This window comes from Aythya fuligula, chromosome 7 (assembly GCF_009819795.1).
Source record: "Aythya fuligula isolate bAytFul2 chromosome 7, bAytFul2.pri, whole genome shotgun sequence".
Lineage (NCBI taxonomy): Eukaryota > Metazoa > Chordata > Aves > Anseriformes > Anatidae > Aythya > Aythya fuligula.
The window spans coordinates 8279654-8339138 of record NC_045565.1 but is presented as its reverse complement, the minus strand read 5'-3'; the positions used below and the strand labels follow the sequence as shown (position 1 = coordinate 8339138).

General features: G+C 43.8%; 2 protein-coding genes across 4 annotated transcripts; one reads left to right on the top strand and one right to left on the bottom strand.

Annotated features, from left to right (window-relative positions):
* The first annotated feature begins 1610 nt into the window (after positions 1 to 1610).
* ATAD1 (ATPase family AAA domain containing 1) lies at positions 1611 to 19221 on the top strand. Of its 2 annotated transcripts, none has more exons than XM_032190982.1 (10): positions 1611 to 1675; positions 3588 to 3763; positions 5424 to 5522; positions 5759 to 5879; positions 7535 to 7735; positions 8841 to 8947; positions 11577 to 11666; positions 14291 to 14341; positions 17060 to 17196; positions 17742 to 19221. In XM_032190982.1, the coding sequence occupies exons 2-10, from the start codon at positions 3602 to 3604 to the stop codon at positions 17860 to 17862; spliced, it is 1089 nt and encodes a 362-aa protein (XP_032046873.1). In that variant the 5' UTR covers positions 1611 to 1675; positions 3588 to 3601; the 3' UTR covers positions 17863 to 19221. The 2 variants fall into 2 exon arrangements, with proteins under 2 accessions (XP_032046873.1, XP_032046872.1); XM_032190981.1 differs by lacking the exon at positions 1611 to 1675 and adding an exon at positions 1929 to 2051.
* Positions 19222 to 21378: 2157 nt separating this feature from the next.
* On the bottom strand, positions 21379 to 55300 carry PAPSS2 (3'-phosphoadenosine 5'-phosphosulfate synthase 2). Of its 2 annotated transcripts, none has more exons than XM_032190980.1 (12): positions 55264 to 55300; positions 38011 to 38116; positions 33471 to 33706; positions 32667 to 32805; positions 32273 to 32391; positions 32041 to 32154; positions 31026 to 31137; positions 27936 to 28141; positions 26495 to 26630; positions 24612 to 24880; positions 23428 to 23657; positions 21379 to 23157 (listed from the first exon to the last, which is right to left on the bottom strand). In XM_032190980.1, the coding sequence occupies exons 1-12, from the start codon at positions 55273 to 55275 to the stop codon at positions 23016 to 23018; spliced, it is 1821 nt and encodes a 606-aa protein (XP_032046871.1). In that variant the 5' UTR covers positions 55276 to 55300; the 3' UTR covers positions 21379 to 23015. The 2 variants fall into 2 exon arrangements, with proteins under 2 accessions (XP_032046871.1, XP_032046870.1); XM_032190979.1 differs by lacking the exon at positions 55264 to 55300 and adding an exon at positions 51763 to 51803.
* Between the last annotated feature and the right edge of the window lie 4185 nt (positions 55301 to 59485).

Below are 59485 nucleotides of genomic sequence, written 5' to 3'. Positions count from 1 at the left end.
ATTTTCCTGATACATTGTTTGAAGTTACTATTTTAATTTGCAATGCAAATTGGAATTTTTTGAAAGTCTTTTACCTCAGTACTTCTAAATAAACTGCTCATTAATTATTAAATGTAGATGATCTTAATTCTGATGTATCCCAGTAGCATCTGAAATCAGCCAACTGATGTTAACTTGCAAGCTTTGGGTTGTTCTGTTTGCATACACCTTCTAAGTGAAAGTATAGATATGGTTGAATTATACATTCCCTAATTTTACCCTGGACAAGGGACCTCCTGAGGTCCAATCCAAACAACATTTCTTCAAGACAAAGACACATCTTTGCTATGAAAGTTTTACAAGTTCAGTGATAAATAAATGGCTTCCTTTTAAAAACAGATGCTGCTCCGAGGGCTTGGGGTTATTCTGCTATTATGGGAGGAGCTTAAACTGATCCTTCAGAAAGCAAACCTGAAAGCAGCAGGAAGAAAAAGCAAGTACTGGAAAAAAACCTTAGGTTATAAACCAGGAAAAGTGAGAATAGCCAAATGCAACAGGATGTAGAATAACGTTTAAAGAAAAGTTAGAACAAAAAAACAGGCCACGTAATGGGAAAACAACAAAAAAGGATGTATAAAGTAATTAACATGGAATCGACATGAAAGACATCACTGGGAATATAAAGGAAGAATTACCACCATAGCTTCTTAATGGATGGAGGACATTTCAACCTCTGGAAGTACTGGGTTCCTCTGCAGGCACTTGGCTGGACTCCCATCCTGATGCAGGTTTTCTTGCATATCCGTCCCAGCTTGATTCCAGCTCCCTCAATTGGCTCAATCCTGCAGGAAAACACTGCCCTGGTGCTGGGAAGCTGCAGCACATACCTACTATTTAACCGACCAATCAATAGCTCTTCCTAATCAGTTTTATTTTAGGTAGATATTTTGTACTTCCTGGTTAGGCTGCTTATTTACTTCTTTACCGGTCAGTTCAGAACTGAGATAGTGTGGAATTTTTTATTTCTTGAATGATACCAAGATTACTATTTCGTACACATTTTTAAGATTTATTTTTTTTCTGTAAACGTGTGTATCTTGAAATTCAGGTGGCCCATCTACACTGATAGCTCTAGGAGTGAGGAGAGTTCAGAAACTGATCCATTTGTTAAACATACATTTTTTTTTTTGTCATTCTATATGTTTTTATATATCCGTATCTGTATATACTGGACAATTGTGCCATTTTATCATTGCACGATGGCCATGACCTCCTGTGCCGCACTGCCTTGGTTACTGGCCACCTGTGTTGTTCTGTGGCGTGGGACGTTGAATTGCGGCAAAAACTCGAAATGTGAGAGGACAGGGGCCTGGAAGGCGCGTGAAGAAAGCTGAATTTTCATGAACTGTCCACGTTCAGCACGACCATGCGGTACCCAAGCGAGGAGCCGAGGGCCGCTCCCAGCCGGGGCCGCCGGCCGTTAGCGGCGCTGCCCGGCGGGCGGAACCTTTGTGCGGGGCGGCGGCAGCCGGCCGGAGCGGGGAACCTCGGGGCCGCGCCGCCACCTCCCCCTCCTCCTCCCCCCTCCCCCCTCCCCCCTCCCCCCTCCCCCCTCCTCCTCCTCCGCCTCCGCCTGGACGGCCGCCGCCGCGCTGGGAGCCGCGCGTCGCAGACATCGGCCCGGAGGGGCGGGCAGGTGGGTGAGCGAGCGGGTCCGCGGCCGCCTCGGCGACACCCGCCCGGCGGCGGCAAGGTCGCGGCAGCCGGCCCGGCACGGCCCTCCCGCTGCCCTCGGCGCGTCCTCGGCGGGCCCGGGCCCGGGCCCGGTGCCGCGTTCCGGCCGAGAAGCTTCTCGGTGCGAGCACGGGGGGCGCGGGGGAGGAAGGAGGCGTTGTCCCCCGCTGAGGGTGGGGATGTGCCGGTAGCCGTGCGGGGCTGCAGAGAGCTGCCCGACCGCTGCCCTCGCCTTCCCCGTGCCGCAGCCGCCGCTGAGGAGAGGACACGCCGGGAAAGTTGAGGCGAGGGTTTTGAGCGTACCCTTTCCCTTAAAATGGCTGTTCGGCAAGGTTTGGGTGAGAGACGTGGTGTTGGTTGGGCTGTTTGCTGGCCTTATTGGTTGTTTTGGATGTTTTTAGGGGTGTTGGGGCCCAGTTTTCTTGTTCAGTGAATATATAGCCTTTTTGTTTTAATAAATCAAGCTTAATAGAATGTGTTGAATCTACTGGCTTCCATGACTTGCTTAGATGCTAAACAGGCGAATTTTATTTGATTTCCAAGTAGATACGTGCAGAAACGATCTTAATTTTTTTAATTCCTAGAATTTAGGGGGTGAAGGGTGTTAAAAAAAAAACAAAACAACAAAAAAACAACAAAAAAACCCAACTGAATTGTTTTGGTGGTCGCCGCTGGAATATAGCAGTGAGCTTTTGACTGACTTGGGTGAATGTGTCAGGATGCTTCTACTGATTCCAGCATTGGAATTTGTATTTGCAATTTTTTGCAAAGAAAGTCCATGGTATGGCACTGTTGTTGCCATTATTTTAATACAGGGTCAACATAATGTGACTACTAGCCAAGAGCAGGGGAATTCAAGGATATTTGGGTAGTCCAGCTTTCCCCTGGCTGACAGCTCTGTTTGGAGGTTAGCCAAGGAATGGATAAAGCTGCCAAAAGGAATTGCCCTTGCAGCAGGAAAATCAGGCAGTGAATGAGTAGGACTATAGGCATTCTTGTATGGAAACCCACAAATTCAGTGGAAAGTAGATTAAGGGAAGAGGACCCCAATTTTTAAGGCGTTTTTGTATGGTTTAGGAAGAATTTTCCTCTCTGCAGCACACTACTGTAATGTGAAGGTGTTATACTTTCTGGATGGTGCAGCAGCCAGCCTTGTCCCTTGATAACTCTGTGCCACATCCAGCTTTTTCAGTTTTCCAGGGTTATTATTAACACAGAATAATACATTCTGCTAGGTGCAGGCTCCAGCTCTTAACCTCATTATATCTGAATAGAAATTGTCAATCTTCATTGAATGTGACAATTCAGTGCCTTTCCTTAAAGCTTCCTCTTAGGGAAAAAAATAAAACACAACAGTTAGTTTAAGTAATGTATTTATCTTTGTCTCCATGACAAAGGAGGCCAATTTTCTTAGGCCAATATTCTTAGGCCAATAACAGTCAGATAACTTCAGTTTTAATGGGAATGCAAGCTTGACGCTGAAATAAAGTGATCTTTCTTAGCAAAGTATTATGGAGCTGAAAGGAATGCTGATTTCTTAACGGAAGACTGAGATGGAGACCATTTTGTATGTAATCAGTCAAGAAATTAGGCCTCAGATTGCTGTTGTCCTTTGCCCTCTGCTTCCTGGAAGTGGAAGTGAAACCATGTCATCGTTATACTTAGCGCTTCATGTTTTAACCTTACCCAGTTTTATGTATTGGCACTGTGCTGTTGTTCAGGTACTTCATGATAACTACGTGGTAAACTTCATGCTCTCTGTCTGCCTGGAAATATATTTAAACACCATTTTATGAAAACTAAGGTAGACATCTTCTCAGTTTTACTTTTTTTTTTTTTTCTTTCTCTCTCTCCATTGCTTTTTTTTCATTTAGTGTTAAAAGGCAAAATGGTACATGCTGAAACCTTCTCACGCCCCCTGAGCCGGAATGAAGTGGTCGGATTAATTTTTCGTTTAACGATATTTGGTGCTGTAACGTACTTTACCATTAAATGGATGGTTGATGCCATTGATCCAACCAGAAAGCAAAAAGTAGAAGCTCAGAAACAGGTAGGATTTTATTCGTAAGTACTTTTGTGAAATACTGTTTCATTTATTACTGCTCAGACAGAGAAATCTGCTAACTGTAAACTGGACTGGGAATAACCACTGAAGTAATCAACAAAACCAGATGTGTATTTTATTTTAGTAAATCTCAGGATCCAAGCTATTAGTGTTTTCAGTATTTACATTTTACAACAAGTTTAAGGGTTTAGCTTTTAGTTTTAGAAAAACTGCTGAACTGCAGTTTGATGTTGCCTCTCTAATTATGTGCAAGTGTGTGGTCTCAATACCTCTTCTGCTTCTGACAGCTTTGCTAAGCAGCAGTTGCATTAAATAATGCTCTCAGTTGCTTTTTAAAACCTTGACCAGAAATAACTTAATTACTCGTGACAATGAGGGACACTGCTGTACAAATGCCTTTTTAGGAATGGTTTGCACCTTTTCTCTCCACCCAGCAGCAGTCAAAATGCCTTGCAAATGGGAGAAGAAAAGTGACAAGCCTCATTCCTTATGCTGTACTTGAATGAGATGCTCATGGGAGTTAATGCTCTCAGAGAAGATTTAGGTGCATTTCTGAACCAAACGCCGAAGGTTTCCTTTGGAAAGTATTGAAGCAAATGTCGCTTCAACTTTTTTTGCTTCTGTCTGACACAAATTTCAAAAATCCAAACTGCAGTTTTGAGCAACTTAAGTGTTGTGTTTTTTTTTGTTTGTTTGTTTTTTTAATGAAGTCTTCAGTAAAAAAAAAAAAGAAAAAGCCTCATTTTAAAAATCAGCTTTCACAATCTGTGCTACTGCCAGCTATTATATAAGGCTGCAATATCCCAAAATCATGTCAGACCTAACCACAAGTTTGAGTGTAAAGAGAAACTGAATTGCGAAAGTGTGTTGACACAATAAATGACTTTTCCTTTTAAATTGGGGAAAAAAAAAAAAAAAACAACATTGAATACATAGAAAGAATGACTGGCCTCTGTACAGTATCTTTTTTTGTTTCCTTGAAAATACATCATTCTCTGTCAATGATACAGTGGTGTTGGGGACAGAAGGTTGGGTGTTTGCTTTTTACAATGACACAAATGATATTTTCCATTAAAGTGTATGTGTGTTATTTGTAGGGATATGAAGATAATATAAGCATGTGAAGGAACTATAGAGTTCTCTTTAATAACAAGTTTCAGGCAGTTTGTCTGAATCCTATACAAAGTTTCTAAAGAATTAAGGACTCCTTGGCTTTTTTTTTTTTTTTTTTTAAGTGTAACATGTCTCTATCAGCTTTGGAAACTCACATATTATGGAAGTGTACTGAGGTTACCTGTGTGCTAGCCCTGTTCTGATCAGCAAAGTCAGTGTGTTAATGTTTGTTTTGGTAGCTTTTCAGGTTATAATAAATGACTTGTAGGTCTGGGGCAGTGGGAGGGTTGGTGTGACACTTACCTGATGGGAACTGAGACGTGATTTAGTTTTGCTCAGGTGACAGCAAGACATTTGGAAATAGCAGAGCTTTCCTCTTCACAAAGATCTAGTTTCTTGTCAAATGTGACTTACTGAGAAGCTTATAGTTCTTATTTCTAACCTTCAGACTCCAAGTAGCAGTTCTTTAAAAATATTTTTGAATTGTTATGTATTTGTTCCTCTGATTTTCTTGGTGTTTTATTTCCCTTAGGCTGAAAAGCTAATGAAGCAAATCGGAGTGAAAAATGTCAAGCTTACTGAATATGAAATGAGTATCGCTGCACATCTTGTAGACCCACTAAGCATGCACGTAAGAAATTGTTTTCCATTTTATTCCTATAAAAGCACTTTGGACATGGAAGATACTATTTTGTTGTTGTTGTTATTTGGATGATATTTGGCATATATACGTATCCATAAAAATACACAGAAAATATTTCTGTAGTTTGAAACTAAGGTAGCATCATGAAGAATAAAGCTTTCTTTCAACTTTCTTTTAATTTCTTATCCCCCTCAATAATTTCTAATACTGTGTTTCCATATCAGGTAACCTGGAATGATATAGCAGGCCTAGATGATGTTATTACAGATTTGAAAGACACTGTCATCTTGCCCATCAAGAAGAAATACTTGTTTGAGAATTCCAGGCTCTTACAGCCACCAAAAGGTAGGAAGGAAATGTTATGAATTCATATGCTGGTATTTAAAAAATAATAATAATAAAAAGAGAAAGGTTAGAATTACCTAGAAAAGAAAGAGGAAGTGGGTTGACAGTTATCCAAATTGTAACAATTAGGTCTGAACCTAAGGGTTTTTCCTCTTCTACTGCCATGAATTCAAATTTTAGTGAATGTTTTATCTTAACTACGAAGTGATAATTGATTTTAGTTGCATTTTGATGAATTAATCTATGTAATCTGCATTTTTAATTGCCTAAATTGGGGATTATTTTTATACCTCATTTTGCCTTTTGACCAAGGTGAGCTATAACTCTACTGTACAACTTTGTACACTTATTAATATTTTTATGGTATCATGGAAATGTAAGTTATAAACACGAAAACTTGTTTTAAGCTAATGTTTTACAAAGCTCTCTAGTCTTTAAAATGTTGGTCTTTGTTCTAGTTATGGAAATTCCAGTCATTCAGAGACAGACATACCATTTTCGTTTTGGAGATCCATTGATTTTTTTTTTTTTGTTGGAGTTGAATTGGACAGTATTGAGGCAGTAAGGAAACTGTTGGGTGACAAATTAAATTTCCAACAGTAAAACGGAAATTGGACCATCTGCACTAGAAAGCTTCTGGCCATATTTGTTGCATGTTACAGAAAACAAAGAATTTAAATCTAAAATGTTGCACACAATAAGAAAGTTTATTTTTAACGTTCTGATCCCTGGAATTTTCTGAAAACAATTAATTACTGTCTGTATTAATTGCATATCTGTAACCGTCTCTTCCTTGTTTTGTGAACAAAAAGATGAAAAACGAAACAGTTCTATAACTAGTTTAGCTTTTTCCAGGCTCCTATCTGTTTAAGTCACAAACTGAAACTGTTTGGAAAATTATTTTAGTGTCATGATCTAATAAGTGAAAGGGAAATTTATTTTGTATTTATTTATATTTTAAAGCATACTTTCCATATAGGACAAGCTCTCCTGTTTTCATAGTCACTTGCATCATATGTTAATAGGAAATCATTTTTTCAGATTAGTTATTCTTGTGGTCATCAATTGCATAAGCAGAAAAAAAAGGTAATTTTTTTTTTTCAGAATTGACCTTTTTTTTTTTTACATTGTTTTCTTTACAACTATGTTAGAAAAATATTACTGTGAATTCTTTCAATATGACAAGTTTCTTTCAATATGAAAAGTTTTAAAAATAACATGAGATGTCATGCTTTTATTGTGTGTGATTTGTTTAAAATGTTTGTGGGCTCTATTTTTGTTTAACCCCTTTGTGCTAAACTTTCTCAGCAAAATTGAAATGAACTGTAAATAAGGCTTATCAAATGCTTATAAAAAATGTTTTTAATATTACATTACATTTACAGTCCCTGTAATAAAACAGTCATCTCTCAGACAAGTTTCCTCTAAATTTCACCATATTCATCCACTTTTGGACAGTCTTAGCTTTAATCTTAAAATAAGGCTCTCTGAAATAACTAAAATGTCTGTGTTTGATTTGATGGAGCACTGTATAACTTGATGTCTTGTCTTTTAAAACTTGGACAAAATACAAGCCTGGACCCTCTCATGTCTGTTGTGCCAAAACATGTTTTCTGTACTGCAACCAGAGAACATTAACACTGTGACTTTTTCAGGAGTACTTCTCTATGGCCCTCCTGGTTGTGGCAAAACATTGATCGCCAAGGCTACAGCAAAGGAAGCAGGCTGTCGATTTATTAATCTCCAGCCTTCAACGCTGACTGACAAATGGTATGGAGAGTCTCAAAAACTGGCTGCTGCTGTCTTCTCCCTTGCTATAAAGCTCCAACCATCCATCATTTTTATTGATGAAATAGGTAAAAATCTGTGTTTTTTAAGTAACTGTAGCAGAGTGGCATTAGGCTGTAGGTTTGAGTTGATGGTTATATTGAGCCGTTGTCACCTGTTTCTTAAAAGACTGATAATGGAACAAAGTTTAGTAATAAAAGTAGTATTGAAAAGTAATGGTGACATAGTAGGAAAAACAATGTACTTCGTTTATTTCTCTTTTTTTTTTTATTTGCTAGTGGAGGAAATTACAAGTAGAACAAGTTGCTGCTTATTTTTGGTTAGGCTAAGATTCGTGTGGAAAGCCTTTCTTTATAAAGGGAAAGCTATCACCAGATACATTTCAACACTGAATAACTTTTTTCCATGAGGGCACATAATGGGAAATAAAATATGGGATTAGAAGAGCTCAGGAATAATAATCTAATTAGACAGGCTACGGAAGTAGGAGGGGAACTTCGGCTAGGAAGGCAGCGAAGTTGCCAGTTGTTCAGTGCATTAGAGCTTGTCACATTAGTATTTAAGTTGCTGTAAGCAGTCTAGTTAAAATTGTTCATTTATTCATATCATTGGCATTTAACAGTGTGTTTTGCAGTTTGCGGAAAGGGAGCATCAAAGAGGCTACTTTCATAGGATGCTTTTTTTCCTTCCTATAGGTATGAAAAATGTGCTTTTCCATAGCTGCTGGAAATTCTTAAGGCAACCTGTAGCAAAGCTAGAGCTCTGCATAGCGAAGTATATAGCCTACTTCATATCAGTCCTGCAATTTGCTGTTCTTGTGTGCTTTGGTGATTTCTAACTTGCCAGACTCTGAATGCGTCCATCTCTGCATAAGAAATTGAGGTGAAAGTTAAGTTTCCATTCAGGAAAATGAAAATTTGGATCACAAGATTTGGGACAGTCCCATGTGATAGTTACATACGTATGTGATATAACTTAAAAGATGTGCTTAAAAATGTGGTAAAATTCCACTATCCTATTCGTTGTAATAAATACTTTCCCTTTCTTGACAGCATTCATTTTAAAAGTACTTGTAAGACAGAGAGTAGAATCAGTCTGCACATAAGAAACCAAACAGCATAGTTTCAGTGGCAGGATTGAAAGTCAGCTGTTTCACTGATTCCTTTAATACAGATTCCTTCTTACGAAGTCGTTCGAGTTCTGACCATGAAGCTACAGCTATGATGAAAGCTCAGTTCATGAGTCTGTGGGATGGACTGGACACTGATTATAACTGCCAGGTAAGTGAAGAGGATGGCAAGAAAAGCAGTGTGATTCTGTTATCTCATCTTTTGTGCGTTGAATCATTTGGGAAGAGTAGCAGATCATGTGTAGTAATTGCTGAAAGAGTTTCTTTACCTATTAGTGATTACCCATGAATTATGGGGATGAGATGGATTAATAGATTGTGTTTCTTCTTGAGAAGACTGTTTCTGTAAGTGTTTTGTTTTAAATTAAGAGCTGTTATTTTCTGAAGTGTCTTAAGTCTCAAAAATATAGCTGTAAAGTTTGAGCTGCCAAAATTGGGAATTTTAAACTGCTTTGAAAAACACCTTGTGAACAATAAAAGACAAAAAAAGAAAAAAAAAAAAAAAAACTCCCACCCAGGAAACATGACTTGCATGCTGCATAGAAGAGAGCCTGCTCCATGTTTTTGAAGTGTTACCTGGAGCAATCTTTTTCAGGCCTTTAAAAAGGATGGTTATTCTCCAAATACTTAATTTTCAAGTTTTTAAATCTGTTCTGAGTTTTTAATCTGTGAATGAGTTCTGATCCTCTGAACCCCATCATTTTTTTCTTTATAAAAATTATTCTTCTTGCTCTCTCAAGCATATAGTAAAGACTGTTTTTCAGGGGATTTTTCTTTAAATGGTTAGAAGACACTGAATAGATGTGCATAGAAGCTTTAAAGCAGAGTGTTTGCTTACTGCTAGTGGGAGGCTAGTGGTATGAATATTTTAGTGGAAGCTAAGATGATCTTGCAAGCATACATTCCTTCCAATGTTTGAATGTCTCTTGAAATACCTCTTTTCCAATAAGTGACCACTTGGGTTCAGCATGCTGAGCTTGAACAAGTTATTGCTGTCCCTTACATGTATGCCTCTGCATGGTAGGAAGTTGCTGCAGTAAAATGCCGTGCAACAATTGAGTGAAGATGCTGTGGCTGACTGAGGTTTCTGGGGAGTTTTTCAGTGGGAGTGTTTTGTTTCAATACCATGTTTCAGGCTCCTCCCTTGGATGTCATTGCTATTCAGGAAGTGTTCTTTCAGCAGTGGTTTTGACATTTGTGCTGTCTGATTTCTGACAGCCAGCTCACTGGACTCTCGTGTTCATTACAAATGTTTACTTGGGAGATTTGGGTTGCCTGTCTGATTCTCACCAAACAGATTTCCTTTGAATAAGGATTAGATTTGGCTTTTGTTACTGTAACAAAAATTCCAACTGTTATGAGAAAATTGTAAAGTGCTATAATTAGCGTTACTTGTTCCTGTGTTGATTGCACCTGAAGAGTGTGTTAAGCTATGATGGGCTCAACCTGCTGAGGAAGTAGTCTTGAGTCCATATGGAACTTCAGGCACAGTGCCTGGAAAACAGGGTTGCACTGCTCGAGGCTGCACGCAGGGGAGCTCCGTACAGCTGTGTTCACACCTGGGGGAGCTCATGTTTGCAGACCCTGCAGGCACAGACCGTTCTGGGAAGGCTCCTCAGCTCTGTATGAGGGAAAAACACTTAAGGTGCAATACTGGGCACTAGCACAGGCCCTTGGGAAGCACAGCATGGGTACAGCAGTGCCTCTTTGCAAGAGACAGCTTGGGCTCAGGAAGTGCTCAACGTGCGTACATGACCACAGAACTTGCATGCATTACCCTTACTAGACAGCTGTGATTAAGACCGCTGGAGCCCCACCTAAAAATGAGCCTTTTGGCTTTTTCAGTGTAGCGATTTGCCACCGTATAAATAAGCCTCTAGGTGGCAGGGTGACTCTGATGCAGAAAACACAAGCTGGTCTGGCCAGGAGCTGTTGGCTGCGGAAGAGTGACCCCAGACAAAGGAGCAGAAGGGTGTCAGGAAGCTGTTTTGATAAGAGATTTATTTCCCTGGCATTTTTCACTTTTGTGACTGAGTATTTACAGTGTACATAACTTAAAATAACAAATGAGAAAACAAGGTTGATGTGAATGGGAAGTAAATTTGTACTTAAACTAACAACTGGAATCCACTCAAATGAGGTAAATAACTCTCCTTGTATTGAACTTGGCTTATACAGGTCTAGTGTACTGCTCTTTCAGTATACCAGTGCATGTAGGTTCTTCTTGATTTCTAATGTTTTTTTTTTTGTTTGTTTGTTTGTTTGTTTTTAAATGTAAAAACAAACGAAACAAAACAAAAACAACAACAACAATATTTTAGTGCTTGCAAAAGTTGCCAGCTTGGTCATTCTGGAGAACTGATTGCCCTTCTTTTTTTCAACATAACACAAGAATTAAACATTTTCTCATATCTTACCAAAATGTCTCTTTTCAAGTTCCTTCCAGACCACGAGGAACTAAATAAACATCCCCAGCAGCTGTAAGCAAAAGCTCTGGGTTACTGCTTAGTGTTTGAACTTCTAGATTGAGATCAGAAGGCTTCAGACTCATGTAAAAATGTCCTCTGAGATGGTACTGTGTGGTACCAATGCTTTCTTGAGCTGCATGTTTAAATCCAGTTACTGAAATCAGTACCAAGAAGCCTTATGTAACTTCTTTAAATGCTGATGTTCTTGATAAAGTGTGGAAGAGTCACATGTTTGATTTTGAAACTGTAACATGGTGATGTTTTTAAAATCAGGCTTCAGGCTAACTAGTCATCTTCTGTTGATGTATGCAGGTAATAGTGATGGGAGCTACCAACCGTCCTCAGGATCTTGACTCTGCTATCATGAGAAGAATGCCAACCCGGTTTCACATCAACCAACCTGTAAGTCATGTTATCTTTGCTTAAGCAGTGGGTCTGGTATCAGAGCAACAGGCAGGTATTTTATCAGCCACAAAATGGCTTTATCAGCACAAAATTCCATCTGGGATTTTTTTTTTTTCCCAGAGAAATAAAGATGGGGTATTATGTTGATCAGTTTTTAGTCTCATGGAAGTACACAGAACTTTGCTTTTCGAGGTGGGGTTTCCCATAGAAACTTGATTCCTTGATTCTTTTATCTGAAATAACTTTAAGTGTCCTGAGCACTTCCAACCCATTTTTCTGTCTACAAAAGTCAAGCGGCTTAGATGCCGCACTCTGAAACAGACATCAGTCCATCTTCCCTTGCTGAGAGATAAATAAGTATGAAATAAACTATTCTTGTAAGTTTTTGTGTAGCTAAAGGAAGTCCTTGGCATAGGACTAGGGTGTGTCCTTTGTCAGCACACAGCAGTTAGTACTCAATACTCTCTCTGGGTGCTAGCAGTACTATGTAGTTTTCCAGTGCAGCTTTGCTATTGAAGTTTTGTCTTTCAGAATGCACCAGATGTCTCCATTAGCTGTCTTCTTTGTAGTGCAAGGAAACCCAGGTAGCTGAATTCCATGAGGGAGTATTGGGCAGATACAGGAAGGGTACAAACCAAAAGGTGCATTGTCTGCTTAAGGAGCAATTCTGGAGAAGCATCTTAGAAAATAGCATATTAAACAGAGAACTTTAACATTTGTGGCACTGAGATGAAGGGCAGCTCACTTCATGGGCTGCGTGGCTATTTTAGTGCTTTGCAGTTCCCCTTCCCCACCAGTACAAGCTACTTGCCTCCAAGGTAGAGTGACAGCCAGGTCGGAGGGCGCCAAGAAACAGGTACATTTTGACTACTGTTTATAATTTCTGCGTATGAGATGCTTAGTTTTCAAGAAGAAGAGAAGCAAGCAGGAAATCTGCATACCAAAAGCTCCATTCTGCTTAAGCCTTTCCACAGCTGGATATAGCAAGCAATCTGGAAAACTCTTTTTATTCCCCTTACAATTTATGACAAATGGGCAGTAAGGCAGGCCTGTATCACTTATGCCAGCTGTCACAATCTTACCCTTACTATTTTTTGCTATTGCCATCATTTTCAAGGTATTGGAGTAGCCTTTGAACACGTAATGATACCACAAGACATTTTTGTATCAATACTGGAAAAAGATGGATTGTGGTTGTCAGTATACCCTTCTGGCTACAGAAATACCCTTAATTATTATTTTTTTGCAGAAACCTAGAGACTGTACTGAAGGATTTAAACTCTTATTGATTGTGCAAGAGAGTAGTCATGTTCCCAGACCTGTCTTGTTTGCACAGGCTTTCACTCCTTGTGGGTGGATACTTCTTGAAACAAAGCATTTGTAGCACACTAACTACCTTTATTGTGATGTCTGTTCATAGGGTTTCAGACACCTTACTCATCTTCAGCTTTTCCTTGAATTAGTAAGAGGCATGGATGTGCATTTTAGTATTTTGCCACATCTTTTTATCAAGAATCATTAGAAGGATGAATTTTCTGCAGGTAACTGTGCCTCAGAATATTACCTTGGAGGCCGGTTTCCTCTCCGAGGTCTAGAATTAAAGTCGGAAGCGTCGTTTAGGGCACAGGTATGGAACTTTCCTTACCCTGCTACAACCAGCTCATGCACTTACTGCTCACCTCTTGTTCTTGTCTGTGGTACTTTGTGATATGGCCAAGATTGGTTACAACTCTTTTATCAAGGACCAAGATAATTTATGTGCTGTGGATTGACAGTGTGCACAGGTAGTATTATTATGGAGTACCTAACACCTTATAGATAATATGTTGCAGTTTAACCAGGTTTGGGATGAAAATGCCCCAAATTGCCCATAAAGAATTATCTGCAAGGCAGAGGGAAATAGAAGAAATATTTTTGAGATGGAATGTCATCTGGTCAGATGCAGACTGTCTATGGAATTAGTTTATTGATTTTGTTTGGTTGGTTTTGTTTGTGTTTTAACAATGAAAGTGAATTTTGGACAAGTTTGTTTTTAGGAGATGCAAGAAAGTTTATTCGCTGCCTTTTGTTTTTGCTTGTTAGTAAGGCTATGCTTAGCCATTTCTTTCAAGATCATTATGGTATGTGATTTATATTGCTTAAACTTCCCAAGCATGATCTGTAGAATTAAATTTATTATTGTGTTTTTGCTTTTTTAAGTATAGGAGTTTATCCTCTTGATCTGATTTAGCAAAGTATGTATTGAAAGCATCCTCTAGATCTAGAGAGTCTGCCCTTTGTTAAAGATTATGGGAAATCCTCAGAGACAGATGCTTTTATTTAAGGCAAAATCAGACTAAATATATCACTGCGTTTTCTCTTTCCCTATAGTTACTGTAAATGTATATGCTCAAATGTTTAATTGTATGTGCTCCCAGAGTGAGAGTACCCTAGATCTGTTTTTGCCTCGTGGTGTGCCTAATTACTGTCACGTAGGTTTACTTAGTTGTATCGTGTCTCCCATTTGAAGGAATGGTTTTTGTCACGGAAATTTAACTGAAAGCACACTCGGAACAAATTTGGTATTGATCCTACTTATGTTTATTTTTGTTCTCTGGTAAGTTTTGTCTCTTTTGTTTAAGGCTCTGAAACAACGAGAAGCAATCTTGAAGCTAATTTTGAAAAATGAAAATGTAAGTAGACTTCTTTTAATGGTTAATTTGCTGAATTACTGTTCTCGTGAGTGCAGGCTCTGGAGTTGTTTTATAATTGGCTGTTCTGTAGTAAGGTATAGATGACCTACCAGAGTATTTCTGATTATAACTTAAGAATCTTCTGTGGTTTAGGCGTGGTGTAAGATTAAAGCAATAGAGTTGTCTACTGGTTTAAGTATGAGCTTCATTCAGAGCAGTAGTCTCGGATTTCTTGGTGAATCACCATCTCTGAGGAAAATTATGTAATTTCTCTGTCTCCATTTTCTTGTCATATAACAAGATAATATATTCATCTCCCTGAAGGTGAATCATGTTCGAAAATTGCTTCGATCAATAAAAGGAATATCATGAAGTATTCACCCAGGAAGATACTGAATTTCTTGAGCTGTAGTCTGTTTGCTCTAATTAAGAAAGGAGGAGTTACTTTTTTTTTTTTTTTTTGAAGTGCTGCTTTTTCCACTTTGAGCCATGGCTCATACTTTCTTTAGAGGAAAACTACTATGGATGTTTTAACAAATAATATATGGTGTTCATATCACCATGTGGGTTACAAAATGAGGAGAACAGTAGCTGTGAGTGCATCGGAAGTGTCTGCTGGCAGGATACAGGACCTGTACTATCAGAGGTTCCTGCCACTGAAGTCTTACAGAATGTAGTCTGCAGCACTAATTCTCATTAGGTTAATTTTGAAAGGTGTCTGTTGATTGAGGTCTATCCTAATAGATACCATTCATTAGTAAATACCATTCATTAGTAAAAACAAGTGGTTGTTTTTTTTTGTTTTTTTCAGAGGTTTAAAAATCATACCTCATCATTGTGAATGGCAGATACTGAGGATTTTTTTTTTTTTTTCAAGTGGTCATTTTGGATTGTTTATATAGCATTGGAATATTTGCTTCTTGCAAAATACTATACACATATGAAAACAGAACACATGCTGAATGCCAAAGAAGTTGTGGAGGAAAAGATGACCTATTTGCAGAAAGCTTCAAACAAATTAAAACTGCTATTGGAAATTGTGGTTCCAAATCGTTACTTGTTTTCAAGAGTTGTTAGGAAAGGTGTGCGAAATAACAGACCTTTATGTGGGTTCCTGAAATAACTGCAGCCAGCCATTGCATGTGAGTAAAGTGTGTTGTTCCGTTGCTTTGTCAATGAAACACCTTGGCCTTATGGCCATGAAGAGAAACCTAAATCATCTTCTGAACATGGGCTTGAAATAATGTAAAGTGTACCAGTCATCTGGCAGTGAATCACAGCTACACAAGTAACAGTTGCTGGGGCTGCATGGAATCAGACTTCAGTGGTTATCCCATAGGAAGGGGAATTAGGTCTCTCAAGCCCAGTTTATTTCCAGCCAGGGTAGCAAACTTCCTGGAAGCCCTTGAAAAAAGGGCTTGAAAAAAAACAGTGGGCATGGTGGGTGTAGTCATGCCCACTGTTTTTTCTGCCTGTCTTGAAGTCTTGTTTCTTCTCCATGAGTTGAAGGGAAATCCTTGTTAATGCCTGCCACACAATGTGCAGGTTTTCTGGTTGTTCTTAACCAGGTACACTGCTGCATCCCTTTCTTGATGGCTGTCAGCCCCAGGCTGGGCAGCTCTGTAGCTGACCATTGATGGCTTCTCAGTGTTTGTGTGCAGGATGATGCTTTAGAGCAAAGCACTGAGACAGCCAAGCTGTAGTGATTGTAGGAGGCACCTTGGTGTAAACCAGCTGCTGCTTCTGCCTTCATTTCCACATTTGGGGAGGCAGATGGCTGGCTCCAGACACAAACCTGAGTTGTAAGTCAGGGAGCAGGGACTTCAGTATGAGCTCGGGGTTGAGCAAGTAGGACAGAATCACTGTGATCTTTGTCCTTCAAGAAAAGCGGGAGGGATGGTGGGGTTTGGAAGAGCGCTTAGTGGGTGTCAGCACATTCTTGCATTATCCCGCAGAGCCCACAGGTTGGACTGGTAACGGGAAAATAACAATAGTTATGCCTGGGGCTTTGCCTTTATCACCAGTTAGCCAATTGCATGGAAGAGTTTCCCTCTTAGAAGTTGCGCCTTAATTTCAGCCTTTTGGTTAGACTGTGTTGGCTTTAACTTCTTGAAAAGGAAATGTGGGGCACTGAAAAATATGCTGGAAGGAGCTTGTGTAAACTGGATAAATAAGTAAAAGGTCCTGACTGTAACAAGTTCAGTCCAATGCAGTGCATGGAATTAGATGTGTTATTTTGCCTCAAGGTTCCATATTTCATGGTTGTATAAAACAGGAGCAGTTGTTCAGTAACACACACAGACACACACACAAAAAAAAAAAGCAGAGCTGTTGTAGGAAACTTGTGTGAGCATTTGGGAAACTGGGTCATTATCCCTGTCATCCTGTTTTGTCATCTAACAGGCTTCCAAAGCTGCGCGGGAACTTCATCAGTAATAGAATATACCAATGTGATGGTTTGCTTTCAATTACCTGTTCACTTTTATACGTTAGGGTTTTATTAGATGAAACATTAGTTTCATTTAATGATATGAACTACTTGGAGGATTCAAGGCATAACTTAATCAAATAAATTTCTTTTTAGTTCCCAAAAAGCAAGATTGGGGAAGAAAACCCTTAGGACAAGTAAAAATACTTAGAGGTGATTATATCTTGTGCTTGTAGAACGAAGTATATGACTTTGGAGTTTTCAAGCTGTTACCTTTTGATTTTGGACAGGTGGACAGGCATGTAGATCTCCTGGAAGTTGCTAAAGAGACTGATGGCTTCTCAGGAAGTGATCTGAAAGAAATGTGCCGGGATGCAGCACTCCTCTGTGTCAGGGAATACGTTAATTCTGCATGTGAAGAAGACAAGTATGTGCCTTTCTTCTCTAATACAATAGCTGAATAGCAATTGTGAAGACTTCTAGTGCTACACGCTGTTCAAATATTAGAATTTGTTTCCTAATTTGAATTGCAAATTTAGAGGGTTTTTTTAAACCTTGCAATGATTCACAGAAAGCACGAGGTACTCTCTTGACAAACTGCCACTGTACAACAGAAAGATCAACAAATAAGTTACCTTTATTCGCTTTGACTATGAAAATAAGACTATTTGTTCCAAGGGGTTAAGCTTGAGGTTGCATGAACCAACAAGAATTAATATCATTGCATTATATTACCAGCCTTAAATGATGATAACACTCTTGCATGCATGTTAACTTTACTTGCTGTGATCTTTCTTTGATTATCTCCCATACTTGCAGGTAGACTATATGCACAGATAGAAGCATGTTTCCAGTGTCATGTTGGATCTGTGTCAAATTACTATTTTCAAGAACTAAAGTTGTCATTGTAGGAATAGGTGTCACACATCACCTAAACCGTTGTTTTGCTTTTTTTCTTTCATTCTTCTGAAGCCATGATGAAGACGAAATCCGGCCTGTGCAGCAGCAGGATCTCCATAGAGCGATAGAGAAGATGAGAAAATCAAAGGATGCCACACTTCAGAATGTTTTCATGCATGTTAGTTTAGATTAAGACTAAAGAGTGCGTTTGCAGTTTCTGATGTGATTTAGTTTATATTCTGTAATCAACAAAAAACAATGTAAGGGGGTGGGAGTGGGGTTGTTCCCTGAAAAAGGGAGTTCTCTTTCTGGAATTGTTTTTATACAACAAATTCTAAGTTATTGCAATGTTGTCATGCACAACTGAAAACGTAATAATAGATCATGAAGTGGAACAATTATAGCTCAGACCAAGAGCAGCTGCCTGTGTCTTGTCCCATAATCGATACACTGTGTAGCCTTAAAGCAGGTTCTGATATGGTGCATGGGTTCACTGGGTTACCTGTGTGGAGGGAAGATGATTTGTTACCAGTAGGTGTATATACGTATGAGTGTGTGTGTATGTATTAAATGTATATATCCACACATTTTTTTATATGTAGACATAACCTGTAGATAACGAGTATGGAAAATCTTTTCTACTTCCTGAGTCGAACCAAATCAGAAGATGTATAGATTAAAAATTCATCGATGCTCAATTCACATTTACTTCTTCCTTGTAGCAGCAAATAATGAAGGTAGAAATTTTGCTTCTAGGCAAAATTTGAAATGTTACTATTTTTTTCTCACGTTACCACTTGAAATCTGGTGCCATTTACTAAAGATGGTAAACTACTGTACAGATAGATGTTTGAATACTTGTAATTTGGTATGATCCTGCTTTTTGAGGCATTTTAATGCTCTTTTTATTTTTTTGTTTTTCCCTCTGATGTGAGTAGAGTAGAATCTTCTTAACTGGTCTCTCATTAAGTCCCACATATTATAAACTTTATGAAATTGTGCTTTTTGGTTTGTTATTCATTGTAATGAGGGTTTGCTGCTATTTAATTTTCTCTGGAAGACCCACTGCTGCACGGTGGCATTGTACCATGAAGATTTGTACACATACTTTGACTAGGGAGAGGGGAGATGTTTTCTGATGTTTTGCTCTGTCAACGTATGTGCTCTGATGTGCAAAACTGAAGGCAATGAAGAATGGATTTCAGGTTTATAAATGTGATTTAGAAATGTTCTGCTGTACTTGCTGGTAACAGTTTAGTAAATTCATATAACATTATGTAGTGATAAAGGCAAAGCGTTAAAAAAGAAGTGGCAAAGTGTTTTGGTAAAGTTATTGTCAGTAGGTTTTAAATAATTTAATTTTCTCCTTATAATGTTGTGCTCAAATTTAATGCAAATATGTAATCATGATTGTTCAACCCAAGGGGAAGGTACACTGTGTCACAGCTCTGCTAGCTACAGAGGAAAGGTAAGCCCTGAAAGCAAGATAGTGATGTAAAATGAAACAATCTGCAAAGTAAAATAAAGACTTGGAGCCAGCTGGCATACGGTATCAGGTGCTGATGGCAGTTTCCATTAAGCTTAAAGCTGCAGCAGCCCTACCCAACTGAGTGCCTTTGCTTAACGTACTGGTTGTGTAATGCTCCAGATGCAGTAGGTTTCGTTTGACCTGATTTAATCTCCTTGTCTTTTTTTTTTTTTTTTTAATGATTTACTTTGTTTTTTGATGTGGCAGGGGAAATACGGGAAATGCATAGTGGTGTAAAACAAGACATAGGAAATTAGGCACAGCAGAACATAGTGGAATATGGATATCAAAAAGTGGGGTATGGAATGCTGATCCCCCAAGTTGTTCTGGTTTCAGGGGTTCTGGTTTCAGGGCTGGAATGAGTGCTGTAAGCACCACGGCAGGTGCTAACCTGCACTTCTTCACCAGGGAAGGGGGGAGGTGGTTTATTCTGCAGGGAAACTGCTTTAAAAGTAGCAAGAACATGGAAGCTCCAAGAGGCCAAGAGCCACAATCAGCAAAGGCCACTTGCAGTGGGGAAGGGTGAAGGTGCAGCAGTACTTGTAGTCAGCTCCTTCCAGGACACATTTCCCCATTGCACTGGCTGTGAATGAGAGGAAATTGCTGCTGCTGCTCCTCTTGCCTCTGTATTAAATGATGCGCCTTAAGGCTACCTCTTCAGTGCTAGCTGGGGAACACTGAGTTCAAGGACTAGCTTTAAGCCAAACACCCAAGTAGTGCAGCTTAATGGAATTTCCTTTCTCAGCAGGTTTAAATTAGGCACTCACCAGATGTGGTGCTCTGCCTATAGTGCAGTTCAGCAGTGGCTGTTTTTCCTGTGCCCATTGTGACTTGCAGGTTGTTGCAGGCAGATGAGATAATGCAGCTCCTAAGCTGCCTCTCTGTCCTTTTTCAGGGTGATTGCTGCTTGGTACAGTACATCCTAGTATTTTTTAGATTAGTTGTAAAATGCAAGGTTAAATGTCAATTTAGTTTGCATGGGAAGAAGAAGAAAAGCATGTCTGCAGGTGGCAAGGGCATCTGGTACCCAGCTCAGCTCTGCTTTCCTTCTGTGTTTCTACAAGAATCTGCTTGTTTGCATGCCAGCTGCGGCTTGCTTTTACCTCCTGCCTATAATTGCTGCCTGCTTATGAGGCAGGGTGCAAGAGACACACAGGGCAATTTGCAGTGGGCCCTGAGGACAGCTGCAGCTGGAGTGTAGTTTTTTCACTTTTTGAAGGACTTCCATCCTTGCAACAGCCTTGTCAAACCAAGACCTTCCCAGCAGCTTGCTGGAAGAGTCTGAGGAAGCTGCAAGAGCTTAGCCACCACCTCCTTCAGCTTTGCATCTCCAACTGCCTCTGGTGCACCCAAACCCTGCACTTTGCAGCACAGGCTGGGGGGGACTGAACCAGCACCACACTCTGAGTTGGAACAGTTTGGTGTTCTTGCAGCTTCCTCAACACCAAACTGTTGGAACAGTTTGGTGTGAAGGGGGCCCTTCCTGGGGAGCAGCGGCTGGATCCTGTGGCTGGAAGCGGCACAGCCATTCCCAGCAGGCAAATCATTTATTTAGACCTGCTCAGTCACTGGTAGACAGGAAGTGCAGCACAGACAGTGTCCTCTGCCTGTAAAGAGGCTGATCTTGACAGTCCGACACTACTTAGAGAGTAAAGAGAAACCTTTGGAGCAGTCTTAAATATTTGGTAAATAAATGCACTCTTTGCACTTGGGTTTTGTTGCTCTGGTTCTGTAACCTTTGCGTGTACGTCTACATTTCAAGGCTGTAAATACAGCCTTTTTTTTTTTTTTTTTAAAAAAAAAAAAAAAGTACCTGGTTTGGACATGGGAAACCTCTGGAAGCTGCTGTGGGGCTGCAGTACAGTGCTGCTCCAGCATGGCTCCAGGTGTGGGTGTAGCAGCAGATAGTGCATGCCTTATGTGTGTTAAATTTGCCTTGTTTGACACACTAAGCCAGACAGGAATAAAAAAATAAAAAAGATAAGGCTTATGAAAGAAAATAAGCTATGTGGTCAGCCTTGTGGCTGCTGGTGATGGTTCAGTGAGGCGCTGACTATGCAAAGGTGGTGTGTATGGTGCCCCCACACTGCTACGGACCTGTAACCAGCCATGGGTGAACCACGTGGTTGTGGTTTCCCCTCCCCCCTCAAAAAATAATTACAAGGCAAGCATTACTTACATGTATAAATATTTATTTGTACTAAAAGTGAGTGTTTCCTAGTAGAGTATGAAGTTCAGAATATATTAAATCATAAGATGCATCAGTTGAGGTACAAATTCCAGTCTCATGTCTTTAATAAATACACTATAAAAAAACTAGTCTGCATACTCTATTTTAATCAGAGGTAATCAGTATACTAAGCTATTTTAAAAGAATAATACAGCATTTGTGTTTTGCTATAACCATTTGGATTTACTGCATTTTTTTTTGGAACTGATTATTTTAGAATGTTTTAGAAGGAGGCAACAGCACTATTTCACTACTTAAAAAATGGCAAATATTGCAATTATAAATTGGAGTATTGCTTTTGTCTTCCAGGTCCCTGCCAGAGGGCCTGAGTAGAAAAGGCACTGGTGCTAGCATGCTGAAAGGCTACTAACATGGTTGGTGCAGCATTTTTCTGAGGTATAATATGGCTTTGTGTTCTTCCCTTTGAATACTTAAAAAAAAAAAAAAAAATCCTCTTACAAAAACATTCCCAATTGCATATGTAGTCTTAGACACTGCATCATGGCCACAGCAAAACACGTTTGAGCTGGAGGTGCCACTTGCTATACTAAGTTACAAGCAGAAGCAGGATTGTTTTTACTGAGCATAGATACATTTGTAATTAAAACAAGCACAAGGAGAGGAGAACATTATTTCCATTTCATTTGAAACACACGCTGACTGGTGCTGGGACATCTACTGAAAAGTACAAAAGTCATGAAATCTGGTGGCTGTGATAACTAACAAGTGCAGTGGCCCCTGACTTGCACCTCCACACCATTCCCCTGTGTTCCAGAGCTTTCTCAAAGATCTCTTGCGCTCCACAACATCCCCCTAGGATAGCTTCCCCTGGCTGCCAGCCCACCAGACCCTGAGCCCAGGCAGCACCCTCTGCAGCCACGCTGGGGCTGGGCATGCTGCAGACTCATGGGACAGTGAGCTCAGAGCAGCAACAAAGACCAGTCCAGGTTTATTTGTTTTTTTCTGACTGAATGGGTCAAGCAGGAGGAAGAAAGGAAGAACAGCAAGCAAGTGACTTGTCTAGGCTATTTAAAAAGATCCAGTTAAAAAAGGCATTAAAAAAGTCCTTCTCTTAGCAAAAATTGTCTAAGGCTCAATCTGGATCCAAGCAACTGGATCCAAGCACCAAGTGCCAGCAGCAACCACTTCTCGCCCCAGCAGCTGCTCCTGCACTGGGCGAGGGGTAAAGGAAAAACACTTCATCATTCCTACTTCATCATTCCTGCTTCATGCAGGAGCACATTTTTATCCTGGTGCCAAGGTCCTGGCTCTGCAGCAGGGACCAGAGTGCAGTGCCAGCAGCACCGAGAGACCCAGCTGGTGTCGCACTGGGCTTCCCAGAGCTGCACTGTGCTGGGAGCAAAGGGCTGGCTGCCCGCTCCTTCCAGCTCCATCATCAGGGTGCTCCTGGCAGCTTCAAGGGGAGAAGGCCCCAACTCAAACTATTTCCGATTAGTAAAAAAACTGTCTGACCCAGGCAGGAAAGTCCTATGAATCAGAATATTGAAAATATCAAGTAGCTGATCGGTATCATAGGGAATCAATCAATCATTGCTCACTCTTAATACAAGTATTTTTAGAAGTAGTGTTAATTCTTTTTTTCTAGTGACCGGTAGTACTCGGTTAGGACTTTCCAAGCTTTGGGGGCCATGAAGCCATCTGGTGGGTTTTCACCTTCACGAGCAAGCTTTCTCATGCGTGTTCCTGAGATGAAGTCAAAATCGTCGTGCCTACAGCAAAACAGAGACAGAGGTGAGATCAGCACAACAGCTGAGTTGTCCCAGCGTTAATCTTCTGCTATGCCAAAGGCACAGTCAGAAAGTTCCCGGCACCATTTCCTCACCAACTGCAGGCACCAGCAACTTCCCACATGGAGTTTATGATTGGCAGCAATGGTGTTCTCTAAGGGAGCTCTTCCTAGAGGAGCTAGAGTCATAGGTAAAATGCTTCCCTAGCAGCTGTGTAGGCTAAAAAAAAAGAGACACTGGTGCCTGCATTACCTTTTGGGGTCATAGAAATCCATAGCCCTCTTCACTTTGTTGTAAGCAGCCACTCGGAAGGGGATGATTTCTACTGAGGTCAGGCCTGGTGCCATGCTGAGGACCTTCCCTCCTTGTGTAGGTTCGTAGAGGTCCTTCTTGGTCTCAGGGTGAGGCATGCCTGCAGGATCACGCCCTACAATGTAGAAGTTGGCCCCAGCAATCATGCGAGCCCGGCAGTGCCACTGTACCTGTGAAGGAGAGACATGAGGAGCTCTGAGCACTGAGCAGCAATTGCCCTGAACTGCGGAAAAGATCCTGGTGAGCTGGATCCCATACGTGGCAGAGAAGGAAGGATGGACACGTATCAGTAGCCTCTCTGCAGTTAATCACTGGCCATCAGGCTCATCTTCCCCTGCTTGGACCTGGTATATCACAGCTCTTCTAAGGAGAGGTGTTTCACAAGAAAAAAAAACAGGGATGACAACTGATCTTGTTCCAGTGAATGAAGGAGGTGCTTTGCTGTTTGAATGTGCAAAACCCTTGAGTCAGCCCTTGAGCCCCACGTGGGCAGAGGCTGTCCATATATCCCACTGGTTCCACGAAAAGGCCTGCCTACAAGGTTTCTGCTTGCACCACTGCCTCTGCTCAGCTCGACTCCCCGCGTTTCTTTCCTGCTTGCTTTGTGGTGGGACAAAAGCAATGCTAGACTCTCCAAGGCACCGAACGCACAGCTACCTGCAACACCCACAGAGCCACTGCTGAAGTGTTCTGGCTGCACCTTGGCCCAGGAGCAGCTGATGCTGAATGGAGGCAATGCTTTGGTTCAGGTTTTGGTTGTTGGTGAAACCAATAGGTAACGGGTGTTTGGGCTGTTTGCAGGGTGGTTTGGTGTCTACTGCTTTCCTTCCACAGATTTAGGGACAGAAGAGAAACAACTGGGAAAAAACAAATGAGCACTGCTGCCCAGCACAGCTCAGCTCCGAGCTCTCAGCACAACTCGCAGAAGCGCAGCAGCCTGCACAGCCAAACACTGCTGCGAGGTGGCAGCTGCAGCAAGCAGAGAGTGAAGCAGGGAGGGAACTGACAGCAAAGCAACTGTGACTGACCTTTGCCCTGCGGCTTTCTGGATCTGCACTAGGAAGTCAGCAGCAAGTTTGCCCGCAGGCTAAACTTATACCATGGTTAGCGTGCAGCAACTATACCTCTGTGGGGCCAGCGTAGAGCATGGGAGAGGGGAAGATGGCAACGATGGTTGATTTTGGGTCTAGAACATGCTCCTCGAGCACTGCTGCATGCTGCTTCATTCGCCATTCCAGTGGGACATCGTCGTCTTTGGTCCATCCACCCAGGGGGTGCAGGAGAAGCACAGGGTTTTTGTAGCCCCTCTGCAAGAGCTGGCTCCGCGTATCCTGCATGAGCAGGGCATGCCCATTGTGTACGGGGTTGCGCAGCTGAAACGCAAAGACAGCATCTGAAATGGAAAGATTCAGAGCGTCACAGGCCTGCACTGAGCTTCAGACTCTGCACTGCTTCATTTATCCACTCTGTACATTTTGACACAGCCATAAGATATGCAAGGGTCTGCTGTCCTATCTTCACGTCAAAGAGACCTTAAATACCTTAGATGAGTATTTAACACAGGTACAGTGACCCTGCCAAGTTTATTTTCATTGCACATCCTTCCTTTGGGACCAATTTCAGTTTGATCAGCTCTCCTGTCATGTTTTGAGATGCCTCTGGGGAAAAATGTAAACCTCTGCTGAGTTCCCTGGCTTTGAAAGCTATTTGTCACCTCCCCAACCTCTATGGCACCTTCATGAAGGCCAGCACTATCTCCCTCTTTAAACACCAAAAGGAAATAAGTGTGCAAGGACTGGCATCTCCACTGCTGATGGTCACTGCTGCTGATGGTCCCCTCTGCTGCTGGGATGCTGTAGCACTGCACAGCATGGCAGGTGAGGGTTGGAAGGGTTACTTCACACTTACTGTGCAAAACTTAATTAGTCCTAATGTTTTGATCTTGCAGGAACACTACAAAGGCCTTGTCTCTGGTGGCAGAGGTGAGAAGTGAGCCAGGCAGAGATGCCAGGTGTAACAGGAGATTTATGGGGTCAAATTACATAGACTGACTTACAGACTGAGCTCTTCAGATTGGGCTGCTCCCTTTGAAACCTTGTTTTGCAGAAGTGCCCCTTAGCCCATACTAGGGCTGCTTCCACAGACACCTCTGGTGCACAGAAACAGGAGTTCATGAGAACACAATTGACTGATGGGTGTAAACTACTTATGGGTATAAACAACCTCTCATTCTGCTCCCTAAGGACTTGCCAAACAGACTGAAGGCAAGTCCTGCTTAGAAACCCTTCTCTGGAAATACTGAGACAATACAGCATCGGGTAGCCATCGAATGCCCCACAGACTGCCAAGACAGCCCCCGGGGTTGAGCACTACCTGCAAGTAACCAGAACTCTTTGTGCCTGAAGGCCAAGCACTCAGCACAGGACTTTACATGCTCTGGGTGTGGAAGAAGAGGGCCTGGCCTGCCAGGGAGGACAGAGGAGTCGTGAGCAGCACGCTCAACACTCTCCAGTCCTGTGTCTGGAAAAGCCCACTGGGGAAGCTGCCTGACACAAGTACTGCTCCTACCCTTGGAGTAACTCTGTGCAGTGTAAACCCTACACTGTTTTTGTGCTGTGGCCTGCTTTGCACTTACTGCTCTCCTCACTGTTCCATCCCAGTCTCAGAAGCATATGAAAGCAATCTGGCAGGTGCTGAAAGGCCGGGAGCGAGCAATCACAGACCACAAGCATCTCCTAGTGTCAGGAAAGATGGGGGGAGGGCACACACTTGAGAGGCTCATGAATTAGTGAGCCAGCTGGAAAGCTAGTAGGGCAAGCTCCCCGGTCCACCTGACAAGTCTGTAGTGTATCACAGGGATCTAATGATACAGCATGAATTAGCCAGTTACCCATTAACCAGTTAACCCATTAACCAATTAACCTCATGCAAAATAATGGCACTAATGATAAGATTTCTTGGTAAGAAGAGCAGAGTCATTGGTGCTAGCCCAAGACACTCAACTCACCAGCATTCATTTCTCTGAACTTCTGCTTGAGATCGAGTGGTGTCAGCCGGTACTGGTCCAGTCCGTCATTCCATTTGATTTTCTCCAGCACAAGGAGCTCTCCACCAACCAGCCAGTCTCCACTCTCCATCACCATCTGTGAATTACACACAGGTTACATCAGGACGGAAAAAAAATCTCTCATTTCCCAGCCTCCTTTGAAAAGCACTAGGTATGATTCTGCTTGTGGAGTGATCTTTCTTTCTTTTCAACCTTTCAGGTTGAAAACATTACCAAAGTGGCAATGTGATCTGAATGTCATGAGCAGTGCAGTGACATAAACCAAGGCATCTGCTGCAAAGACCATACCACTGCACCCAGCTAGGTGCCAGACTTCTCTCTGCAGCCTGGAGGTCAAGAAGTTAGGGCACTAGACCTTCCTCCATCTGAGCTTTTGCTCTTGCAAAGTCTTTCCACAGAACAAACAGTGCTCTGGTGGTGGCAACACCACTGTGTTGCCCACCTTTTGTTCCCTCCTATGCTGGAAATGTTATTATCCTCCTGGGGCGCTGCCTGGGGAGTATGCAGCCCCACGATTTGTTGAATCCTCCTCTGGCTGTAATAATGAGGCTTCCAACCCCATTCAAAACAACCTAGTGCCATTAGCCTGCATTGACCAGCTCAGGATCTCAAGTCTTTATATGAAATCCCTACATTGGCATTACTGTACTGTCACAGCTGTTTTCTTCACTGTCAATGGTATCATTAAACTTTCATAACTAAGATTGCTCTGTCAAGAGAGCAACTGCTACTAAATAATTGAGAGAAGTATTTTAAGGTAAGGGAAAAGAATTAGTATGGCTTTGGCCTTTTTAGTTCAAGCTGCTTGGCATAGCTTGCAGCTCTCCCTTACTAAGAGATGATATTCTTTGTATGGCCAGCAAAGAGAAGGAAAAAGATAAGGCGTAAAAATACAACCCCTTTGTTGGCTGCCTGCATGAAAGCTACATTGAGGAGTAAAGCATAGCTAAAAAGGAGCATGAGCCAGGGATTTGCAGCGTCAATGTTTGGCAGAATCACTGACATCATCATGCCCTCAAGAGCAGGAAAACCTTTGGATCTAAGTTGCTGAGCATGTTAAAAACATTTGGATGTTGGTACACTCATGAAAATAAATGAATGAGAGGAGCAGTACGCTTGTTTTCCCTTTCTACCATTTGTTATCTGACCGATGCTCTTGCTAAGCAGCAAGTGCAGGGTTAACAGTTGCTTGTAAGCCTGAAAATTCAGCCCTCCTGCATGCTTGAGAAGTGATGGTTCTCAATGAGGAGTGGGGCTTGGAGAGCTGACAGGACACCCAACACCATGGAAACCTCAGAGGAGTTTGGTTCTCCAGCCCCCTGTGGCACATTGCTAATCCTGGCCACGTTTTTGACAATAGGAGGGACAGGGACAAACCTACTTTGACGTGTGGGTGCTTGGCACAGGTGGTGCCCCAGATGCGGGCACAGCGCTCCTCCTTCCTGTGCTCAAAGTACTCAGGGTTCTTCAGGATCGCCACCTTGCGCCCCTTGTAGCTGAGCGCCAGTGCTCCGCAGCCCTCCAGCCGCTGCTTGTCCTCCGTGGAAACTGGCAGCACAATGGGGATGGTCAGGTTGATAACGCCGTCTGGCAAGAGAAGGGTGGATGTTAGCATCCTCTGAAGACCTAGAGCACCAGCACTGCTCAAAGTGTCCCCACACTACTTCAGATGGACTATGGGAGGGTGATGGGAGAGGCTGGAGGGGGCACTGAGTAAACAGAGGTTTTCAGAGGCTGAAAGCAGGAGGCCAGGTTTTCCACGATTAGTTCACCATCATGTGAATTTATTCACTATCCAATTTTTGTTTTGTGCTCCTAATAAATACCAATGTTAGTGGACTAAAAAAGCTCCTTATCTTAGTGCTAGCGATGTCTCAAAGACACCTGGAATACTTATTTATTTTCTGGACTCTTTCCCAGGAAGATATTTCTTTTTCAGTTGGCTTGTTTTGAAGTCTCTTTGAAAAATTTAAACATACATGATACATACAGTCTGGCTATAACCCGTCTCCTCTTCCAGGACAAAATCTCCATTAAGGCCACTCCAGCGTGGTTTTGCCTGGTGGCATCTCTCACAACCATGAAAAATCACTGCACTGCCCTATTTGCACGTCTCTTGAATCAACTCTTCCAACAGGGAAAACATCATGTTTTCTTTTTTTTTTTTCCTTGTTGTCTCTGTACTGTTACCCCTCTTAGTTTATCTTTGCAGTCCATTTTTGATCTATTCTTTGTATATACAGTGAATCTATGTTTGCATGTGTGGTTTCTAATCTCTGTGTTATCTCTAAATGCCTTGAAGTTGATTTTATCCCCCCCCTCTTCTCACTTCCCCACTAAGGTCTTCCCACTCAGATATTAGTACATAAGAAGCAGTCTGTCCCATGGACTGCCATTCATAAACAAGAGCAAACAAATCACTGATTCACTTTGTTCTGATCTGACTAAAATCATTTTGGACCCTTGAGAGTCTTAATTTGAGGATTTTGCCTATGATGTAGATTTTGTTTAATCTTTATTAAAATTTTCCATTTAATTCATGACTTGGTATCATCTGCCAGACAGAAATTTTCAAGCAACTGCATGAACAATCAGATACCTGTAACCAGTCATATGTGAATCAATCAGTATCAACTTTATATATTTAAGAAATATTAACCAGTGATCAGTCAATAAAGTCAATGTGGAAAGTCAGCATGGCATTTTCAAACGCAAGACACTAATAAAAAATCACTCCAGTGAAAATTACTAGGATTTTTGTGCAGAGTGGTCAATAGGACATGGGGTATACATGCCATTTTGTAAACAGCGGAATCATAAATGGGATGTGGGTGTGTTAGTGTTAATAATTTAAATAGCAAAAAAATCAGAGCAAAAAATCTAATTGTAGTGATTTCCATATAACCTGAGGACAGTTAAATACATACCAGCTACAGAGTGATTCTTTCCTGGGAGAATACAAACACAATTAAGATAATTAACACTCACAGGCACCAGTTATGGTTTCCAGAATCAAAGCAGCTTGGTTGAAACCTCCAGCAAACACTGTGTGTCAGCGGGCAGGGCAGGGCGCTCCCTCACAAACATGGTCTTTGCCAGCCAGCCCAACAGTGGTCATCCAGCCGCACACACTCAAAGGGATGCGCAGCATCGGTGCTGTCTCTCAATCTATTTTTAACAGTGCTCTTGTTCTATCAGTATGCCAATGTGGGATTTACTCCTCAGTGCATGAAAAATGCCTGGTTGTCAACCACAAGAGAGGAGGACAGACTCATGCTGATGCTGGGCCACTGAACCAGATCACAGATGTCCCGTGCACAGCTTGCTCCTGCTGGGCTGCCTAAAACATCACCTACACCCCCTGGGTAAGAAAAACCGGGCCACAAACTTTAGAAAGACCATCATGGAAGCTCTTGGGCAAGGCACGCCCAATCCCACCACCCACAGCCTCTGAGTAGCAGAGTTCTGGGGCAACACATTCATTTTGGGGCACCTCTGGGACCTTGTCAGGTGTGCAAGGGGCAGCTTGAAGACCACAGCTCCAGGTCTGACAATAAGGAAATGTACTTTTGAATGCTGTTTACACAGCGTTTAGGCTACTGCATGCCTGAAAGTTGAAGAACACTACAGACGCCCACATGCAGACCCTGCTCCAGTCCAACATGGCAGTCCTGAACTGTTTGCATTTGGGGTGCAGTGCCTGAATCCCAGTGCCAGCAGTAAATTACTGCCCTGCATGACCAAGGCAGGACCAGGGTCCTCTAGAAGGAGAACAAGACTCCCTACAATGAGTCCTTCACCAAGATCCCAAGCCCTGAGGCCAGAGAGCCATACTGGATCTACAGAACCCAACGCATGCACCCATTCACTGTGTGCATGGCAATGGCATCTCCATCTGAGACATGGGATGCACATATCAACTACCCCAAACTCTGTAATAGTCACTGCCTGAGCATTATTTGCCTCTTCCAGGGATGAAAAAACTCTTATTAAGCTGCTAATCAGTAGCTAAATCTGATTTATTTCAAGCTACAGTAATGGGGAAGGGGGAAAACAGGAAAAATGAAAGAGAAATCAGCCCCTGGCCCTGTTTCCAAGGATCAGCTACCCTCTCCTCTCATCTGAAATTCAGCCTGGCAGTCTTCCCTGGCAGAACCATGCAGGGTTAAGAGGTTTTATGTATATATATATATATAATGGCAGCCAAGACCTTTGAACAGCATGATGTCGGATTTCTAGCATGTGACACGGGGCCCTGGCTACAGCACTGTGAACTTTGTCACCTTTTGTACTCTTTGGCGCATTTCAGAGCACAGCTTCCCAGCTCCCGCACTCCTTTACGAGGGCTTGCATGTAGCACTTCAGAGGAAAGGGGGCTTAAAAGACAGCTGAGCATCAAGCTGTTCCACATGAGTGCCTGCTAAAGCACCACAGTGTGAGTGTCAGGTCTCCCAAAGCGTAGGATTCGTACCGTTCAGCAGGGTGCCGAAATGGATCACTTGCAGGTACTCTGCCTCGCGCATGAAGCCCTTCAGTGGCGTGGCCCAGCCTTCACTCAGCACTTGCACCCACTGCAGATCCAGCTGCAAAACAAACCCAGAGGGCACTCCCGTCACCAGCTCTCACTGCTCTTCCTTTCCTTCTGCTGCAAGAGCAGTCTCACCATTTAGTGTAAAATGGAGAACATTCATAAAGGGGAAAAAAGTGGTGTTGGGGGTCAGTGTGATGATTGTTTTGTTTTGTTTTTTAAAGCTAGATCTGTATTCTTCCATAGCACAACCATGTGTGGGGCTGTCCTAATACAGCCAATGAATTTGATGGCCCTGGCATGCTACAGGACAGAGCAGAGAGACACAACAGGATGAAGTGTCTGAGGATGAGAACTACACTTCATTTCGTCATAACACATAGCCATGAAAGGACACAGCAATCAAAGGAATCACAAAATCAACACAAAAGTGATTAGAGGACTGGAACTCATCTCCTGTGAAGACAGGCTGAGGGAGCTGGTGTTGTTCAGCCTGGAGAAGATAAGGCTCCGGGGTGACCATACAGCGGCCTTCTAGTACCTAGAGGAGGCTACAGGAAAGCAGGGAAGGACTCTTTGTCACGGGATGTGGTGATGGGACAAGAGGGAATGGCTTTAAGCTAAAAGAGGGTAGGTTTAAATTATATATAAGGAAGAAATTCTTCATTATGTAGGTGGTGAGACACTGGCACAGGCTGCCCAGAGAAGCTGTGGCTGCCCCATCCCTGGAGGTGTTCAAGACCAGGTTGGATGGGGCTTTGAGCAACCTGGTCTGGTGGGATGTGTCCCTGTGCATGACAGGGTGTTGGAACTGGATGGGCTTTAACGTCCCTTCCAACCCAAACCAGCCTGCAATTCTATGAACAGAGCACCATTTAGCCACATCCCTGTCTATGCTTCTGCCCTTCAAAAAACAAACCAATGACTGAGTCAGTGCAGCATTCAAATGAGATTTTACCTTCGTGATCTCTATGGATGGTAGCATGTCTGCTTCAGCTCGGACACTATCAAGTTTATTTTCAGGTACAAACAGCTCAAGAACATCCTTAATCGATGCGCGGGGCACAATGTTCTGAAAGAGAGAGAGAGACAGCACTCCTAACACTGCTTTTCAAATGCACACCAGTAAGTCAGTACATGAAGTCAGATTTATGAGCTGCCGGTGGTAGTGGTAAAAAAAAATGACCTACTTGTGTCTGCAGGAGCTCCACAACCTGCTGAATGCATTCAGACACTGATGCAACGTTTGTTTTCAACACTAGTTCAGGAGATTCAGGCTTCTCATAGTCTGAGTCAATCCCTGTGAATCCTATGGACAATTAAACCCAAACCAAATTTATTTAATGTAATACCCCATGCTCTAGAGTTAACACCACTATACAAACAACTAGCAAGCATTCAAGCTGTACTGAGTACTAGAAGTGATGCTTATTGTAGTAAGATTAGGAAAATACGATACCCCTGTGTACTACAAAGAGCCTTTACTAACCCACCTCCAGAGATCTTCTACATGCAAAGCTGCAAAGATAAGCTATCTGACACTTTGTTAAGCAAAAGGCAAATTAAGAGCTCATTCTTGCATACCTTTGATCTCTCCAGCTCTTGCCTTTTTGTACAGTCCCTTTACATCTCTGCTTTCACAAATATTAAGAGGAGCATCTACAAAGATTTCGAAGAAAGGAAGCCCAGCTGCCTCATGAATTTTCCGTGCATTTTGACGATCCTGTTTCAAGAAAGTTGGGAAACCGTATGTGTCTGCATTGCAACAAATACCTTCCTACTAAATGACATTCCCTGGAATTTTACACAGGTAAATTCATCTTTGGTACGGATTTATTAAATTTAAACCAATTCTAATTAAAGGTTTATATCTCTTTTCCCCCTTTTTCTTTAAAGATACGTTAGAAGACCTCTTCATTAAGTGGGATAGCAGAACCTGATGATGTGAATCAGTCCTGTGTTTTAAAAAAAAAAAAGGCAACTATTCAACAATTTAAATTAGCTTGATACTGGCAGATATTTGGCATTCTCAGGAAGGATAAAAACACAATCAAGCTTCTTCAAATAAAGTACTGATACCACTAAGACAGGCTATTTTTTATGCCTCTTTTCTGCCTCCTAACAAGTTAAGAGTAGGAGCTTTTATAATAAGATTTCAAACATCACTTAACTTTTAACCAATTCTGAAAGCAAAAATGATATGTCCAGCAGCACTCCAGAAACTTCTACTGATCATTTATAGCTCTGTATGCTGGTGGCATTGCACAAAAGACTGGACAAGAAGCTAAAGGAACATCTGATGGCATATACATAAACGTCTCTTTCCTAGGAACATTCATGAGATCAAGGCCATCCAGAAGAGAGCAGCATATGATGCAGAGAGTTTACCTTTGAAAAAGGAGAAATGAAACTCGTTATGCAGACGAGCCCAGCATCAGCAAACAACCTGGCCACCTCTGCAATGCGGCGGATGTTCTCCTCACGGTCTCCGGCTGAGAAACCCAGGTTTTTATTCAAGCCATGCCGAACATTATCACCATCCAGGGAATAGCAGGGGATGCCATGAGAGACCAAGTACTCTTCCAGAGCAAAGCCGATGGTTGTCTTACCAGCTCCAGAAAGGCCTGTTGGAGACAGAAAAGTGAGGTTCAAGTTTGAGTTCATAAGAATGAAAATGACTCCACAACCTAATTCTTCCTGAGATGCTGGCAACATCCTCCTGTCTGGACTTGCTTTAGCAAAAATGAGGTAGGGAGGTTGGAGTAACTTTTTCAGTGTATTGTTACTGCCACAGCACCCTGGTCAAACCTTCTTACTCCAGGGGTGGTATTAATGCTATGCAAAATGCTGTTAGACCCTCCCATCTGGACGGGTTCAGCCCAGCTGTGTTGCAGAAGTACATCCTGCTGGGCCATGGTGGAACAAGCAGGTGTCAGGAAGTGGAGGAAGCTTTAAAGGATGCTGTTGCCTCTATGTCTTTCAATATCTTCCTCCTCCTCTTCCCCCTCTGGACAGCCAACCGCTCTCCTGGAGTGGTCCAAGGAGAGATTCTTGCCGCAAGTGCATGCAGTGGGATGGGCTCCAACAGCAGCAACAGCCCCTGCGCATCCACAGACACCTCCACTTACACAAGAACAGAAGCCACAGATCTGTAACAGCAGAACAGGATGGCTCTGTGTCTCCTGGAGTCAGGTCAGCAACCAGAAAGTCACCAATCCTAAGTGAGGTGGCTGCTTCCCACCCCATCTCAATACACTCACACAGCAAGCACTTGCTACTGCCTGTGTAGCAGAGCGGCAAGAGGACCTGGGGCACCAAAACCGCTCCTTTCACTTGGGTGGAGATGCATGTGTTGAAAGCTCCTTGAGATGGAAGAGGATCTCAGCTTAGGAAAGAGAACACCTCCAAACACAATGCCTGCCTCAGGAAACCCTTCACCTTGGAAAATATCCTGAGAAGACAGCACCACCTGCCTGCCTGTTTATTTATATACCCCAAATGAGATCCAGGAGAGGTGGACTTTCAGTATGATGCAGAATGGTCATGCTTGTGCTAGAGAGGAAATGTGGCTGGGTGTGCTGCTGCCTGTGCCTTTGGTTTGTGTAGTACAACAGCCTGAGGGCCTTCCTCAGCAATGCAGGACACTCAGGTGTCCTTCTGTTTCATCTTCATAGTCCATGTAACATCCTTTCATATGGTCTCTTAAAAGTCAGTTGTTGGGAAGTTAGGAGGCCACTGCATATGTCATAGTCATAGAATGGCTCAGGTTGGAAGGGACCTCAAAGACCATCTGGTTCCAACCCCCTGCCATATGCAGGGACGCCACCCACTAGATCAGGTTGCTCAAGGCCTCATCTAACCTGGCCTAAAACACCTCCAGGGATGGGGCATCCACAACCTCTCCGGGCAACCTGTGGCAGTGCCTCATCACCCTCTGAGGGAAGAATTTCCTCCCAACCTCTAATCTAAATCTCCCCTCTTTTAGTTTAAAACCATTCCCCCCTGTCCTGTCATTATCTGCCCAAGCAACAAGTTGCTCTCCACCTTTTTTATAAGCCTCCTTTAAGTATTGAAAAGCTGCAATGAGGTCACCCCGAAGCCTTCTGTTCTTCTGCCTGAACAGCCCCAGCTCTCTCAGCCTTTCTTTGTAGGAGAGCTGTTCCAGCCCTCTGATCATCTTCATGGCCCTCCTCTGGACCCACCTCCTTCTTGTGCTGGGGGCCCCAAATGTGAATGCAGGACTCCAGGTGGGGCATCATGAGGGCAGAGCAGAGGGGGACAATCACCTCCCTTATCTACTGGCCACTCCTCTGGTGTATGCTGGGATACAGCCCAGGATGCAGTTGGCCTTTGGGCCGCAAGCATGCACTGCTGGCTCACGTCAAGCTTTTTGTCCTCTAAAATTCCCAACTCTTCCTCTACAGGGCTGCTCTCAATTAGTTCTTCTCCCGGTCTGTCCTCCTGTCCAGGATTGCCCCGACCCAGGTGCAGCACCTTGCACTTGGACTTGTTGAACCTCATTCAGTTCACATGGGCCCACTTCTCAAGCTTGTTCAGGTCCCTTTGAATGGCATCCCTTCCTTCTTTTGTATCAACTGCACCACTCAGCTGGGTGTCATCTGCAAACTTGCTGAGGGTGCACTTGATTCCATCATCTATATCATTGATACAAATGTTAAACAGCACAGGACAGACCCCTGGGAGTCACCACTTGTCACAGGCCTCCACCTGGACACAGAGCCATTGACTACCACTCTCTGGGTGTGACCTTCAAGCCAACTCCTTATCCACTGAATGGTCCACCCATCATATCCATCTCTCTCCAATTTGGAGATCACGATGTCATGTGGGACCATGTCAAAAGCCTTACAGAAGGCCAGGTAGATGACATCAGTCGGTCTTCCCTTGTCAACTGATGCAGTCACTCCTGATGCAGGCACAATTTGCCCTTGGTGAAGCCATGCTGGCTGTCTTGGATCACCTCTTTGTCTTACATGTGCCTTGACATTGCTTCCAGGCAGATCTTTTCCATGATCTTCCCAGGCACAGAGGTGAGGATCACCAGTCTGTAGTTCCCTGGGTCTTCCTTTCTACCCTTTTTTAAAATGGGAGTGATGTTTCTCTTTTTTCAGTTACCAGGGATTTCACCTGACTACCAGGATTTTCAAGCATGATGGAGAGAGGCTTGGCAGCTCCATCGGGCAATTCCTTCATGGCCTTGGGATGCATGGCATAAGGCCCCATAGACTGTTTGTACTTGTTTAGTTTCATCAGGTGGTCTTGAACTTGCTCTTCACTTACAGTGGGGTGGACTTTGCTCCCCCAGCTCCCATCTACAGGTTCAGGGAAATGAGAGACTTGGGAAGCCTGACTGACAGTGAAGACTGAGGTGAAGAAATTGCTGAGTACCTCAGCCTTCTCAGTGTCTGTCACTACCAATCCTCACTCTCCTTGGCCTTTCTCTTTTGAGCAATGTACCTACAGAATCCCTTCCTGTTAGTCTTTGCATCCCTTGCCAAGCTCAGTTCCATCTGTGCCTTGGCTTTCCTGATACCATCCCTGCACATCTGGGAGGCACCCCTGTACTATTCCCAGGCCACGTGTCCCTGCTTCCACTGCCTGTGTGTTTCCTTCTTCAGCTTCAATTTGACCAGCAGGTCCTTGCTCAGCCATCCTGGTTGTCTGCCCTCCCTGCCTGCTTTCTTACCTAGGAAGATGGCGAGTTCTTATGCTCAAAGAGTCTCCAGCTCTGTTCAGCTCCTTTGTCCCTGAGGACAGTGTTCCAGGGGATCTCATACCCCAGGTCTTTAAATAGCTTGAAGTTTGCTCTTTGGAAGTTCAGGGTCCTGACTTTGCTCTTCGTCAGGCCCATATTCCCCAAGATCACAAAAGAGTAGTCATCAGCCAAAGAAGTTCAAAGCTTTTGTATGCAGGAGCTTGGAGTGACACTTGAAAGAAGGAAATTGCCTTGGATAATTATTTTTGGCTTCAGAAATGTTAAAACAGATAAGATGCTGGCCTTCTTGAGATTAAAGAGGAAAACAAAATAGAGATGTGTTTTAATCCAACATCTAACACATAAATTGATAATGAAGGCAAATCAGAATGGCTTTACAAACCCTTCCACTCATGTCTTGCATCATTGTCTGGCAGCCAAAGAAAATGTAAGTATTTAACAAGCAAAGAAAAAAATGGAAAGTAGCAAAAAAAATTGTCATGTAATTATCAGCAGAGCACAATAAATGCTGTTGCCATTTTTAGCAGTCCCTAGTCCTCAAATACTGAGTTGGTTTTTCAAAGCAGAAGAGAAAGGCAACACACCAGAAGGTACACAGAATGAGAAATAACATGAAAACTGCGATGGCAGCACAAGAAATTACTTTCAGCACAACTCACTGTCTGGGTGTATTTCCTTTCCAGACAAGGAGACCACCTTGTTTTGCTGCTCACAAGGTCATTTTAAGCACAGTAAACCTGAGTGCCCCCACAAACTTCCCATTGACCCAGAATGGAAATCTGTGTGTGCCGTTCCGGACGATCCTGGGTGTGTTTCACTGCCAGGGGCTGCCTGGGTTTGAGCCAAGACTTCTTCAGCCACACGCTTTGGGACAACAAGTGTGACTCACAGGGCTTTTTATGTGTTCAATCAAGGGAGCTGGGAAATGGAGGCCCCAGTAACAGCTGTGAAATTTATAACAACGTTAGTTAGGGGCAGCAGCTGCCAGGGAGAACATCTTGCATTACAAACACCACACGGCAGTGTTTCCTTGCTTCCTACTCAAAATTGTTTTGCAACTCCCAGCTCACAAGGAACACTGGTGTTTCCCACAGATCCCAAAACCCCACCTCCAAGCTGTCCTCCTTATCCCCTTCATTCATGCAAGCAGCTGTCACATGAAGCGAGACATTCGCGCCCAGATGAAAATACCTGTTAGCCAAACCGTGCAGCCTCGGAATCCACCCCTGGTACCGACAACTTGTCCTCTCTTACTCCTGCTGACATGGTGCGCTTGGTAAACCACATTGGTTGATCCCTAATGGAAACAGAGCAGAACAGAGCTTTCGTTACCGTGCTGCACTCCGTATGTGAGAAAATTTCAGCCAGGACCCAAAAGAGATGCAAGTTCATTCAAAAATCTACACAAGCCATCGCGGCGAACACTGGCAATTTCATTGTACGGGAAAACACTACAACCAAAATAGGAAATCAGGAAGAAAACAAGGGAAACCAGTGAGCTTTTAAGCCACTGGCGTAAGTTATGTCTGTCCAAGTCCAGGTGTGGGCTGTGGCCAGGATGAGTGACATGGCAGGGCTGAACTGGGCGAGCCTGTCCCCTCCAGCAGGGCTTTGCTCCTCCTCACCGCTGCCACGGTGCGGTCGGGTCTCACAAAACCAAGCGCACTGCCTGCAGAGCCTCAGGCAGCCGTGATAATTGTGAGGGTTACGTTTCCAGCTGCGCCAGCAAAAGGGAAAGTCCCAGCAGAAGCTGGCATGGAAACATTCTCTCCTCAGCCGCAATCTGCATCTGAACTGCAGGTTCATCCCTTCCATACTGTCAGTGCAGCAAGGGACCCAGGCTTTCTCATAACGTACATCATCCCATGGAAATATTTCTATGTCTGAAGTCACAGCAGGGAAGCCATCACATCTTATATGCCTGAGATTTTTTTCAACAAGCAAAAAGGAATGGAGGAATGAGAGAGAAAAACTTCTACAATTGTCTGCAAAAGAGCCTTTTGTTTTCCTGTGTTTTCTGGGCCATTAATTAATATGATGCAGCAAAGGTGTGAGCGTTCATTGGAGGCTTGGTATTTTGTATGCACCAGAGGGCTGTGCCTGCACAGAAATCTGGGTGACAATTACTCTGTAACAAAAGAGAAAGAGCACCCTCCTTGCATCTTCTCTCTTCAGTATTATCCCTTTCAGAGAGGCCAGCATCCTAGCAGAGGTCAAGCTCCCACCACAGAGATGTATCATATATACTCAGAATGTCATGCTCAATTTCAATTCCAGTTTAGCTAAAAACTCCAAAAATAGCCTCTTTTTATGCCTGCAAACAAGAGGTGAAATTTTCCAGTTGCAATCGCTTGTGGGCATGCTGAACAGATACCCAGGTCCAAAACAGCTTAATATAACAGGTCCCCTTTTCATTGCTGCTCTCAGCAGAGTAGGTCCCTGATGCTGCTTCCCCCTCCCACGGCCATTTCAGTGGATAAAAATAAATTATTTGGGTGTTTCCTGAGTTGATCCTCTGCAGGTTGAAGTCCTACTCCTTTTTCCTTCTTTGCAAGCAGCTCATCCAAGCTCACGGGATGAAGGACACTGCTGGCATCTCCCTTGACAAGAACACCCGTGTGCTCCTGCAGTGACGTACCCATGCCAAATCATGTCCTGCTGCAACAAGCCTCCGTCCTCCACCAGCAGGGTGCTCTTACCAGCATCACCTCACCTCTTGCCATGCGAGTACAGGGCAAAGAAAGAGCCTGCTATGGACCTAGGCAGGTGAGATGCTGTCTGAAACACAGATGCCAGTGCACATCAGCAGCACCCTTCAAGTCTTGCAGCCCTTCTGCAAGCATCGCAACGTGCCACCCCTTCCTCAAAACCATACTGCTGTGCCAGCAACCCCAAACAAAACCTCTCTGGGTCCCACTGGGAAAGCATAACTGAGCTGAACACAGCCTCATGACTCCTAAAACAGAAGGCAAAGATAAATAGTTCGATGTTTGGTTTCAGGGTGTTGTTATTTTGTTTTTTTTTTTTTTTGTTTGTTTGTTTGATTTGCAGGGGGGATGTCAAAAGTCTTTTTGAGCATGTGGAACTTGCAAATACGAGATGGCACCACTGTGGTTTCATTTTTTCTTGTTCCTAGGGGTTCAGACTTCTGAAGCAGGATTAAACGTGCACATGTGGAAGGCAACAGACACCAAAACAGCCCCTGGGCCCAAGACACCACGGTGCTTTCCTGCTGCTTTACCTTTGGCTGAGGCCTGGCACCGGTCTGGCGCTGTGTGTGGGTGCCCAAACTCACTCCTCTCAACAGTGCACCGTGACTCAGTGCTGCAGCGAAGCCATCCCAGACACAGCACGAAGCCTGAGTGGCAATCACACAGCCCTCCAGTGCCCCAGCACATGGAGCAGGTATTTTGCAGTTTGCAAACCCCAGCAGAAGAGGCAGATATTTCTGTGTGGAGAAATGAAACCTGCAAGTTCCAAAGCTCTTTCCTACACCCTTCTGCCCCCTGCATCAGCAGGAACTCCCACAGCATGCTTATTTCCTCACAAAGTGGCTTTGCAGAGCATTAATCTGCTGGGTCTACTCTGCATGACCAGGAATACGATAATGTCTGTGCCTCAGGAAGATGCAGGTGTTAACACATTCCTACATGGCTGACATAATGAGATTATTATGTTAAAAGTACACACTGCTGTAAATTTGCACAGTGCATGCATCTTGGAGCCGGTTTTTTTGTTCACACCAGCATCTTTTGGAGCTTGGCAAAGCATCATCGATTGCATTTTTGCAACCCAGCAGCACTTCCAGATCTCTCATACCTGCTGGTTCCAGATCCTTCCAGTTTTGCTCCTACACCCTTAGAAATCTCACTGCTAAAGAGGCAGATTTTCCCAGAGTCATGTGTCTGAACAGTGGGACTCACACTGACTCCGACCCTTGTTACCAGCTGCACAGAAAATAAGAGGAACAGGGCAGTGGGAGGCTTCGCTGGTGGCTGGGAAGCTTCGCTGGGGGCTGCTCAGCAAAACCCCCACATCGTCATCCAGCAGCTCAGGAAGTCAGATCTGAAAGCAAGCAGAGAGAAGCCACAGCAGCACCAGAAATAAGCATTGACAGGCTGAGAGCAAGTGTCAGAGAGATTTCATCTAGAAGGAACGTACATGGTAAGGCTGTTAGCAGGCAGAGATAAGGTTTCGTAAGACCAGGTTTGGTCTGCTAATTTTCTTCTCGTGTTATTAATCTCGTCATCGTAAATCAAACAGACCAAGCCTGTGTACAAAGACCTTAAAATACATATAAAAGAGATCAGGGCTTCTGATCAGCCCTGCAGCACACCTGAACGCTGGGCCCCATGGGGGCAGGAACAATTCAGAGACACTGGCAAGCATTTCTTGCAGAAATTCTGAGTCTGGCCACGTCTACACTAGCTTAGTGCCCAGACCACCCACTCTGGCTCACCTCATCCAGGACAGGGGACAATTTAATATGTGATTCCAGACCTTCTGCCAAGGCTGCAGTAGGCTCTGCTTTTCACCTTCTGCCCTACTGAACCTTTCCATGAGGTTGACAAACTGGGAAGCACCAAGATTGCAGCATCATAGCATCACAGAATGGTTTGGGTTGGGAGTGACCTTAAAGACCATCCCATTCCAACCTTCCACTTCCAGGGACACCTCCTACCAGCCTAGGCTGTCCCAAACCCCATCTAGCCAGGGCTTGAGCACTTCCAGGGGTGGGGCATCCACAGCTTCTCTGGGCAGCCTGGGCCAGTGTAAGATCATAGGTATCTTTCAGATCAGATCTCTCTGATCACAGGAGTCTTTCAGATCATGTCTCTCCTGACCTGGCTTCCAAAAGAAATGAGGTTTCTTGGCCCTAGCAGGACATGATGCTCCCCTGGTTGGTGAAAGCAGGTTGTAGGTGGAACAACCTGCCTTGGTTCTCCTCTGAAATAAAGAGATGTGGCTCGAGACCAGAGAGCCCACCACAGCACAGACCTGACAGAAGTCAGGAGCCATCAGTGTCCCCTGCTCTGAGAGGTGCCACTTCTCAACTCGTAGCATCTAGAAAAGTCACCTCAGCTCTCCTCAAGTGTTGGCTGTGAAAGGGAGCAGTGGCACGTGCCCAGATAAACCAAAGGATGCATGTGACTGCCCACATGAGGTGTTATCAGGCAGCATCTTCTCTTACCCAACAGTGCTGTGCTGAATGCACCATATCTGGGGGCCTCTCCCAACCTTGTCTGACATCTGTTAGAAGCAGAAAAACTGCACGATTAATAGAAAATGTACTAGACGAACAATAAATGGGAACTACACAGACGATTTGCCATCCGTCTTTCATTAGCCATTCAAATAGGTACCAACTCTGGACCTTAGGACGCGCCTCTGGCCCCAGCTGCCCATTTCTTTGGCCAGCATCCCTGCAGCTGCTGGGGGGACTCCGGGGAGCAGCTCCCTCCAACATACCGCACACCAGCCCAAGGACCGCACTGATGGAGGAACAGCATCATGGACTGGCCTCACATGGAGGCGGGTGACGTCTGGCAGCACCTCCGGGGGCTCCCCCAGCATCATTTCTACTTACAGGACTCACATCATTAGGATGATGATTCACTTCTCCAGTTAAGTGTTTAATACATGCCCTATTTTGGTACTTCAGCCTGGAAAACTCTCCAAAAGGAAAAAAAAAAAACAAAAAACAAAAAACAACAAAAAACAGCAACAACAAGGATAGGCTTCCAAAAACATTTTGAGCCAATCATATTGAAAAATGATACAACTGACTTCTGAAGTGATAAAATGATCAAGCCAGCTTTCATGTTTGAAGTCAAATGCTTGTTTAAACCTACAGAGACTGATCTTGTTGTATAAAATTACTTCTCAAATCCTGCCACTGCATTAAAAAAAAAATCTTTTTTTCTCATTAGTTGGTAAAAATTAAGTTATGGAACTTTTTCTTAAAAAAAAATAAAAATAAAAATTCTTCTGTGAGGGCAATTCCTGCTGCTGCTCTTGCAAAAGGGCATCATTGAGGAGAGAAAGCATCCATCACCACCATCAGAGAAAAACCATCCATAACAGAGTGAGAACGGGGGGTTTTGCTTGGGGAAGGCTGGCTCATATACTCATAATCAAGCACAACGGAGAAACCTCGGGAGTCTCTGAAGTCATGATGTAGCTCTTGTAACACTACCTACAGACTTTTCCCAAACATCATCGTAGTTCACTGAAAAGGGCTAAGGTGGTAAGGGTTTCAAAATCAGCTCTCTCCTTTCCCAGGGAAAAACCCCAGAGGGCTGGAGTTACTATGGAAATTTCTGTCTGTTTCAGGCCACAGGATCCCATCACCACAGAGTGGAGCAGGGCCAGCAGGTGCAGGGAAGGAGGGCTGGAGCTTCTCAAGCACCCAACGCATCTCCATGCCACCCATCTTCCTGTCCCCCCACTGTCTCCCTCTTCCCTGCATATTTGGGCCACCTAACACAGCACCACCTGAAGAGCTAGGGGACATGTAGGATGGCTCACTCGCTTCAGGCAATGATAAAATAAAAATGTTAAAAATAGCGCATATATATATATATATATATATATATACACACATATATATACATATATATACATATATATACATATATATATATATAACTTTTTTTTTGAGATTTAGTTGAATAATGCAGCAAAGGGGTGCTAAATATCCCGCTGGGCTTGCCAGCATTTGTTCACACCAGGTAGGCTGCTGAGCTGGGCTCCCTTCTGCATTCAGCTCACTCATAAACCAAAGCAGACCACACGCGGTCCTCGGCACAGTCAGCTACTGCCGCTTGTTCCTTTTGGCACCACTACATCAGCCCATTTTCCCTGCCAGGAGCATAACACAGAAGGTCTTAAGGAGACTAGCAGACATCCTAGCTACCTGAAACAAGCAGGCTTTCAGCTTGCAGACAGAGGGTTTGAAACGCCAAATACTGCTAACACATTTGTCAAGGTGGCGTTAGCCAAAGTGCTTTCTCCTTAACCCACAGGAATTTTTGAGCTCTTAGCAAGACCCTGATTTTGAGTGCTGCTAAAATAGTTTTCGTTTGGTATAAATGTGAGTGTTTGGGGTTGCCACAATCAAGTTTTATACAACCCCGAGGGGAAAAAAATAAGGCTCAACATACAAGCTCACGTTCCTGTCACCTTGCAAATCAAATACTGATTTCAAGACATTCTGACTGGAAAGCAGCAGATTGGGCATTAAAAGTCATCTTTCCGAAGTCACCCAAATCAGGGGTTTACTTTCCTTTTTTTTTTATTATTATTATTATTTTTTTTATTATTATTATTATTTTTTTTTTAATTATTTCTCGACAGATGATGTCACTACTCTAATTTCCTCAACCCAGAAAAATTACTGAATTGTCCTGTGCTCATATATTGCCAGGAAAAATTTGCAAGGCCAGGACAGATGTGATAAAAAAAAAATCCTGTCTCCTTTCCAAAAATTACAAGGGACATCCAGACAGGAAGCAAATATTTGACAACAGAAGCATCTTGTCTGCTGCTGACAAAAGTAACAAGAAGAAATTCTCCTATGGTTCCTTCCTCCCCCCCCTCCACCACCCTTTTCTTTTTTTTTGTTAGTATTCAGAGCAGTTCTGCTAAATTACATCCCCTAAATGAACTCATTTCAACAGTTTGGCTCACACTGACTTTGCAAATACTAGGTTTTACATTGCAGAATGAGAAATGCTTTGCCTTCATGCCCAGGTGTGTTACAAGGCTGCTTTGTGCAATGTGAAGACAGGAACAGTCCTGTGGGATCATGGACAACAAAAAACGTGGTTCTCCAGCAGATCAAGGGAACCCAAATCATATTCTCACTGTAGTTTTCTGATTGGACGCCCACAAAGATCCATCAAGGCTGTCCATTCAATGGCTGAGAAAACTGTGGAGAATGGAATTATGCAGCCAGCAGGTAGGTGATGAGCTGTGAAGGTGCGGAGGGGGCAGCCAGCTGGGCTGCTCCACGTGCCCTGATGGCATCAGCGGGGAAATGATGCCCCAGCAGCACTGAGCAGCGGTGCCCGGCCAGGAAAAGTGACAGAGAGCAGGACAAGCTTCCGCGGCAGCTTCCACAGGAAAGTGGCAAATCATGGAAATGGGAGACGGGACAGCAGTCCCTCAAGGAAAGTACAATAATGGTACATATTTAGATTACACACTAAATTTGATATATAAAAATTTCCAGAGAATTATTATAAATTTTTCCCTCCCGAATATGAGATTCAGGAATTTAACAGGTTGTGGCTTTTTACAGTAAAGCCACTGCATACATCCTACCTCTTACCATGGCAAGGCAGCCACCCCTATCCCTAAAAACAAGCAAGATGGGCAGCTAGGATTCCTGCATCAAATACCACACAAAGCATAACCAGCAATACAGCCTCAGGAGATCAGCAGCTGACCTAACATTCTGCTACAAGACACACAATCAAAAATAGGAGCTCTGCTGTTCAGAACTGACACTGGTCACTGGCTCACTGAGCGAGCACTGTGAGTCAACGCGGCAGAGCAACACGTCGCTTCATCAAGCTAATTTCTCCTGAGAGCTCAAGACATTAGTTCGACAAATCCAGACCACCAGTACGTATGTTGGCTGTAAAAAAAGTCATCAGATGCGTTCATGGCAGGAATAAAGGACTATTAGGCCCATCAAGGACTGGTAGGTCCTTGAGCGAGTTGAATGCAACCAAGTATAGCACAGGTCTTAGTCACTGCACACCACTCAGCTGGCTGATGGACAGTCACACATCCTCCTTGGGGACCACTATCACCTGGCACCTCAGAAAACTTCTTGGAAACTCCCAGCATCTCTCTGATTCACAGTTTTACAGCAAAAGAACACACAAACAGTAGACGAAGCCTCAAGCTCCCACAATATAAAAATGGTACACATTTGAAGAGCAGCAGCCCTGGACTCCAGGCTGCACCTCCAAGAGCTCGATGTGTCTTCCACCCATCCCAGAGGCCTCAGACCAGCCTCAGGTGGAGGCAGATGCAGTCAGCTGCCCTGGCCATGGCTGATATGACTTGTCCAGCATCACACCCTAGGTTCCTGGTGTGCAACCCCATTCCCACCGCCACACTCACTTCCCTTAAATGAGGTTTGCATCTCTTCCAACCCCCTCGGGCTCACAAGATGATGATCTTCCCATCAAAAGGGCTGGGCAGGCCTGAAAAATGGCCTCCCACCCAAAACTCTTTTTTTGTGCCACAATGCAAAGATGAAAATTGTTTTGCTGTCGAATAAAACATTTTGTTATGCCAGAGACTCTGTGAAAATCTCGAGGTCAGAAAGTCTGGGAAATGTAAGCACAAATGGTCATTTTCCAAAGATGAACAGTCTAGCAAGTGTGTGGCAAAAAAATCTCAACTCCAAAGCACTGCATCTAAAAAAGAGCCACATTAAAAAACAAACAAACAAAAAACTACTCAAATTGTCTTCTTTGTCAAGCTCTGTTCTCCAACCAGGCCAACACATTTTGGCACCCACTCAGCAGATAAAACTCTTAACACGAACAGCTGTAACTCAGCCAAGCTGTAAGCAAACACACAAGGACCGCTCCATGAGGAGATGAGAGGCAGTGCTACCAGCCCTCCAAGCAAATCCTAATTTTCCAGCATCCTAATTTTGTGACACACATCTACACTGAATGCTTTGACCAGCCTTTTTTTTTTTTTTTTTGCATCCCTCCTTTTGTTAATGATACACTCCGAGTAAATTTTCATTTAGAAATGACTAAGCTGTGAGGCAATTAAGGAACTATTTCTCACTTCCCACAGCTGTGATTCAGAGCTAAATCTGAAGTAATCATTAGTCACCATACTCACAGTAACAGTAAAGTAACATAATGACCTGAATTACATGCCATTTCTCTTAAAGAACTTTAAAGTACCAAAGCACATGAGCACTGTGATCAAAGTACAAGTTCAAGGCAGAGCAAGAAGTATTAACATGGGCCCTAAACACTCCTTATCTTTTGTGGGCATGTACAGCTGCATGTTTATCCAAAATACCTAATTTCAGATAGAAAAGGTCTTTCCTTTTTGAAAAGCTATTTTAAAGACACCCTCCAGGATCAACATCAGCCCAGTAATAAATGCAAGTATGCCAGTACTTCTGAAAACCCTCAAGAAAAACAAAATCATTGTGGCCTAAATCTAACTTGCATCTGCAGTGCACATGTCTGGATAGCTTGGGGTCTTCAAAATCGTTCACTGTATTGCCTAAAATCCCTTGCAGGAGCTGCACAAGAAGCATACAGATGGAAATACGTGTGCAAGATAAAGGTTTTAGCAGGCAACCTCTCCGAGACTTAACCGGTGCCACCCGAGGAACAGAAAAGGCCAGATGCCATTGATCCACAGCAGGAGAGGAAACACTGTGCTGATTCACAGTGCTTTGACCATCTCTTTTCCAGCTAGGAGATGGATTTAGGTGCTGATCCTGGGGCTTAGCCACTGTCCCAGGTCACACCTGCAGCTCTGCTAACCCCACCAGCAAGCAATGCTCAGCTGCACTGATCCTAACACCCCCAGCCCCTGTGAGATGGACAGAAGTCCCAAAGAGCCTGAAGCCCCACTGGGAACACAAAAGACTGACTTCAGAGCATGCCAGCAGGGATCAGCTCTGGCCCCAGGGATGTAATGGCTGAACACACATGCCCTGGCCACTTGTCCCTGTGAGCTCCTGAAAAACATAGCCCACTGCTCCTGTGGCCATGGCACCATCAGGGACATAAGACAAGGCTTCCCAAAACCGAAGATCCCGGCACACAGCTCCTGGAGCTGGACCACACTGACTATTTTGTTCCCCATCCCCTGGGTGACTCAACCTCCCCAAACCACTGAAAGAAAGAGCTGTTCATACTTAGGAGACTGCAACTTTTTCTGTCCTTTCCTCCATGAAATTCCCCAAAACGAACAACCCTGCTTTCACAAGACCTAGTGCAGTTCATAAACAAGCAGCTGGTATGCTGGCAGCCCTGAAAAACAGCACAAGTTAATGAAACAGCAAGGCAAGGAGAACAGACCAGAAAGGTAACTTTTTAATAGCAAAGGACTTCAAAAGAAAGAGGGAGAAAAACAGTAAGAGCTACTGGAAACAACAGAAATTGATAAAGAGCATATTGAGACAGTTCATCTAATGACCTCTCCTTGATCTTCAAAGAAAAGAGAGAAAGAGATAAAGCAAAAAGTGACAGAAAATAATACAAGGAGTATCAGAAAAACTAAGCATGTGATGAGCAATTAGAGAACAATCACTGTTTACTATCACAGTGCAATGAGTAAGGGACTGTGTTTCAGAAAACACCTGTAAACCAAATCATCTGGTGAAACACTAGAAACACAGTCTTGACAGACACAACCAAGACTAAGCCATGTCAATTCACTAAAATCAGCATTTTGCTGCCTACTGCCTGTTCAAGCGCCACTGTGATGAGCAATCCAGCACTGTTTTGAACATCAGCATCCTTAAAGATGTTTCAAGATGTTTCAGTCTTTTTCTTTATATTCAAGGCAATAGTAAAAAAAAAAAAAAAAAAAAAAAAAGCATGCAAGCAGATGAATCTAGGATTTATTGTTTTTTTTATAAACTCCTCCTACTTTTTGTTTTACATTCGTTCACAATTAAAATGATAAGACTGTACAAACATTACAGCATGGCTTCCGATATCACACTTCATCTGAACTCTGCCCTGTGGCTGCAGGTTTTTCAACGTGACAATAGTTTCTAGGCAAAGAAACTAACCTTCATATTTCTTCATATTTCCTCAGTGGTGTCATTTCATATTTCTTCATATTTCCTCAGTGGTGTCACCTAATGGTGTTTTTTTTCCTTCTTTCTTTTTTTTTTAAATAATAAAAATCTTTTTATATGTTAATTTACCTTTAAATAAGGATCTGTAACTTGTGATCACGCACATGCAAGCCCTGCACGAGCAAAACCAAACCTCGGGAAGTTACAGCTTTGGGACCTACCCAAAGCTACTGAAAAGAGCATCCTCTGTGAAACAGAGGGATGCCACATGCTGCATTGCTCTGCTTCCTGGAGACAGCATCATGGATCCAACAGGTGACAAAGCTGCAACACTTACCCTAGGAAGGCAGTTTCACTACCAGGGTCCATTCTCCCCTAAGGTTCTGTGAGAACATCCAAGGAGAGAAACTCGCCACAGTCAGCAGGGAGGATGTCCGTCTTCCTCCCAGCTCTCCCACCTCCCGGACAAGCTGGAATGAGTTCAGCTGGGTCTCTCTCAAGCTAAACAAACACCTCAGTTTTGCGAGGTATTCTGAGTGGCATCTTCCACACACCCATGCTTTGTTACAGGAGCAAGGGCATAGATGCAAGCCGTGCAGCTGGTCACCCTGGCAAGGGGACAGTCCTTTAGGGACACTGCCAAGTCGACGGGCTTGGTCTGCCTCTCCATGGCACACTGCACTGTCTGTATCCTTCTGGTTGTTGTAAAAACACTGCTCGGTGCAGAGAGGCAGCAAATGGAAAAAATACCAGCAGCACCACAGGTGTACAGAGAACAAGCTGCTCTTTCGATGGGACTGAAAGAACTACTCAGCCATGAATGCTTCACTGTGCAACAGCCCTCATAATAAACAAGGGCAGTCCCACAGCTTCATGTTACTCACTGCAATTACTTTAAGGTGTACTTACTCCTGAGAGTAAGATTTCACCATACAGGCACACAGGAGGCTTATGTAAGGAGCATTAAAGTCATCATTAAAGACCATTCTTCTCCCAAAAAGTCAGTTCTGAAAGTGGTCAGAAGTAACTACTTTCTGCTGTCAATAAGGTCTTTGAACTGAAGGAGAACGCCAGGCACAGAGAGGACTTCACGCCTCTTGTAATGTCACAGGCAGAAACCAAGGGAGCATTTCAGTGTTTATCAGAACAGAAGATTCCCACATATAAACTCCCAGGTCTTAATCTGAATTAGGGGGCCTTGCTGATTTTTAAGGGCACCGCACACCGAGGTCAAAAATTTTAAGTTTCTTTGCACCTTTTCTTTGCACCTTACCGTAAGCTTGCATTAATAAATGAGCGTTAGGTGAAAATATCCTCAAACTATCCTCAAACTCCAGGCAGCACACAGGGTGAAGCTGGGTTTTAAATCTTAGGTTTATGAATACTCAGCGTGCAAAATCAGAAGTACAGCCAAATAACAGTTAGCTCACCTTGTAACAGCTAGTACTACTGCACCTTTTGAAAGTGGGCAACTAATCAGTGTCACCTACAAAATCAATTTTTGACATATTCTCAGGTAGTGAATAATGCTGGAAACATCCATTCTCCTCCACAAGTACATCTGAAAAGTCTCACAAAACGTTGCCTGCAGAAGGAAGATTACTGCATCACCCACACCATAAAGAAGTGGTAGAAACTAGGATTTTATTAGGAAAAAGGATTCATGTTGCTGGAGGAAAGAAAAAAAGGGGATTAAGGAAGGTGCAGAAAAAGGACCAGCTGCTGTACTGAAAGGGATCTTGGAAGAGTGAATTAGTGTTTGCTTCTCACCTTCCTTTTCCAATCAGACCTGTCTTGTCTGTCCTGCTTACAAAAGTTGTCATGAAAAATTCACTACTACGCTCAAACTCCTCTGAGCTACAATAGCGAGGCGACTAGCTGCAGGTGCACATAATGCTCTTGCCTGCTCTTTTTTTTTTAGGCAAAATCTCTAATAAACCACAGATGCCTGCTCTTTTTTTTAGGCAAAATCTCTGATAAACCACAGATGCCTCAACCTTCCTGCCCCATACCATGTAAATTTCACCGAGACTGAGTCCAAGATGCCTCATGCACATGCAAATAACCGCACGCTAGCACAGCTCTTTCCCTCGCTCTCACATGGACGACAGGAGCCTTATCAAAGGCAGTGCCTTGTCCTGTGCCTCCAAGTAACTTGAGATGGCTGAAAGCAAGGGGATGACAAGTCCACATGGGGAGCAAGATCTGCAGCCTTGCTTTGCACAGCACCACACTGTCCTGGCCACAGACCACGATCACTAATGGGATAATACCTTGGTTTCATTGTAACAACTGAAAACTCTTATAATTAGCGAGATCTTACTCTGCTGCATAGCTTGGCAGACAAGCACATGAAAATACCCTTTCAGCTGTCAACAGCTAGCGTCTGTTTTGACAGCTAGGGTACAAAGATCAGCCACAATCTTGCTTATAAAGGTCATTTTTCCACCCAGGGTGGAGGTAGTGCAGAGGGATTATTCTGGAAGTTCAGCAATACCTCTCTCCTGTCACAAGAACGAAAAAAAATCCTCCAGTGCAGAGCCCAGACGTCACACCTCCCCAGCGCAACCCCTACAGCACAGCTTTTCAGGATGCTACAGGGGTGCGCTTCGTGAAGCGCCGCTTGGGTTGCACGCCCGTGCGGACACGCTCTGAGCGCACTAAACCACCTGAAAACCTTGCAGCAAGGCAAAAAGAGATAATCCACCAAAAAAGCCCCAGGCTTGCGGCCGGGATGCCCGCACTGCTGCTAGCAGCCAGCGGGACCGGCACCTCGCGTCCCGAAACGGCGGGTGAGAGCGACGCTGCCCGCAATTCCCATTTCTGACTGAGCGCTGCCCTGCCTGTCAGAATTTGTAAACTTTTCTTCTTCTTTTTCTTCTTCTCACCCCCACCCCGTCCCCGGACAACTGACAGCGCCGAAAGCCGGCGGCTGCCTCAGTAGCTTCGGGAGGCCGGCGGCATCCGAAGCACCGGAGCGGGACGGCGGCCCTGCCTCCTCCACCTCCTCCTCCTCCTTCTCCCCCCTCCCCCCCCGGTCTTCTTCTTCTTGTTCTTCCTCCTCCTCCTCGCCTGGCCTCGCCGGGGCCCCGCCGCCTCCCTGGCCCGTCCTCTGCCCCGTCAGAGCGCGGCCCTACCGTCTGCTGGCTGCTCGACATGGTGGCGGGCGGGCGGGCAGGCAGAGCCGGCCCGGCGGCAGCGCGCTATAAGGGCTCCCGCGACACGTAGCACGGCCCCAGGCCGGCCCCTCTCCCCCTCAGACCTCCTCCGTCTCCTCCTCCTCCTCCTCCTCCTCCTCCCGCCGCAGCCACCGACGTGGCGGGGAGCGGAGGAGGAGCGGGCTCGGAAGGGCGCCGCGGCGCTACCTCCCGGCCGCCCGCCCCCGGGCACGGCCGCGGTGGAACGGGGAGCGGCTCCACGGCCCTTGGCTAGCCAATCCTGCATTCAGACGAGGGTCCCGCACACCATCGGGCTTCTCTCTGGCTTGTCACAGTGGCACAGTCAGGACAAAAAGGGCCCCGTCTCATTGAGGTCGCTGCTGCTGAAACAGGTGTGTGGCTCGGCTGTGCCTCTTGAGTGAAATTCATCTTTCCTCACCACCATCCCCATGATGGTGATGACGGCAATGTGTGCATTCAGGGAGAGGCAGGCCCAAAGGGAAGGAACGGGGCGCCAAGTGACACAAGCCTGCAGCCAAAACATCGCCTCAGAAGAGTAACAGTACTACCAAAAAAAAGAGCATCTCTGTGTTCAGAACCCTGACCCTTGGGCCAGGTTGCTCTGCAGATGCCAAGAAGGTTGGAAAGAAACACACAGGAGTGCACCAGCACATAAAATCAATCAGAAACCACTCCTGATAGCTTTTCAGGAAATACACAACAGACCCCTGGAACTTTCCACTGTTATAAAAGCCTAGATCTCAGGACTTTGCTGAACCGGGGGACAGACAACATCCCAGTGGAGTAAACCACACAGCATCCTTGGGATGACACACGAGGGAAGAAACACTCCCAGACAGTGTGTAATTTTGCCCATGGCTGGGCTTCTTTCATGTAGCCTAAGAATGCACAGCCCCATCCAGCATTGCACTTGTCCTCTCGCCACTCCCATTCCCCAATCCCTACCAATCCTCCAGGGCTGTGAGGACAGCAATGCAAACAGTCCTGTTTCTCCCCCAGGAGGAGATAATTCCTAATCCTGTCCAGAAGAACAAGCACTCTCTCTAGGTCAAACAAGGAACATTTGGGCATGGGAGTTGTGGGCATCTCCTGGTACCTATTCCTCATGCAACCACCAGCAGCCATTCACATCCTTCACCATAAAAATACTGCTGGTTCATTTCTGCTCTTTCCAGGAGAGTTTAAGATGCTGGTGCCATAAAAGAAGCGCCTAGAGGGAAAAGGATGGTGGGCTTTTGCAAAGCTCCTGAAATAAGTGGGAGGACACATAAAACAGAAAATGGGAAACTCCAAGGGAAGGATAAAAGGAAAGACAATGGAATAAAAGGAATTCCTCAAATGAAGAAGGAACGGGGCCCAGTGTGGGGACAGAGGAGCAAGGATGACCTGCAGGTGAAAGAATTGGACTGGAAAGATGGAAGGAGGGAAGTAGCACCTGTTAAACCAACTCCTGAAGCCATGTAGCTAATACAGTGCGATCAAATTAACTAATCCACATGTAACTCAAGTTAAACCCACATTACGTGTTGGACCAACTTGACTAAATAATACGCAGCTCACATTTTAGCCTCTCTCATTTCATGCCTTTTCTCAGACTGCTTTTTTTTTTTTTTTTTTGATTGTCCAGCTGCAGATTAAGCTCCTGCCATAAAAACAATACAGCATGGTTGGAAGAACAAACAAGCATGAACATGTTATCCATTGGAAAAGCATATCCTGGTACAAGGGCACTGTTAAAGGAACCCTCCCGCAATCATTACCCAGTCAGGAAACAGGCTCTGCCCCATCCTGTGGAGGACATCTGGAAAAGGATGTGCTAAATGACACAGCCTGGGAGTGCACAGTGAATGGAAGGTGTTGGTAAGCTTTCTCTCAAGCATGGTGGCATCCAAACATTGACTAAAGCTGCTTGGTCTGTTTAGCTGATGCTCAGAAGCAACTTTATGCCATGCCCAAACTAGGGAACCCACAGCCAGCATCTCATCTTTTATTTACATGTGGATTCAAGTAAATTTGTTAACATGAGAGCTTCAGAAGTGATCAAATCAATTTTGACCTGGCAGGCAAGCATGTAAAATCTTGGGGAAAACACAGGTGATTACAGATTAACCACAGTTGTCATTGCATTTGTGGCTCTGCTCTACAAGAACACAGCAGAACACGTTATTAACTCTGGTGAGTTAATTACACATATTAATTTCCTATTATTTTTCAGTGATTTATTTTTTGTTTAGTTGGATAAAAACATACAATATTCTCCTTCTAAACAGGATAAATTTTAAATTCACATCTTTACACACACACACACCCCACATTAACTTTCTTTTGTGCAGCGTCAGTAAAGAAAAACAGTTAGAAGTGCCTGACAGACCACCACAAGTGGGGAAATACATCTAATGAAGAAAGAGGAACAATAAGAAGGGGCCTGTAAAAGAAAAGACGGAAAGAGAGACTTCTGTACTGATAGACCACTATAAAAACTTTCTGGCCTGTTCAGGGCTGAGGCTGGCAGGGACCTCTGGGTCCATCTGGTCCAATCCTTGCTCAAGCTGGGCCACCTTGAGCCACCTGTCCAGGACCACAACTTCTCTGGGCAACCTGTGACAGTCCTCAGTCACTCACACAGTACAAAACAAAACAAAACAAAACAAAACAAAACAAAACAGTTTTCTGATGTTCAGATAAAACTTCCTGTGTTCCAGTTTGTGCTTGTTGCCTCTTGAGTGGGCATGACTGAAAAGTGCCTGGCTCCATCCTCTCTGTGCCCTCCCTTCAGGTGTTTATAGACATTGGTGAGATTCCCCCAAGAATACCCCATGATCCAGACTATTAATGAAGATGTCTCCAGAGGTACAGGACTGAAACCAGTACTGAACCCTGGGGTACACCACTAGCCATTGGCCACCTACTGGGCTTTGTGCCCCTGATTACTACCCTCCAGGCCCAGCCTGAAGTACAGCTAGATGTAGTACAGACATATTTTGAAGGAAAAATAAGTTCTATCTCATTAAAAATGAACAATGGAAAGATAAGTGGAAAAGACAGAAAAGTCATACTTCTACATAACAGAAAAAATGACACTAAGTGCGCTTAACACCTCCATGTCTCTCACAGATATCTATCAGTGAGACAGGAAACAAATCAATGTTATCTGCATTTGTTGCATCATTCTTCATTTCATACTTTATCAAAGATATCTCCTTTCTAGGAATTAAATTGACTGTTCATAACTTGCCTGAGAATTTAGCAAGTAAGAAATATTTTGCATTAAAAAGATATTTTTTTCTTCCTCCATTTCCCCAGCATGACGCAGAAAATGGTGTGAACTCCTTTAAGATTAAACTTCAAATAATTAAAAGTATATGGCTATTGCCTCAAGATTTAACTTGTGTGAGCTTTTCAAATAATAGATTATATAGAATCAGAAATTAAGCAGGAAAAAAAAATCTAGTTGCTTACCTCAAGAGACATTTGAATTAGTGACACTCATTTAATTTTCATTACAGAACCTCTCAGGCTATTTAACGAGCTGTAGGAGCCCCAGCCTACCACAGTTGGTGAAAAAAGCAGCATCACAGCAAGGCAGATGGGGTTAAAAATCTCTCCAGACAGAAAATAAGGGCTCTTGAACCAGCCTCCCTACTCGGTAAAAAACAGCTTTGTGAACGACTGGGCAACTTTTGGGCCCTATTATATACCCTACAGCATTAAAGAGAATATTTTTATTTGTGGGTGTTCTCATTCTGCTTACAGGATCCGAGACTTTTGTTTCTCTCCTTACTGGGAGGGACAGAAGCAAGTTATTCACTGGGTATCTGCCCTAATGCACACAGAATGGGGATTATTCAGCACTCCCTTGGAAAGTTTATAATACCCTGACACTCTGATCTCAGAGAAGCAATAAATCTCTAGACAAACAGCTCTCTGAAGAGCCCATTGTGCAACCTACTGTTCCACTAACAGGACCCACAGAGAGGAAAATCTATATATAACTCCACCAAACAAGCCCTGCGAGCAACTGTCTGCAAAGTGTTTGCTACAGATAGCTTCCCACTCAATCAAAAATACCATCCTAGCATAACCCAAGAAATTACCCAAAAGTGTCAATACTCACTCGAATGCCTGTGTGCCCAGCATGACCACTGGTTTCCTCGACACCCACCTCATCACACCTAGCATAACAGATTTAACAGCAACAAAGTATTTTGTCACTCAGTCCTTGCCCATCTGCAGGGTCACAGAGGTGGAAATTAAAACAGGTCACATCCTTGCTTGTAGGATGGTACCAACCTTAAAAGTACTGCAGCCTTCAGTCAAGTGTTGTGGAAGAAGGGTGTTCCCTGTAAGTACACTCCCACATGGAAGATATCAAGGGGGGTCACCACCCCTGATTTTGGATGACTATATAGCCTGACATCCTTGCACAACCTCCCTCACCTTGCTGATATCTAGCAGCAGAAGCTTTGCCCAAACTGACACTGCATCCTCAGGAGAACGAGTGCAAAGATCAGTCGCAGCATTACTAGTGATGCCATTCCTTCAGCTGCTACCCCCTGCTCTGTGCTGTACGTTTGGGAAAGCAGAAGCCAAAGGTAGAGGAAGCAGGAAGGATGGCCAGGCTCAAACTTGAGTGCCATGGAAGCCGAGCTCTCCTGCGTATCAGGCTATATGAGCCCTAAAATTCTCAAACTACTCCACTATCACACTCTGTTTTCTGTTTCATTTGCTTTCATAACATTAGGGAACCTGCAGACAAAGACTTCAACTTCAGTGGCTTGCTTCAACTTGAGCAGCTTGCTCAGTTTCACAGGTGATGAAGGCAAAGTTGTATGCCCCATTTCATGGCTTCTCCAGGTTTGGTCAGATGACAACCAGCCTGAGGCAGAGCAGTGTAAGAACAGCCTTGGCAGTGTGGTTTGGGGTTCGCTGCTCGTCTGCAAACAGTGAGGGAGAGGTTGCATGGAAGACAAACATTGTAAGGACAACTCTCAGGAGGGAGCCCACAGGGGAAATCAGTGCAGAAACACCTAAGAACAGCAGACCCGGGTTCACCAGCTTTTGATCCAAGAACAAATACAGACAACAGAGCCTCAAGGGAGGCTGTCACCCCAGCTACCGGAGTGTCGCTCAGCCACTGGGATTCTAACAAATTATGCTCATCAAAATTTTCAAAACTCAACCTTCCACAAATTAATTCTCATAATACCTTTGGCATCAGCCCCATGATCTGTCTTACCCACAAAGATACCAGTTCTGATACAGAACTGCCCCAACAAGCAGTTCCTGCTTATCTACCTCACCTTTCACGCATGATTTTTCATAAGCAATTTTTTTAAAATCCTGTGTATAACTCAAGACTGAATCTGCAGCACTAAAATGTCACTCATGAGATGTTAAATGAGAAACTATCAAAGCAAAGCACAGCACCGTGTGTTGGTAGCTTGACCATCCATGCAGACTGGAAGGGCACTGGCTGCTGGCATAAGCAATTAGGCCTTTTAATAAGAGCAGGAAATGTTTTTCCTCTTGTTCTATAATTCAAAAACAGGATCATCCCCAGCTTTTGGGAGAGAAACAAAAGATCCAGAAGTTATAACAAACCTGCCACAGAAACTTCCAGCCTTAGCAACACCCACTACTGTTGGGGATGGTTACAGATAGCCAGAAATCCTATGTTCAGAAGCAGTTTGCCAAAGATTTCACAATGGGAGTAAGGAGCCCAAACCAGAAAAAAGTTTTGCACCAGCACAGGACTTTGCATCTTTAGAACACCATAAAACAGTCAAAAAAAAAAAAAAAAAAAAAAAAAAAAAAAAAAGAAAGCAAAAAGTCAAGGCTCTCATTTTGAAGGAAGAAAGGAGAGAGTTGGAGGGGAAAAACGTTTATCATAGCAATTGATGTCTTCCTATTATCCAGGCAGCAGATGTATTAAACTTTAGCTTAAGCTGTCAAACATCTTTGCATCCTTCTGTACCACACCACCACATCACAGAACAAGGGTGAAGAGAGCTTTTAACATGGGACCATCTTTACACCTCTCCTCCTCTAGTGAGAATTTCACAGCCACCTTGGTGCTCTGTGCAGCTCCCATTGACTGGCATGCATGCTGCCCCTTCTCCATCTACACACCTCTCATGGCGCTTCAGAACTCATGCAAAACAACCTGGATCTGTGATTTCCAGGACGTTTTTTTAGAAACTGCTCCTTGGTGCCACAACTGCTAATGCTCATCATCATGGTCTCATTTTCTTACATGCTCTCCAGTCTACAACTGACAGCTCTGAAGGTTCACAGTTGGTCCAGCCATTGGGATGATGTCCTCACACAATAAGCCAACATGCAACAAATCCCATAATCATTAGGGAAAGGGTGAACATTCTGCAATTACACATCAGCTTCTTCTGCCCTCCTTTTTTGAGCAAATACAAACATTAGTCACATCCTTCCAGCACCACTCAATGCCCAGTTCTCTAAACTACATTCTGACCGGGCTCCTTGATTTTTCTCACTGGCTTCTTTATTTCTACTTTTCTTTTTTTCCTTTGCCTGTCTTCAAAATCCAACAATGCTTTAGAGATTTCTCTACCAGCCCTGCAGAGGCAAGAGCAGCTCTCAGCTGCATTTTTCAGGCTGACCGCATGCTCTCTTTGCATTTGTATGGCATGGCTACAACAGCAATGTGTGAAGCAATCAAGAAAGCAGTTCAGATGGAAGATTTCACTTCAAGGAGCTGGCAACTCAAAACACACTGAAAACCCAAAGCATCATCCGGCAGGGTGGGTGTGTGGGCCCAAACCACAGTCTGAACAGCTCCATATCTCAGTGTGGATGTCAGGCCATGTGTGCAGCATCACCTCATGAGATAGCATGGAGATGTCCAAGCAAAGGTGACTTGCACAGCAGGGGAGCCAGTGTTCATCACAGCCTGGGAGCCTGACACTCTAAAAAAGAAGGGGTATTTGTCAGCATAATGACATCAGGAATAGCCAGCAATTTCTGTCCCACCAATTTTCCACAGTTGGTTGGGGCAGTTTGTAGATCCAATCACTGAAGAATTCAGCTAAGGCAAATCTTTGACACTGCAGTTTGTTCTGCTTGTAAAAGTGCACTGTTTTCCTTGCACTCACCTTGAATAATGATATAGTAACAATTGACTTTACAAAACAAATTGACTTATCGAAGCGAAAGGTAAGGGTCTTTATCATTTTTGTGATATGTCATATTGCAGTAAAGATATTTATTTATTGTGTGTAATTTTCTACTATAGACCCATCGCCTTTGCCCTGTGTGATTTCTTGTCCCTATCACAGACTTTGCCCATATCCCTATGTTGTTGCCTTTACAATACTGGAATAAAGATCTCAATTCCCAAAATGACACCAAAGGCCCATTTGCACAGACTCCTTTTTCATACAGACTGCTGTAATCTGTGCACCCAGGTGAGGAGATTTAAATCCACAGATGTCTTCTTCCAAAAGCAGGTTAGCACAGAAAAAGGTGTAAGATAGCCAGCCTGGTATCTTCATGGATAAAACTGTCAATAATGCAGTCACAACAGAAGGAGAGTCAGACAGAGATTAAGGACAAGCCAAAGAAATGCAACCTTTGTAGGGCCAGGTAATGTTACACATGGACAAGCACGGGCAAGTAGCAAAGTCAACTCCTATCACAACATTTTGAG

What these genes read in the sequence shown, in the direction of transcription:
- ATAD1 (XM_032190981.1), top strand. Translation starts at nt 2,030, where the DNA reads ATGGCTGTTCGGCAAGGTTTGG. An exon ending in TAGACCCACTAAGCATGCAC is followed by an intron (nt 5,523 to 5,758) that starts GTAAGAAATTGT and finishes TTTCCATATCAG; the next exon opens with GTAACCTGGAATGATATAGC. An exon ending in GGTTTCACATCAACCAACCT is followed by an intron (nt 11,667 to 14,290) that starts GTAAGTCATGTT and finishes CTTTTGTTTAAG; the next exon opens with GCTCTGAAACAACGAGAAGC.
- PAPSS2 (XM_032190979.1), bottom strand. Translation starts at nt 51,783, where the DNA reads ATGTCGAGCAGCCAGCAGACG. An exon ending in GTTCAGAGAAATGAATGCTG is followed by an intron (nt 24,881 to 26,494) that starts GTGAGTTGAGTG and finishes TTTCCATTTCAG; the next exon opens with ATGCTGTCTTTGCGTTTCAG. An exon ending in TCTACGCTGGCCCCACAGAG is followed by an intron (nt 23,658 to 24,611) that starts GTATAGTTGCTG and finishes TCTCCTTCACAG; the next exon opens with GTACAGTGGCACTGCCGGGC.